Source organism: Arachis ipaensis, chromosome B2 (genome assembly GCF_059453495.1).
Source record: "Arachis ipaensis isolate K30076 ecotype BB chromosome B2, ASM5945349v1, whole genome shotgun sequence".
Lineage (NCBI taxonomy): Eukaryota > Viridiplantae > Streptophyta > Magnoliopsida > Fabales > Fabaceae > Arachis > Arachis ipaensis.
The window spans coordinates 23,696,174-23,768,262 of record NC_142437.1 but is presented as its reverse complement, the minus strand read 5'-3'; the positions used below and the strand labels follow the sequence as shown (position 1 = coordinate 23,768,262).

The 72,089-nt window shown below is 35.3% G+C and overlaps 3 protein-coding genes and 1 long non-coding RNA gene across 8 annotated transcripts in view; 2 read left to right on the top strand and 2 right to left on the bottom strand.

Moving 5' to 3' along the window:
* Positions 1-30,064: 30,064 nt before the first annotated feature.
* Positions 30,065-35,373, bottom strand: LOC107625101 (dihydroorotase, mitochondrial). Of its 4 annotated transcripts, none has more exons than XM_021115662.2 (10): positions 35,153-35,373; positions 34,566-34,630; positions 34,338-34,446; positions 34,034-34,179; positions 33,679-33,860; positions 32,399-32,535; positions 31,843-32,008; positions 31,638-31,754; positions 31,040-31,200; positions 30,065-30,623 (listed from the first exon to the last, which is right to left on the bottom strand). In XM_021115662.2, exons 3-10 carry the CDS (start codon positions 34,437-34,439, stop codon positions 30,429-30,431), a joined length of 1,206 nt encoding a protein of 401 aa, XP_020971321.1. In that variant the 5' UTR covers positions 34,440-34,446; positions 34,566-34,630; positions 35,153-35,373; the 3' UTR covers positions 30,065-30,428. The 4 variants fall into 4 exon arrangements, with proteins under 4 accessions (XP_020971321.1, XP_088361422.1, XP_016183163.1 ...); XM_088505296.1 differs by having other exon boundaries at positions 34,338-34,440; positions 35,153-35,327; XM_016327677.3 differs by lacking the exon at positions 34,338-34,446 and having other exon boundaries at positions 35,153-35,325.
* Positions 35,374-47,907: 12,534 nt separating this feature from the next.
* LOC107625100 (ABC transporter D family member 1-like) lies at positions 47,908-50,237 on the top strand. Its single transcript, XM_088505726.1, has 8 exons — positions 47,908-48,108; positions 48,266-48,580; positions 48,652-48,956; positions 49,018-49,141; positions 49,246-49,443; positions 49,525-49,672; positions 49,784-49,872; positions 50,190-50,237. The coding sequence occupies exons 1-8, from the start codon at positions 47,914-47,916 to the stop codon at positions 50,235-50,237; spliced, it is 1,422 nt and encodes a 473-aa protein (XP_088361852.1). The 5' UTR covers positions 47,908-47,913.
* Positions 50,238-51,933: 1,696 nt separating this feature from the next.
* Positions 51,934-55,988, top strand: LOC148573311 (uncharacterized). The gene is made up of 5 exons (XR_015905206.1): positions 51,934-52,269; positions 52,933-52,999; positions 53,119-53,161; positions 54,549-54,601; positions 55,735-55,988. It is a non-coding gene; the product is annotated as an uncharacterized LOC148573311 (long non-coding RNA).
* Positions 55,989-69,975: 13,987 nt separating this feature from the next.
* LOC107625098 (pectin acetylesterase 12-like) overlaps positions 69,976-72,089 on the bottom strand; it is a 4,649-nt gene continuing 2,535 nt past the window's right edge. For both annotated transcript variants that reach the window (XM_016327671.3, XM_088504734.1), the window contains 4 exons: positions 71,910-71,987; positions 71,672-71,777; positions 71,424-71,569; positions 69,976-70,581 (listed from right to left, as the gene is read on the bottom strand). In XM_016327671.3, coding sequence (XP_016183157.1) covers positions 70,474-70,581; positions 71,424-71,569; positions 71,672-71,777; positions 71,910-71,987 — 438 coding nt within the window. In that variant the 3' untranslated portion in view covers positions 69,976-70,473. The remainder of the gene's footprint in view (positions 70,582-71,423; positions 71,570-71,671; positions 71,778-71,909; positions 71,988-72,089) is intronic.

Here is a 72,089-nt window from a genome sequence, read left to right as displayed (position 1 = left end):
AGAGGTTTCATTAGTCAAAGTGGCTTGGAGTCGAGGCGGTGTTGAGGAACACACTTGGGAACTTGAGTCGGAGATGCAAACGGATTATCCGCACTTATTCTCAGGTAATTGAATTTGAATTTGAATTTTGTGGGCAAAATTCCCAATTAGGTGGGTAGAATGTAAGACCCGGTTAATTAACGGCTAATTAACCCATAAATGAGAATTTATTCTAGAAAGCCAAAAATGTTATTTTTATGGCTAAATGTGATAGAGGAGATTGAGACGAGAATTTCGGTACCAATTTTATAGAAATCGGACCAAGATTGGACCAAACGGGCCAAACCGGTCCAACCGGACCCAAAGTGGGCCCTTGGCCCAACTAAACTAAACCAAAACCCTAGTTTTCAGCACTCTCTCTCCTCACAACACACTAAACACGCTGAAAATAGAGGCTATGGAGGGAAGAATACTCTCTCAAGTTCTTTCTCTCACTTGATCTTCAAACCACCATAACTTTTAATCTAGAGCTCCGATTGCCGCTCCGTTTGCGGCCACGCGTTCACCGCGGAGAGCTCTACAAAACACATACAATTAATCTTGAGGTAAGCCACGTTTTACTGTTCGAAATTCCAGCCCTTGATTTCGAGTTTCATGAGCAAAAATGTTGAGATTTTGGGTTCTTTGATGTTATAGGACCCAACTCTCTTGAAGGAGAAGGTTAATCTTATCTCCTTGGACCTTGGGTGTGGTAAGATTCTCAACCCTAGTGTAATTTGTTGTTCTATGAGGTTTGGGCATTGAGATGTTGTGTATGGGTATGATGATTGTGGCTTAGGTTGTGTATATGTGAATATTGGAGCTTGATTGGTGATTTTGGAAAGCTTGGAAGAGGGTTTTGTGTGACAAAATCTGTTCTTGGAGGTGTTGAGACCTTGAGAGCTTGAGGACAAGTGGTTTGGAAGTGCTCCGGTTGAGCTTGGGAAATCGGCTAAGGTATGGTTTCGGTTTCCCGTATCTAATATGTAATGTGGTAGGAAATACTTAGGCTAGAGGCCCTAAGATAGGCATTGAATTGTTGGTGTTGTTGAATAGTTGAGATATATGATGTGTTCATATATGTGATTATGAATATTGATGCCTTGATTGTGTGATGTATGAGAAATGCATGTTGTGATATATGCTTGATGGGTGATTGAGGTTGAATTGATGGGTGGTACCATGTTGATGGTGAGTATGATGTTGATCATGTATAATGATGGTTGATTTGGAAATTAATATTATTGGAAATTGGGATGAGAAGGATGTATGACATGAGATTGTGTTTGTCCTTTAGCCATTGATTAAGAAGTGTTGAAATGGTTGGAGGTAGTTTTGGAAATTTTGGTAAAATGTCAATGTGTGAGTTGAGGATGGCTTGTTGTTGATTTTGGTACATTTCGAATGATTTCAAAGAGAAGGGTTGAAATTGGCATGTTTTGATTGATTTTGAAAAGAGTTAAAAGTGGCTTGTTTTGAAAATGGCACTTTGTGATTTTGAATGAAAATATGGTTTTTGGGCATACTTTGATGGGACATAACTTGGACTACAGATCTTTGATTTGTGCCAAATCTGTTTAGAAATGAAATTGGATCCGGTATGTCCATGCCGTTCGAAGAACGGGTGAAAAATGATTTAAAATGAGAGAGTTATGACCGTCGGAAGATTGGGGGTTGAATCTGTGAATTCTGCAGCTTTTAACTTAGAAAATTTTTAGCAGAATGACCCCTCGCGCGTAGGCGCACTTGGCGCGTATGCGCTGTTCTTCGAGAAAGCATCATCCACGCGTGCGCGTGGAGTGCGCGTACACGTGGCCCTGTTTTCATCCCAAAGTTGATTTTTGAGTTTTAAAAGTCAAATTTCATACGTCTAAGCCTCCGATCTCACCACTTATGTCTTAAATCATTATGATATGCCTAGCATGAGAAAAAGGGCTAGTGAATATGGTAACTTGCGAGTGAAGCAAGGGGAAAAATGAATGATCATTGAGGATCATAGATGATTATGTGAGATGCGGAGAATGGCGGCGGAAGTTCTTGTTATGCCATGGGCCAAAGGGCCATTATTGTTAATGAATTGGCTGGTTATGGATTTAACCGTGAGCCGGATGGCTAGATTAATGCCGTGTTACGGCGGAGCCATGTTTATGGCCAAGTATAAATGCATATATGCTGTTGATTGAATTGTGAATGTTTGCACTTCCACCATTGGAGATGAGGGTTTCCCTGGGTAGTAGCAATGGCTAGCCACCATGTGCTCCAGGTTGAGACTCGAAGCTCTGTTAACCCAATGTCGTAAGTGTGGCCGGGCACTGTGAAAGGCCCGGATGAGCTCGCCCCCATAAATATTCACCAGTGATGGTGATGGATAAATATTCACCAGTGAGGGTGATGGATATGGATCATGATTATGATCAAGTTTATGATGAGTATAACTCGAGTTGGGGATGCACGACAGAGGGACAGTCCAATGGTTAGCTACCAGGACTTGTCGGGTTGGCTCTATAACCGACAGATGATATCATCAGCCACTAGGGACAGGCATGCATCATAAGCATACTACATGAATTGTTTGAGATTGCCTATTGACTGCATATTACTTGCTAATTGCCTAAATGCCTTATCTGTTCCTATTTGTAAATCTCTTGTCTGATATAACTGTGTTTGCTATATTATACTCCTGCTGGTGGTTAGGAGGTCTGAAGGAATTGGAAAAGGAAGTATTAGTTAGAATGAAGGATCTTTAGTCAGTTGCCACTTACGGTTTAGCTTGTTTATAAGCTTTGATATTACCTGGAGGAAGTTCTAGGATTGCCTTCGGCTTTCCTCTATTATTATGTATTATATATGTGGAAGCTGTTACCGTACTGGGGACCTCTGGTTCTCACCCATGCGGATTTTGTGGTTTTCAGATGCAGGACGCGAGGCTTCTCGTTGAGGCATGCTGGAGACTTCTGGATTAGCGAAGATCCTTTGTTCTTGGGACTCTGTTTAGTTTATATATCTTGTTTAGATACTTTTATCTCCATTAAATAATACAAACTGTGATGACTCCTTCTAGAGGGGATTTTGGATAATAGGTTGTATGTATTTGTGTCCCTTTGGGTTTCCTTTGGGGTTTCCTTATTTTATTATATGTATATATTATTATGCTCGGACCGGTTATCTTCGCAGCCGGATTTTGAGTCTTGATATTCCCGTTTTTGACACTCCTTATATATATGATCTTGCGTTAGCTTATCCTTTGCTCGTTACGTTATCGATCGGAGTGTTGCGCGTTCGAGTTACGGTTTTTGTTTACCCCTTTTTCTACAAAGGCTCCTAGCTATAATCAATTATTCATACTATTATACGTACTAAATTTTTGTTTTAGAGGTCGTAATACCTTGCCATCTCTGAATTATGACTTAAGCATAAGACTCTGTATGGTAGGGTGTTACACACCGGGTCGCATCAAGTAGTAAAACTCACGTGAGTGAGGTCGATCCCACAGGGATTGATGGATCAAGCAACTTTAGTGGGTGATTAGTTTAGTCAGGCTAACATTGATGTGAATTGTGTGAAATTGTAGCCAACAGAAAGTAAATGTCAATGAATTTAAAGTTGCAGAGTGTAAATTGGCGAGTAACTTAAAGAGCAAGAAATGTAAATTGCAAGAATCTTAAATTGCAAGAAAAGTAAAATTGCATTAAATGTAAAGGGGAGTGGGTGCTGGAAATTAAAAGAAAGCAGTAGATCAAGTAACTGGAAAGTTAAATTGCAAGAAGAATAAAAGGAATTAGGATTTGGGATGCACAATTAAACAAGGAACTATGCAGAGCAATAAATCCGAGGAAGTAATATAATGCAATAGATCTCAACAGAGAAGGAAAATTGCTTAAAGAAGCAAAACAGAAATATAACTCAATTGCAAAATCTAAATGAGAGATTGAAGATCTCAGGGGTTGGAAGAGACTAGAAAACAAATCTAGATCTCAAATCCTTCCTTGATCCAACAAGAACAATTGCAAATTGAAAATGGAAAAGTAAATTGCAGAAGAAAAGATAGCTGGAAGCAGTAGACAGCATTGAAATTTAAATTCTAGAATTATGCAGAAAGCAAACAAGAGATCTCAAGGTAACCAACAGAAAAATTAAAATGAAAACTCCAGATCTCAGGACCCAAGAGACTAGATAACCAAGTCTAGATCTCAACGCCTTCCTAGATCCAAATTTAGAATTCAATTGCAAGAAAAGTAAAGATCAAGCAGTAGAAGAAAGGAATTCAAATATTGATTTCTCAAAAAGTGCAGTAAATAAAACAGAGAGATCTCAGGGTGAGATTGAAACAGAATTCCTTCAATTCTCCAACACCCAAGATTCAAACAAAGAGTAAATGAAATTGAAAATAAGAAAACTAAGAGGAAGAGAATTCAATTCTCCTTCCCCAAGACTCAGAATCTCAAATTAACTCCTAACCAAAAGCTCTCCCAAAATCACTTAGTAAAAACTAAAACGGAAAATCTCTCTCAAAAACTTAAATTCTAAGCTATTTATACACTCTCTTCAAATGATCTTCAAGCCTTGAATTGGGCCTTTGCTCTTGATGGAATTGGGCTGACAAAAGCCTCTGTTGATTGCTCTTGGAGTTGGAGAGAAACCCATTTGTGAACCGGACCATGAACTAGAAAAGCTTGAGTAAAAGTTTGAGGCAAACTTTTGCTCAAGCTTTTCATATCAGCTAGCCTTCCTTGCTGTCATCCACGTTTGAGCTAAAGTTTGAGGTCAAACTTTGAGCCAAACGTGGATCCCTCTTGCATGCCTCTTGGGGTGCTACTTTGTCCTCTTGTCAACGTTTCCAATTTCATGCCCACTATAGACTATTATATATGGTTGGAAAGCTCTGAATGTCATCTTTCTAACCCAATTGGAATCACCTCAATTGGACATCTACAACTCAAGTTATGCTCATTTGAAGAGGACAGGGTCGCTGGCTTTGGTGTGCAGCGTTTGAGGTAAAGTTTGCCTCAAACGTGGTCGAAAACGCCAGTTCTGGAGGCTCAAACGCATTGTCCACCCCATACTATTATATATTGTTGGAAAGCCCTGAATGTCTACTTTCCAATGCCGTTGGAAGCGCATCATTTGGAGCTATACAGCTCGAGTTATACTCCGTCGAAGGTGCAGAGGTCAGTTGGCCTCATTGCAGGTTGCCACCATGTTCGTTTATGCACATTGTGGGGCAGTTTTCTCCCTCAATTTTAGTGTCCATTATGCAGTGCCATATATTCTTGGAAAGCTCTCGATTCCTACTTTCCATTGCTTTTTGAATCACCTCATTTGGAGCTCTGTAGCTCAAGTTATTCTTGTTGGAAGTATACCCCTTCAGGCTGTTGTGGCGCCAACGTTTGCCAAAAAGCTTGAGGCAAACGTTGGCGCAAGCTTTTTCTCCCCTGGGTATGTTGGTGTGGCGCCAACGTTTGCCAAAAAGTTTGAGGCAAACGTTGGCGCAAGCTTTTTCCTCCAGGGTGTTTGTTTTGTGGTGCCAACGTTTGCCAAAAAGCTTGAGGCAAACGTTGGCGCAAGCTTTTGCTCCATCCAGGGTGAATTCAACTCTTCCAAAAGCTTGAGCTAAAGTTTGAGGCAAGCTTTTGCTCAAGCTTTTTGTTCTCTCTTGCTCCTTGCCATTTCTTCTTTCTTCAACCTTCTTCAAAGCTCTTTTCACCTATCATCAATCAACCAAGCACATCAAAGCTATGCTCAAAATCATGAGATTGTTATTCTTTCATAATATATGACAATTATAGCACAAAATCTCATGAAATTGCATTAATTTATCCAAGGTTGATTGAATCAAAGGAAACATGAAATTCTACCCAATTGGCTTACTTATGGCTCAAGAAAGTGCATAAAACCTATTGAAAACAAAGGAAAAAGCATAAAAAAATATGACATGATGACATGTCATCAACGACGACAACAGTTAGAACAACGGTGGCAACAGCAAGAATTCTGGCAGTGGCGGCTCTGACAACCACAACAAGGTGTGGCAATGATTGTATAACCAAGTAGACCTAGGCTTCAGTGGCGGTTTCCGGTGGCGGCGTTGGCGGCGTTGGCGTTCTCCGGCGGTAAAGGTGCGGCCAGAAGCTTCAAAGGCGGTGGATCTGACAAGGATGGCGACGGAGACGAGGCTCGGTGACGGCTTGGTGACGACGAAAGCTACTTCCTCCTCGCGCTCAGCCATCTCAACGGCGACTGGGCAAGGCGCGGCGACAGCGGCGGCCTTCACACCTGCAACCGTGACGACGATGGTGACGCTCCTCTCTCTCCTGAGCTCTCTCTCTCTTCGCGGCTCTGATTCCTTCGACGACGCGACGGCGGTGACCATGGGCTCCTCGCCGATGCCGTTCCTCCTCTCTTCTCCCTCGATACCCCTTTCTCCCTTCTTTGTCTTTCTTTCTTTTTTTTTTCTTTCTTCAAGCTTCCCCTGTTTTCCTCCTTTCTATTCTTTCCCTTTCTTTCTTTTTTCTTTTCTTTCGTTGGGTATGGGGTGGTTAGGTTAGGGTTAATTGTTTTGGGAGTGTAAAATTATTAATAAAATAATAAAATAAAATAATAATTTAAAACCAAATTAAATATAAAGTAAATATCTTTGAAATACCATTTAATTACCAACTTGAAATTTATTTTCGAATAAATACTAATTCAATAAAAATTGATGATAATTATATTAATTCTCCTTTATTTATAAAATAAGGTTAAGAATCTATATATTAAAATTAAGGCATATAAAATACTCATTATTTTTCAATTATAAGAACTCTAAATAATAAATAAGAGTTTACTAAATTTTTATATAAAAATATCTAAAATGTAGTCTTAAATAAATATAATACATCATAATAATTTATTAATAACTTTCAAAAATTTAGGGGTCTTACATCCTACCCCACTTATAAAAATTTTTGTCCTCGAAAATTAAAGTAATATATAAGGTAATACATAGTCTTTGTACTCTACTTTTTAAAAACTTTATAAAAAAGTATGAAATCTTAGTATGCATATATAAATGTTCAAAACTTGACAAAAGCTTGGAGGAACGAAATAGGGTGCAAATCAAGATAGGCGTTCACAAAACAAAACGGTAGCTAGTGTAGCAAAAGGGCTACAAGGCAGGCTGGTATAAAACAACGGATATAAGGCTCGCTCACAGATCTCTTACCCATCTCAGAACTTCAGCTCCCCAACTCCATCAATCATTTCACAACTCTATAACCCGTTAGAATCCTAACATCTGCAAACTCTTACGAGGAACGAACTGCTATACTCTTCATAACGTTGCACACTTACTAATCTATCTTTCACGTTTACAAATAGCATCTTAAAGTTTCGTTTGCTACCCCTAAAAGTCATACGTGATTCTAAGGCAGTCCTCGAATTTATTTCAAAGAACACAAGACCTTGAAAAAATATAAGCGACAAAATCCGCCAGGGCTTGAAAGGATTCTTGAAACCACAAGTAATAAAAAATGCATAAAGAATGAAGAGTGTCAGACAGAAAATTAGTTTGGACAATTCTCAAGAATGATTCCCGAATCAACAAAATCTGATAGGAATAACAAAAGAAAAAGTAGTGTAGTAGTTTGAAACAAAATTAAATCGAATCAAGGAATACGAGATTTACAGAAAAAGAATGTTTAAGACCAAAGACAAAGCTCATAAGTCTCAAGTAGAATTAAGAACACTTTCGAATAAATTGCTCATAGAGAATGAAAAATATTTTAAAAACTATTTCACGTTTTCAAAGGAAAAGTGCACATCAAACATTTTGTAAAAGAAATAACAAAAGTGTATTTGTGGTATTACGTCAAACAATTCCATGTTGAAATAGGTTATGTAGAGTTTTAAAATAAAATGAATACCGATTTGGCTAAGAACAAAAATATTCCCTCAAATATTTGAGAAAAATAATTAGGTGCACCACTTAACCAAAAGTAGGCATAAAGCTCGGAAGAAAATCAAATTGTCTTTTGTTAAAATAATTTATAAGTTAAAGACAAAATAGGTGAGGTTTGAAAAGGAAAAGTCAATTGGGTTAAGGCCAAAACAATTTTCTGAAAGTCTTAATAGATATTTAGGTATTTAGTCAAATAAAGGTATACAGTGAAATTGTGGCAAGGTTATAAAAAAATCAAATATTTGTTTAAAAATTCTCAAGATTTATATTCAATCAAACGTGTATAAAAATTATAGCAAATATGGAAGAGGAAGAAGTTAAACTTTATTTAGAAAAGAATTCCGAAGTAAAAATTTGCTTATAAATCGGTTTCAAAACTTTATTTAAAACAATGCATGCCAATTCTAAAATAACTTTGTCAATTTAAAGAATAAGTATGGATACGATTCAAACGAGAAAAATTGATTTAACTTTCTTAAGAAGAGAATCCAAAACTTGTTTTAAAAGTTAATATCAAAACGAAATTGCCATCACATAAGAGCATTCAAGAATATTAAGTCGTACTTAAAAAGAAATCAAGCCATATGAAAAGGGATCTTAAATCAAGGGAGTTCAAACAGGATCAACTAGGCATAAGACATCGAACAAGCTTTCAATCGAGCTACTGAAAACTTAAACTTCCTTTTCTACCAGTCATTCTCTAAAAAGCTAACACATCAGTTTTCACCTCTAAGGACCATGTGTGACACTGAGATAAGTACAAGTACGTTCAAAGAGATACAATTCGCAGGAAGAGAAGAATAAGCGACAAAATTATGTTTTTCATAAATTTGGAAGGAGGTGTAAGATTGCAACTAAGCAATGATGTACAGGCACGAGAAAACGTTTTGAAAAGAGTCATTTCGCATCATAACAAAAAATATTTAATTTAGGAATTCTAAAAGGTACAAAAAAAGGGTAGTAATAAATTAGATTAAAATAAACTAAAGCCAAATCAGAGGAGCACAAGGTTCACAAGAATATGAAGGAATGGTTCAAATGACCAACAAATAAGAATGATCAAAAGTCATGAAGTATGAGAAGGAAGAATCAAAATGTAAATAAGAAAGAATTTTTGTAATACCCGGTCTAACCGAAATTAATTAAATAATGAGTTAAATAGGAGCGAATATGGTTGGAAGATTTGGCAATTGGAATTTGATAATTTAAATATGATATTTGGATTCAGTGAATTTTTCCGAGTCGAAAAACATAGTTTTCTGCGTAAAAGCGCGCAGTAGAATTTTGACCGGCAGTACCGGCTAAGATCTGTCTGGTACTACAGTTGAGGAAATTGATTATGAGTAAATAAGATTAAGGAATGAGGAATTATAATTAGGGGAGGTAGAAATTTTTAAAGTGCGATTTAGAGCGCTAATCTTAAAGGGTTTTGGCCCAAAATTGGGCCAACGGACAAAAATAAGTGAACCGGGCCTAAGTGAGCCCAAGACCCAACATATATAAATATTAGTTATGAGCATTTCAGCTCATTTTACCCTAAAAGGAAGGGTTGGGGCGCTGATTTGGGAAGAGAGAAGAGAAGAGAGAAAACCTAACTCTCTTTGATCTTCAAACCACCATAACTTGAGTTACGGAGCTCCGATTGACGCGCCGTTTGCGGCCACGCATCGTTCTTCTCATCCTCTACAATTATATCTAAGTTTTGTGGTGAGTATTCCATTCATCTCTGCCCAATTTTCGAAATTCCCCACTGTTACACGTTTTTGGGTAGTTAATGTTGAAATCTTGTGATTTTGGGTGTTTAGGGATACTCCAACATGGATTCTAAGCGGGTTATATCCCTACTTCATATGGGCTGAGGTAAGAAGTGCTCAAACCCTTGTGATTTATCATTTTTATGAGCCCTAGGTTGATGTATGTATGTGATATTGGTTATGTTAGTGTATTTGGTAATTTTGGTGCACAATTGGGAGATTGGTATTGCTTGAGGAGCTTTGGTGAGGCTTGGAGCTAAGGTTGGTGAAGACTTCCAAAGAAGAGGCTCAATTGGTTTGGCTACAAGAGGTACGGTTTAAGTTTCATTTAAGTACCGTGTGGTGTGATGAGAATTTTTAGGCTAGATGCCCCTAGGATTAAGTTTGGATTGTGTAAATGGTTGGTGCTAATATGCATAGTTGGTATGTAATATGAATTTAATGATTGGGTTAAGAATTGTATGGCCTTGTATGCTTGGTGTATTGGAAATTTGATGTATTGGGTAATGAGTATTGATTTGTGGTTTATGCATTTAAATTGTGAAATTGGGCTGGAGGCCGTGAATTTTGGGCCAGAGGCCGGAAAGAGGTAAGGAAGGTAAGTTGACGTGTGCATTATATGATGACACAAGTGATTGGATAAATTTCAGATAATGAATATATGAATGATTAGGTTGGTTATTGAATAATAAGGTTTGGAGAGTTAGAGTGTGGAATTTGGTAATTTTGGGTGAAATTATGTAGATGAGGTATGTTTGATTTTTGTTGAGATATACTATGTGGTCATATATGTGATTATGATTATTGATGCCTTAGCTTGATGGTATGATGATGCATTAGAGATACGTATGTTGTGATATATGCTTGAGGAATGATTAAGGTTGATTTGTGGGTGAAACCACGTGATAGTGAGTATGATATTGATTATGTATAATGATGGTTGATTGGAAATAGTGTTGTTGAAATTTGGCATGAGGAAGAGTATATGATATGTAAATGTGTTTGAGTTTGAGCCACTTGGGTGAAGTGGGTTAAAATGGTGGGATGATGTTTTGTGAATTGTGGTAAAGTGTTAATGTGTGAGTTGAGGAGGCTTGATGTTGATTTTGGTATATTTTGATTGATTTCAAAGAAAGGGATGAAATTGGCATGTTTTGGTTGATTTTGAAAAGAGTTGGAAATGGCTTGTTTTGAAAATGGCACTTTGTGGTTTTGTGTGAAAACATGATTTTTGGGCATACTTTGACGAGACATAACTGAACTGCAGATTTTCGTTTTGTGCCAAACTTATTTAAAAGTGAAATTGGATCCGCGATGTCCATGCCGTTCGAAGAACGGGCGAAAAACGATTTAAAATGAGAAAGTTATGTCCGTCGGAAGATTGGGGGTTGAATCTGTGAATTCTGCAGCTTTTAACTTAGAAAATTTTTAGCAGAATGACCCTCCACGCATAGGCGTACTTGGCGCATACGCGTCGTTCTTCAAGAAGGCACCATCCACACGTGCGCGTGGTGTGCGCGGGCGCGTCGATGCGCTGCACCAAATGCCCAGCCATTTTTCCGAGAGTTGTGCCAGAATTGTGCCAGTTTTGTGCCTGGGCGCAAGTGCACCCACGCGTACGCGTGGCTGACGCATACGCGCCGTTTGGCTATTTTTCAATCCGCGCGTCTGCGCGTATGACGCTTGCGCGTCGATGAGTTTTGTGGCCATCCATCCGTGCGCGTGGAGTGCGCGTACGCGTGACCCTGTTTTCATGCCAAAGTTGATTTTTGAGTTTTAAAAGACAAATCTCATGCTTCTAAGCCTCCGATCTCACCCCTTATGTATTAAATCATTATGATATACCTAGCAATGAGAAAGGAGCTAGGGGATGTGATAACTTGCGAGTGAAGCAAGGGGAAAAGTTATGATCAATGATGATCAAAGATGATTATATGAGATATGGAGGATGACGGTGGAAGTACCGTGTATGCCATGAGCCGAAGGGCTATATTTATTGATAAATGGCTGGTTCTTGATTGAACCATGAGCCGGATGGCTGAGTTATTGCCGGGTTATGGCAAAGCCATTATTGGTTATGGCTGAGTATAAAAGCATATATGATTAATGAATGAATGTGTTAAATGGATAATAATGGAGAATGTTGAAATGTGATATGTGACCCCGGGTAGTAGGCAGTGGCGTTGTCCACTTGCTCCGGGTATGAGACGGGAAAGGATGTTTATGATAAATGAGTTAAATTATGGAGTTTTGAATAAATGAGTATTTGTGATACCTGGGTAGTAGTAAGAGTGGTGGTTCATCACGCTTGCTCCAGGTTAATGTTTGAGATTTGATAACAATGATGATTGCTTTTAAACTGAACGAATATATATTTTGAGATCCTGGGCAGTAGCAAGGGTTGTGGTTCGTCCCACTTGCTCCAAGTCAGAGATTGTGACGCCTGGGTAGTAGCCGACAATAGTGGTGAATCCACTCGCTCCAGGTTGAGCTTTTAGACACCCGCCTGGGTAGTAGCCGCAGTAGTGATTATTTCACTAGCTCTGGATTGAGCGGGCAGTAGCAAGGGGGTTGTAGCTCAAACCTACTTGCTCCGCAAGGGGTGTTTCTGTCCAATGGTTAGCTACCAGGACATGTCAGGTTGGCTATATAACCGACAGATGATATCATCAGCCATAGGGCAGGCATTCATCATTTGCATATGTTTGAATTGTTTGGGTTTGCCTGTTTGTTTTGGATTTCTACATCATATATGCCATGTTACCTGACTATGTGCTACTTGTTCTACTTGTACCATATTTGTGTATTACTTGCCTGTATTGCTTGTGTTTGTACAACTGAGAGGCCCCTCATGCTGGTGTCGGTGGATGTTGAGGGCTGTTCTTGATGAGATGAATTGATGATGCGATTGCATGATGATGATGATTATTGAATGAGATAATTTGAACTCTCTGGGTAGATGCAGTGATGTGGTTTCACTAGCTCCAGGTGAAGGTATGATGTATTGATATAGAATTGTTGAGATAGAACAACTGGTAATAGTTTTGCTTATGATTCTGAGTCTGATTTGTGGAAGAGTCAGCAAGTTGGGAAACATGTGAAACATGAATTAGATTTAGCACTCCCTTATGACAGTTGCCTATTCATGGATTAGCGAGAACCTAGGATGGATAATTGGTGAAGAAGTTTAGGATGCTTAGTGAGTTTTTATTGCAGTGCATTGTATTTATTTGACACTTTTACCGTACTGGGAACCCATGGGCCCGGGGTTCTCATTCCATATATATCTCTTATTTTTCAGATACAGGTCCAGGTGCTCAGAAGTGAGTTGTGGGTCGTCTGAAAGACGGCGAAGATCTTTATTTTCTCTCCTTTGTGTTTCGCTTAGAATCTCTCCACCTTTGTTTTGAAAAGATTATATTATGTATTGAACTCTTTTGAATTTGCCTATAGAGGCTCTCATGTTTCCTTCGGGAGAGATTAGGATATACTGTTGTCAACTACTTTCATACTGTATCCTAGCCGGCCTAAACTTCACGGGTCGCGACTAGTGACTATTTACTTATGTTATATATATCTATCTGTTATCTACCTCTTAATCTCCTCTACGCCTTATTCGTATATCACTTTCGGCTTCACGGTTTATCTTTTGTTGTCGATACGTGAGTGACACGTCTTCGCGATTTTATTTCTACTCTTTTCAGGCTTCTCAATTAATACTCCTTTCGAAATTACCTACTTTTATATATTAAAAATCCACCTGAGAGTCGTACCACCGTAATATCATTGACTTATGACTCGAGCATAAGAATTTGAATATTAGGGTGTTACAATTTTGATTTCAAAGAACTCCAATAGAAACTATAGAGGAGAACAGGGCAATTGCTTTACAAAATTCCAGAAAATCATCAAAAACGTAAATATTGTGTCATGTTAAAATAAATTCAAGTCAAATTAAATTATGCAAGATTTGTGAAATGAAAATAAGCTAAGCTAAGGATGAAATGTTTTCTCGACAATCTTGAAAAGTACCTTACATAATCAATTAAGAATTTACATAAAAACAAAGTGAGGTTGGTAGAAAATCAAGTTATTTTTCGTCAAAACTATTTCAAGATAAAGACAAAATATATGAAATTTTAAAAGATGGAATTTAATTGGACTAAGGATAAAAAATAATTCCTCAGAAATCTCAAAAGATATTCAACCATTTAGTCAATTAGGAGTATATATTGAAATCACAGTAAAATTGAAAGGAATTTCAAATTTTGTTTTAAAAAAAATTTGAGATATGATTTCAAAAATACATATGAAAAAAGACATGTCCAATTCAAAATATTTTTATCAAATTTAAAGAATGATTATAGGTACAATCAAGTAAGAAAGGATTAAGTTGAAATTTCTTCTAAGAGAATCGAAAATCTCTTTTTTAAAAAGTTTAAAACTAAAATTCCAAGTGCTTTTTTTTTTGCATTAAACAATTTCAGATTTACATAAAAGACTACATGAATAAAAAAGAGGTTGAAAAGACAAACAAATCCTCCAAAGAATTTAAGTAAACATAAGCAGTTAGGATTAAACGAGAATGCATTTCAACAAGAGGTAAAGTTGAAAAATAATCAAACTACTTTTCAGAAAGAAATCTCAAATAAGGATTTCAAGGCACACTATGAAAGAATAAGTTACAAGTCATTAGTAAAATTTTCGAGACATATAAAAGAATATCTTCGAGAATTAATTCCTAACGTCTGCAAGCAGCGCGATAAGCGTTACCTATTACTTATCAATTCCAATTCGCCCATAATAACCTATTAACTTCCCCGTTTACATAGCCATCAACATTAAGTTGGCCAGACTATCAACAGATATGCAACGACAAGCTAACAGTGTTAATTAATAGGCAGTCATGTGCATAAAATTCAAATTCTTGTTACTTGGACAAGACCTACAACATTACAGACACTCAGAATGCAATGAAGCATAGTTAGTCCATTCGCAAGGCTCTAATCAGGATGAACTGCTCTGATACCATAATGTAACACCCTCACTACCAGAATGCCACGGTTCCGGCAGCGCCACTCTGATAGCAAGGAGTATTACGACTACTTTATATACTAAATATTAACATAGGAGCCTGTGACTCAACACCGTATCGCTGAATTCTTTGAAAACCGGAAATAAATACTTTATCTTAAAAGAAATACAGGCAGGCATAGATTCATATACAAGACTCCTTATATATATATATATATATATATATATAACATACAACTCCTATCCCTCTAACAAACTTGTAATAACAAAGACGAGGGACGAAAATAATCTAAATAATACAACAACATATAAACCAAACGCAGTATAACTCTTCATAATGCTTCATCTGGTTCCTGAAAAGGTAAAGTTGTAGGAGGGTGAGAACCTAATCACACGGTCTCACTACGGAGTTTCAAAGTTGTCATAAGAAGATATTTAATAAGAAAACTGTTTTCAAGCTCAGTGATTATCATTGCCTTATGTATTTTCAAAAACCAATAGGTAATCGTTCAAAATCTTTTCAAAGAAACAAAGTTTAATATTTCAGAAATCCGAAACCTTTCCTTTCTTATAAGAAAATCTTAATCAGAAACCAACCACACAATCAAACAACACAATCATTAATTCAGCACCAAAATTCATTCTCAAATGTAGCACGCCAGGGAAAACACAAGCAAGGCAGACAAGGAAAGCACAAGCTTAGGTAGCAGTTACAGCAAATAGTTCAAGTAGTAGTTAAGAACAGTTTAACAATTAGGCAAACCAAAACAAGTTCAAACCCAAGCAAAGCATACAAATGCATAAGATGCATGCCTGTCCTATGGCTGATGAGGCTCATCTGTCGGTTATCCAGCCAACCCGACAAGTCTGAATTGTCCTTAGACTGTCCCCCGACGTGCATCCCCAAGAGTCTATGCATAGATTTTTCTCAAATAATCAATATTGCTCAATGGGAGAAACATTCCCGGAAATTTATATAGTGCCCGGTCACACTTACGTCGTAGGGCCAACAGAGTATCGAGTTTTCAACCTGGTACACGTGGTGGCAAGCCATGGTACTTTATCCAGGGAACCTCGTATCTCAGATAATTCAAATTCATAAGCCAAGTGATTAATTTAAAGTTCATATCTCAACATTCTCAACATTCTCAATGTCATAATCATTTATCAATCCAAATCTCATTTTCAAATTCATTCCAAGACCATATTTCAAAGAAAACCCTCATTATCCTTCTTTCCATTCCATCCATTAACAAATCCCAATTCAAAACATAATTCTTTCTCTAATAAATAAATCAATCTTAAAAACATATAATGTTTAAGAACAAATCCTTTTAATTAAATACTCCAAATAAAACTTCCAATTTTATAAAATTTTGGCAACATCTCCTCTAAAACTCGGACACTGCCACCCTTTCTCGGTCCCAACAAAACCATTTCTCAAACTCCTTTCAACTCAATTTCAAAATCAGAACAATTTCAATATCTCAAACCATTTTCAATTTAAATTCATTTTTCTACAAATCAAGCTCATCTCCAATATTATAACCCTTTCCAAATTCCAATTCATTTCCAACAAAGTCAACTAACATTTTCTCAAACACTTTCCAATATTTTCAAACCCAAGTCATTCACAAATCTCAAATCATTTTCCGAAGTCAAACTAAATCTAACATCAAATCACTTTTCAGTATTCAAATTATACTTAATGAACATTCGAATCAGATTTTTAAATTAATCTTTCATTCACTACTTCAATATCAACTCAATATTAACTAGCCACAGGCAAGTAAGCATTCACATTCATTCAAGGCAGTTCAGTTCAACTCATAAGACTCCATAATCACCAAAAATATTTACACGCCTAAATATCAATTTATAACAACTCTTAAGAACAAAATGAGTTTTAATAAAAACGCCCCTACCTCGATGTCGCAATCGTATTATTTAATATAACCATTTCCTCTATTCCTAATTCGCGGCAGCAGTAGTCATTCCAACACAACCGGAACAGCAGCGGCATCACCCATAACTCTAGTAGCAGCAACAACAACTTTGGGAGGAAATTTAATAGAAGCTGAAGTAAATGCAAGGGTAAAATAGAACAGATCATCAAAGGAACAATAATTAGAATATTGGTTGTAGAACAAAACCAGTCTTACCAAAAGAAATACGGGAAGGGAGCAGCATTAATCAGGGCAATAGCGACGTCAATTCCAATGATACTCCAGTAACAGTGACATTAGTAATCCTCACAGCAGTAATCAAGGTTGCAACAAAATAGAGAGTTCAAATTCAATGGGATCGGAAATGGAAATGAATTCAATGGAATTGGAAATAGAGCTAGCTTACAATAAAATAATGAAGCAGCAACAACAGGGTTTTCGAGAAGCCCCAGTGGCCACTTTCAGTGACGACGACAACAGTTAGAACAACAGTGGTAACAGCAAGAGTTCTAGCAGTGGCGGCTCTGACAACGACAACAAGATGTGGCGGTGATTGTATAACCAAGCAGACCTAGGCTTCAGTGGCAGTTTCCGGTGGTAGCGGCGGTGTTGGCGTTCTCCGGCGGTAAAGGTGTGGCCAGAAGCTTCAGAGGCGGTGGATCTGACAAGGATGGCAATGGCAACGAGGCTCGAGCTAGGCGGGCCGGCGACGACGAGTTAGACACGCGTCTCCTCTCCTCGCAGTTCTGGCGGCGGTGACGGCTTGGTGACGACGAAAGCTACTTCCTCCTCGCGCTCAGCCATCTCAACGGCGACTGAGCAAGGCGCGGCGACAGCGGCGGCCTTCACGCCTGCAACCGTGACGACGATGGTGACGCTCCTCTCTCTTGAGCTCTCTCTCTCTCTCTCTCTTTCTCTCTTCGCGGCTCTGATTCCTTCGACGACGCGATGGCGGCGACCATGGGCTGCTCGCCGACGCCGTTCCTCCTCTCTTCTCCCTCGATACCCCTTTCTCCCTTCTCTGTCTTTCTTTCTTTTTTTTTCTTTCTTCAAGCTTCCCCTGTTTTCCCCCTTTCTATTCTTTCCCTTTCTTTTTTTTCTTTTCTTTCGTTGGGTATGGGGTAGTTAGGGTAAGGTTAATTGTTTTGGGAGTGTAAAATTATTAATAAAATAATAAAATAAAATAATAATTTAAAACCAAATTAAATATAAAGTAAATATCTTTGAAATACCATTTAATTACCAACTTGAAATGTATTTTCGAATAAATACTAATTCAATGAAAATTGATGATAATTAGATTAATTCTCCTTTATTTATAAAATAAGGTTAAGAATCTATATATTAAAATTAAGGCATATAAAATACTTATTATTTTTCAATTATAAGAACTCTAATAATAAATAAGAGTTTACTAAATTTTTATATAAAAATATCTAAAATGTAGTCTTAAATAAATATAATACATCATAATAATTTATTAATAACTTTCAAAAATTTAGGGGTCTTACACTTACCACCGCAATTGCTTGAGCAATATCTGGCCTTGTATAGATCATGGCATACATAAGGCTTCCCACTGCTGATGCATACGGCACTCGAGACATTCCCATCCTCTCTGCTTCACTACTAGGGTACATACTTGAGGATAATTTAAAATTCATAGGAAGTGGAGTTGAAATTGGCTTACATTCTTGCATGTTGAAGCGTTGCAAGATCTTCTTCAAATAATTCTTTTGGGATAGCCAAATCTTCCTATCCTTTTCGTCTCGGTGAATTTGCATCCCTAAAATCTTGTTTGCTAGTCCCAAGTCTTTCATATCAAACTCCCTAGCCAACTGTGCCTTCAATTCTTGGATTTGATCTTTGTTGGGACCTACCACCAACATGTCATCCACATACAACAGCAGAATGATGAAATTATTATCACCAAACCTCTTGTAATAGGTACAATGATCTGAACTAAGTCTGTTGTATCCAAAGCTAATAATGAAAGAATCAAATCTATTGTACCAACACCTTGGCGCCTGCTTTAGATCGTACAGAGATTTAGTTAACCTGCAAACCAAGTTTTCTTTTCCTTGTTCTTCAAAACCTTCTGGTTGGAGCATATATATCTCTTTTTCAAGTTCTCCATGAAGAAAAGCAGTCTTTATATCTAATTGCTCTAGATGTAAATCAAATACAACACACATAGCCAAAACTACTCTATTAGTAGTTAGTCTCACCATTGGAGAAAATATTTCATTGAAGTCAACACCTTCTTTCTGAGCATATCCCTTGACAACCAACCTTGCACGATATCGTTCCACCTGATCATTACTATCTCGTTTAATCTTGTAAACCCATTTGTTACCAATGGCTTTCCGACCTGCTGGAAGTTCAACAAGTTTCCAGGTATGGTTTCTATGTGTTGGGAAAAACTCAACCAAGGTTCAAAACAAGAACCTGTCTCATAGCAGAAGCACCAGAAATAATTTTCCCACAACCTGTGCGATTAAATAAGCAATACCAAAGATACTCCAAGCAACAATTATAATGGCAGAAATCAAATAATCAAACACCAGAATTTTAACGTGAAAAAAACCCCAAAAGAGGGACAAAAAACCCACGGGACCTAGTCTAGAAAAATCTTCCACTATCAGAATAATGGATACACAAACAATCTTCCTAGTAACATTAGGACATCTCAACAATAAAAAAAATACATCACCAAAACTGGTGGAATCAACATAAACCCTCCACAAAGTGGGTATCTCAAATCAGGCAAAAGAGAAGGCAATACAACTAGCAAGTTATATCCTAATGTTCATCTCTACACCAGGAATAACATACTAAAATTTCATAAGAAATGGAGCAAGTTTACCGATTTAATAGGATCAAAGTTAGCTTGCCCTTTTCCCCCAAATTCTTCTCCTCTTCGGCACCGATTCTCTTCTGTTTCCTTCTTTTTTTTCTTTTTTTTTGAAAAGTGAGTGTCTCTAACTCTCTCTCCCTCTCGTGGCTTTGCCACTTTGTTTCTTTATTTTATTTTTTTTGTTTTAAATATGTGGGTGGTGCACGAAATTGTGATCATCAATGGGGCCAACAACTTGGTACGCACAATTGTAATCTCAACTCTTTGTCACAACTCCGCACAACTAACCAGCAAGTGCACTGGATCGTCCAAGTAATAAACCTTACGTGAGTAAGGGTCGATCCCACGGAGATTGTCGGCTTGAAGCAAGCTATGGTCATCTTGTAAATCTCAGTCAGGCGGATTCAAATGGTTATGGAGGATTGATAATTAAAAGATGAATAAAACATAAAATAAGATAGAGATACTTATGTAATTCATTGGTGAGAATTTCAGATAAGCGTATGAAGATGCTTTGTTCCTCCTAAACTTCTGCTTTCCTATTGCCTTCATCCAATCATTCATACTCCTTTCCATGGCAAGCTTTATGTTGGACATCACCGTTGTCAATGGCTACTTCCCGTCCTCTCAGTGAAAATGGTCCAAATGTGCTGTCACCGCACGGCTAATCATCTGTCAGTTCTTGATCATGTTGGAATAGGATCCATTGATCCTTTTGCGTCTGTCACTACGCCCAACACTCGCGAGTTTGAAGCTCGTCACAGTCATCCTTTTCCAGATCCTACTCGGAATACCACAGACAAGGTTTAGACTTTCCGGATCTCAGGAATGGCCGCCAATAATTCTAGCCTATACCACGAAGGTTTTAATCTTAGATTAGAAACCCAAGAGATACACATTCAAGCTTGTTTGCATGTAGAACGGAAGTGGTTGTCAGGCACGCGTTCATAGGTGAGAATGATGATGAGTGTCACAGATCATCACATTCATCAAGTTGAAGAACGAGTGTATATCTTAGAGAAGAAATAGGAGTGAATTGAATAGAAAACAGTAGTACTTTGCATTAATTCATGAAGAACAGCAGAGCTCTACACCTTAATCTATGGTGTGTAGAAACTCCATCGTTGAAAATACATAAGAACAAAAGGGTCTAAACATGGCCGAATGGCCAGCCCCAAACGTGAACATATAAGTTCCAAATATGAAAAGTGTGTAAAGATCTGAAAATACAATAGCAAGAGGTCCTATTTATAATACTAGTAGCCTAGGATTTACAGAAATAAGTAATTAATGCAGAAATCTTCTTCCGGGCCCACTTGGTGTGTGCTTGGGCTGAGCATTGAAGCTTTCATGTGTAGAGACTTTTCTTGGAGTTAAACGCCAGCTTTTGTGCCAGTTTGGGCGTTTAACTCCAGCTTTTATGCCAGTTCTGGCGTTTTGACGCCAGAATTTTTATGCTGACTTGGAATGCCGGTTTGGGCCATCAAATCTCGGGTAAAGTATAGACTATTATATATTTCTGGAAAGCCCAGGATGTCTACTTTCCAACGCAATTGAGAGCGCGCCAATTGGACTTCTGTGGCTCAAGAAAATCCACTTCAAGTGCAGGGAGGTCAGAATCCAACAGCATCTGCAGTCCTTTTTCAGCCTCTGAATCAGATTTTTGCTCAGGTCCCTCAATTTCAGCCAGAAAATACCTGAAATCACAGAAAAATACACAAACTCATAGTAAAGTCCAGAAATATGATTTTTATTTAAAAACTAATAAAAATATAATAAAAACTAACTAAAACATACTAAAAACATACTAAAAATAACGCCAAAAAACGTATAAATTATCCGCTCATCAGTGGGCCCCCCTTAATTGGGGACCCACTAACAAATCTCCCCCTCACCAACTCAAGTGGGGATAGGCTGCTCTACCAAGCCCGCTTTCTCTTTGCAAAAATTAAACTTCACTGCAGGTAAACTCTTAGTCATCATATATGAACCATTATCATCAGTATGGATCTTCTCAAGTGCATATGACTTCATCTCAAGCGCTTGACGTATCCAATGATACCTCACCTCTATGTGCTTCGATCGGGAATGAAACGTCGGATTCTTGCTGAGATGGATAGTACTCTGACTGTCACAAAATAACACAAACTTCTCTTAATTGATGCCTAACTCTTGTAGAAATTTTTTCATCCACAAGAGTTCCTTAGAAGCTTCAACAACAGCAATGTATTCTGCCTCTGTAGTAGACAAAGCAACACATTTCTGAAGTCGAGATTGCCACGACACACTCCCCCTGCAAAAGTCATCATATAACCAGAAGTAGACTTTCTTGAATCAAGATCCCCAGCCATATCCGCATCTGTGTAACCATCCAACACAGGTTGGCCACTCCCAAAGCATAAACAGACTTTGGAAGCATTAAGGTATCTGAGAATCCACTTCACTGCTTGCCAGTATTCCTTGCCAGGATTAGAGAGAAACCGACTAACAACTCCAACTGCATGAGCAATATCCGGCCTGGTGCAAACCATAGCATACATCAAACTGCCAACTGCAGATGCATATGGAATCTTCTTCATTTCTGCTTTCTCTTTCTCACTTGTAGGACATTGCTGCGAACTCAGCTTGAAATGACTAGCAAGTGGAGTACTAACAGGTTTGGAACTACTCATGCTAAACCTCTCTAAAACCTTCTCAATATACTTCTGCTGTGACAACCACAGTTTTCCATTCTTCCTGTCACGAGTGATACTCATGCCAAGGATTTTCTTTGCAGGACCCAAATCCTTCATAGCAAAGGATCTATTCAAGTCTTTCTTAAGACTTTCAATCTTCTTAGTGTCATGGCCAACAATCAACATGTCATCAACATAAAGCAAAAGAATTATAAAATCACCATCAGAGAATTTCTTAACATATACACAATGATCATAAGAAGTCTTACTATACCCATGACCTTCCATGAAGGAATCAAACTTTGTATACCACTGTCTTGGTGCTTGCTTCAGCCCATATAAGCTCTTCTTCAACTTGCATACAAGGTGCTCCTTTCCTTTAACCTCGAAACCCTCTGGTTGCTCCATATAGATTTCTTTATCTATGTCACCGTGAAGGAACGCAGTTTTCACATCAAGCTGCTCAACCTCTAAATTCAAGCTAGCTACCAACCCAAGCACAACTCGAATAGAGGACATCTTCACAACTGGAGAGAAAATCTTCTCAAAATCAATACCTTTCTTTTGCTCAAAGCCTTTCACAACCAATCGAGCTTTGTACCTTGGCCGTGAGACATTTTCATCTGCTTTCAACTTGAATACCCATTTATTCTTGAATGCTCTCTTACCCTTCGGCAACTTCACCAATTTAAAAGTATGATTCTCATGCAAGGATTTCATTTCTTCTTGCATGGCCTTCAACCAATCTTCCTTATGCTCATCAGACATAGCCTCCTGGTAGCTCTTTGGCTCCCCAGTCTCAGTGTTCATCACATACTCATAAGGAGAGTATTTTTGAGAAGGATGGTGCTCCCTAGTAGATCTTCTCAGTTCAGGCTCAACTGGTGGTTCAGGTGGAACTTCAACATCTGGCACCTCAGGTTGAGGTGTATGTTCATCATGCAAATCATCACCAACATTATCAACTTGTACATCTCCCGCATCAACAGGAGGTCTAGTGGAAGGACCAGGTTCATCATCAGCAGAACGTCTAACAGTTATTGTAGGCTTATCTGTCTTCTCCAAGTCTTCAATAGTTTGGTCTTCAAGAAAAATCACTTCTCGGCTTCTAATTATCTTCTTGCTCACCGGATCCCATAATCTGTAACCAAAGTCTTCGTGACCATAACCCATGAAGATACACTGCTTTGACTTTCCATCAAGTTTAGACCTTTCATCTCTTGGAATGTGAACAAAAGCTCTGCACCTGAAAACTCTCAAGTGACTATAGGAGACATCTTTTCCTCTCCAAACTTTCTCTGGAACATCACCATTAAGTGGAACTGAAGGAGAAAGGTTGATCAGATCTACTACAGTCCTCATCGCTTCACCCCAAAAGGATTTAGGCAACTTTGCATGAGAGAGCATACACCTGACTCTATTATTTATAGTACGATTCATTCTCTCAGCAACTCCATTGTGTTGATGAGTCTTAGGAACCGTCTTCTCAAGCTTGATCCCACGTCCTTTATAATACTCTTCAAACGGACCCTTGTATTCACCACCATTATCTGCTCGAACACATTTCAATTTCCTTCCTGTTTCTCTTTCAACACTTGCATGAAAGTGTTTGAATATACCGAGCACATGGTCTTTAGATTTCAAAACAAAAGCCCACACTTTTCGAGAATAATCATCAATAAATGTAACAAAATATAATGCACCACCTAGTGTCTTAGCATCCATAGTGCAAACATCAGTGTGAACTAAATCTAGAACATGTGATCTCCTATGAGGTCCAGAATTATAAAATGATACTCTAGCATGCTTTCCAACAAAACAATGAGTGCAAGTATTTAAAGTTGTACCTTTCACTGGAAGTGAGTGCTTCTTGGCCAAGACGCTTAGTCTTTTCTCGCTTAAGTGACCAAGACGTATATGCCACAAATCAGAAGAGGAATCATCAGCTACATTCACATCTTCTTTGCACAACTTTGCTTGCAACCGGTAGAGAGTAGTGAGACTATTGTCTTCTCTAGCAACAATGAGAGCCCCTTTGGTAATCATACATTTTCCACTGCCAAAGGAAGTGCAATACCCCTCTTGATCCAATGCCTTCACTGAAATGAGATTGAACTGCATATCTGGCGCATGCCTAACATTCTTCAATTGCAACTTGCATCCCATGTTGGTTTCAAGCCACAAATCACCCATACCAATGATATCACACACTCCTTTATCTCCCAATTTGATCTTGCCAAAATTTCGAGCAGTATAGGAAGTGAAAAATTCACACCTTGGAGTGACATGACATGAGGCACCAGAGTCCATAATCCAAGTGGAATCATCACAGACAAGATTCACATAATTTTCATCATATGTGATAAGAACATCTTCATAAACAATAGCAGCAGTTTCTTTATCACTATCTTTACCTTTGTCTTCATTTCTTCCCCTTGATTGTTCTCTTTTCAAGAACCTACAATACCTCTTGATATGCCCCGGCTTGCCACAATGGTGACAAATGAACTCTTTTCTTGGCTTGTACTTTCCTCTTGACTTGCTTTGACTCTCTGACCTGTCAGAACTGTGACGTTTTCTACTTTGACTTCTCCCCCGTGACTCTGAAACAAGTGCTTCTGACTGGGAGGAGGCATTAGTCAAACCTCGCTCTCTTCTTCTGGCTTCTTCATTCAACATGCTCTCTTTAACCATTGCTAACGTCAACTTTCCATTTGGAGCTGAGTTAGTCAGTGTCACAACCAGAACTTCCCAACTATCAGGAAAAGAGCTCAACAACAACAAGGCTTGCAACTCATCATTCAAAGTGATTTCATTATTTGTCAATTGGTTTACTGTCTCCTGAAAAATGCTCAAGTGCTCCGGCATTGATTTACCTTCAACATACTTCATATTGACAAGCTTCCTAATCAAGAATGCTTTGTTTTGCACATTCTTCCTCTCATATAACTCTTTCAATTTCTTCCACATCTTCTTAGCATTCATTTCGGTGTCAACATGTGGATACACACTAAGATCAAGCCATTCCCTAATCAAAGCAACTGCCTTCCGATTCAGCTTCTTCCATTCAGCATCGGATTTAGTAGCTTTGGATTTATCCCCCTCCACAGGATCATATAAGTCCTTGCTATACAACATATCTTCCATGAGGGTCTTCCAAATTGAATAATTTTGGGAATTCAATTTGACCATATTCAGTCCATGAGTATTTTCCTCCATTTAATCAGCACAGAGACAAACAACCAAAGCTCTGATACCACTTTGTTGGGCCAACCGCGGAGAGCTCTCGACCATCGGAGAGATTTCAGGGAGGAATCAAGCGATAGAATATAAGATGAGAAGACACCACATCCAACTCAAAACCTTAAGGGTGTCAAGTTAATGGGTCTCTCATCTTATAAACTCCTCACTCTTCCTTGCTTTCTTTGATGTGGGACTAACTTCAACACTCCTCACACTTGCAACACGAACAATCTCCCCCTCAAGTGTGAGCCTCCACATCAAGCATCAACTCTCCTCTAGCTCCTCCACCACCACAAGTATTCGTCCATCACACCGCCACAAAACACCGCGGGACACGCTGCCCGGACCACCTTTGCCGGGAAGACTTTCGATGCTTCACCTTGAATACCCCTTAAAACCACCAAACTGATTAACCATCGGCTCTGATACCACTTTGTTGGAAAAAACTCAACCAAGGTTCAAAACAAGAACCTGTCTAACAGCGGAAGCACCAGAAATAATTTTTCCACAACCTGTGCGATTAAATAGGCAATACCAAAGATACTCCAAGCAACAATTATAATGGCAGAAATCAAATAATCAGACACCAAAATTTTAACGTGGAAAAACTCCCAAAAGAGGGACAAAAAAACCCACGGGAACTAGTCCAGAAAAATCTTCCACTATCAGAATAATGGGTACACAAAAAATATTCCTAGTAACACTAGGGCATCTCAACAATCAACAAAATACATCACCAAAACTGGTGAAATCAACATAAACCCTCCACAAAGTGGTATCTCAAATCAGGCAAAAGAGAAGGCAATACAACTAGCAAGTTATATCCTAATGTTCATCTCTACACCAGGAATAACATACTAAAATTTCATAAGAAATGGAGCAAGTTTACCGATTTAATAGGATCAAAGTTAGCTTGCCCTTTTTCCCCAAATTCTTCTCCTCTTCGGCGCCGATGCTCTTCTGTTTCCTTCTTTTTTTTGAAAAGTGAGTGTCTCTAACTCTCTCTCTCTTGTGGCTTTGCTACTTTGTTTCTTTATTTTTTTTTTTGTTTTAAATATGTGGGCCCCACTTAGTTGGGAACCCACCAACACTATGTAATGCCTCAATTTCCTCTTGCATTGCTGCCATCTACATAGAAGCGTCTGGATTGCGCATAGCCTCCATAAAAGTTGTTGGCTCTCCATTTTCTGTCAAAAGATAATATGCATCATGGTTTGTCAAAACATAGTTTGAGTGCCATGATGGTGTTCTTCTTTGTCGAGTGGATCGACGAACTTCTATGTCATCGGCCTCTGCTTCTTGTTCTTCGTGATGTGGTTTTGCTTTAGAAAGATTACCTTCTCTGCATTTTTTTTATCTATTTGAACAGTGGTTATCTCTTTAATAGTGCTGTCATTTTCTTATTCTTTTTCCAATTCATCTTCTGCAAATATTACATCTCTACTGACAACTACCTTGCGGGCAGTGGGATCCCACAGGCGATACCCCTTAACTCCGTCAGCATAACCCAAGAATATACATTTTCTAGACTTTGGGTCCAACTTTGTTCTTTCCTAGGAATTGTACATCACGTACACAGGACAACCAAATATATGTAAAGAAGAATAATTAGGTGGCTTACCTTGCCACATCTCTATTGGTGTCTTCAACCCAATTGCAGTTGATGGTGACCGATTTATCACATAACAGGCGGTTTTAACAGCTTCTGCCCAAAAAGACTTGGCTAAACCTGCAGTTTGCAACATAGCTCGTGCTCTTTCTAGGAGAGTCCTATTCATTCGCTCTGCGACACTATTTTGCTGAGGCGTATATGCAACTGTGAATTGCCATTGAATACCTGCTTGCTTGCAAAATGTTAGAAAATCACCATCGACATATTCTCCTCCATTATCTGTCCTTAAACACTTGATCTTCTTTCCAGATTCAAGTTCTAACTTTGCTTTGAACTCTTTGAACATCGCAAACACGTCTGACTTCTTCTTGATCGGGTACACCCATAGCCTCCTAGAGTAATCATCAATAAATGATACAAGATATTTTGCTCCTCCTAGGGACATCTCCGGTGATTCCCACACATCAGAATGAATCAACTCCAATATGTATTTGCTCCGAGAAGTTGATCTACCAAACTTCAATCTATGTTGCTTTCTTGTAACGTAGTGCTTACAAAATGGTAGGTTTACCGATTTGATCCCCGGAATGAGATTACGTTCTCCAAGAATCTTCAAGCCTCGTTCTGACAGGTGGCCTAGTTTGCAATGCCATGTCATCGTCATTTCTTCTTGGCTTGTTGAAGCAACTGATGCCTTTGCCTCTTGCAAAGTATCTCCCACAAGCATGTATAGATTTGCTGTAATCTTTTTTGCTTTTATTACCACAAGAGCTCCTTTAACAACTTTCAAGATCCCACCTTCAATATGGGTTTTGCAACCAAGTTCATCCAATTACCCAATCGACAACAAATTCTTCTTCAAGCCTTTTACGTGTCTTACCCCTTGAAGTGAACGAATAGAACCATCAAACATTTTTTATTTTGACAGTACCCATTCCAACAATCTCTAAGGCATGATCGTTTTCCATAAACACCGATCCTTCCAAGACAGGTTCATATGTACAAAACCAATCACGATGAGGAGTCATGTGCCATGTTGCACCTGAATCAACAATCCAAACATCAGTGAGCTGTTTACTGCCTTTAGAACCAATTGTTGCTTCGCCATACAGGATTTCTCCATCATCAGAGGTGCTCGCAATACATCCTTGAGAATTTGATCATTCTGGAACATTCTCTATACTCTTCTTATTCCAACAATCTTTCTTGAAGTGCCCTCTCTTACCACAATTATAGCATTTGACCTGCTTCTTACTTTGTGTCTTTGGTCTACTTTGACTCCCACTGGAATCACACTCCATTGATCTCCCTCTTGTCATCAACAAAGCCTCTGCTTGTTTTGAGCTCTCTAATCTATCTTCCTTATTCTTGTGCCTAGATTCTTCTTCAAGAACCGCAGCAGCCATGTCATCAAAAGAAAGATAATCAGTCAAAACATTATTAGTTAAGTTAATGATAAGCTGATCATATGAATCTGGTAGACTTTGAAGTAAGAGCTCTGCACGTTCGTTTTTCGCTATGGTATATTCCAACGATGAGAGTTGGAAAAATAGCGTATTTAGATTGTTGATGTGATCCGTTGCCGATGTGGATTCACTCATTCGAAGAGTATAAAGTCTTCTCTTCAAGAATATCTTGTTGTGAAGTGACTTGACTTCATATAATTTGGTGAGAGCATCCCAAATTTCCTTTGCTGTCTTTTTCTCTGCTACACTTGATAAAAACTGAGTCAGCTAATGCCAGGTGTAAGTTTGCAGTAGCATTGTTGTCCATCTCCTTCTATTTTTCATCTGTAATTCCACTGGGTCTACCTTCAATTGCTGTTACGCAATTGTCTTTTCTCATAATGGCTTTTATCTTCAATTTCCATATGGAAAAATTACTCTCACTGAATTTTGAAATTTCATACTTTGCTGCCATTTTTTTTAGACGGTAACTCGCAGCGAAAAAAAAATACTAATCAGTAACCTTTGGCTCTGATACCACTGTTAGGTACCAGACAAATGACACAGCAAAATATAGAGATGAAAAATTAGAAATTTGTATAAAATATGGAAACAATTGAATAACTTTCTTTGAGAATTACAACTTCTCTCTATCACAAGGAGATTACAATAACACTCTCTCTTGACAAAAGGAGAACACATTTCTCTCTATATATATAAGAGAAAACTACTCAAAGAAATATTATGTTATTCTATCTGAATGACTTGATTGAAATGAATTAAAGAAAAACTCAATGTATAGGTGAGTCTCTTTAATATGAACCATCCGTCAATTAGAAATATATAATTCTTCTCTTTTTCAACTATTAAAATTCTAAGATAAACTAAGATTGTTTATTACCTTTTTTTATTTAGTTATTATTTATTTATTAATTTTCTAAAATTAGCTTTACTAATTTTCACAAAATGTATTACAAAATGTATTGCAAATGGCTTATTTGGGAGGAAAAACTAAACCCACTATCATTTTGCAACACCCTATTCCAAGAGAAGTAAAAAAGTTATTTATACATTAAAATTAGCCATTAAAATTAACCACCATGTATTTGTGTATAAATACATGTATTGTGTAGCTTATTTTTAACATATATTTTATTTTCCAACATATATTTTATTCTAGTGACTAATTTTAGTGGACATGTAACATACTCGTTTATGAAAATAGGCCATTCCACAATATTCTCATGCGAAATTGCAAATTGTTGTGCAACTTGTTAAAGCAAGACCATTGCGAAATAGTATCTGTTGCGTAATTATGCAACTTTTCCAACTCTTTCGTATGTCTAGAAATATTTTATTCTTTTATATTTATTAAATAAAAAAGAGAGAAAATTTTAGCCAACGATTTCATAATACAAGCCAACAAATTTAAAATTAAAGACGGACCAAAAATTTTTAAGGGACCAAGTATGCATTTAAATAAGAAACATAAAACGGTAAGATTGGCCATAGTTTCATTTGCAAGTTGTAACACATAAATACACCTTTGGTAAAAGGGTTGTTGAATATAGTATATTATAGTTATTATGTAAGATGCCATTGGAACATAGCATCTAATTCAGGAGTTAATGATAGCAAGACGAGCATCTGCACATTAAGAGCAAAACTTAAGGTACGAAAAAAGAAAACCAAATATGTAACTTGTTAGAATAGTCACCTTGCAGTGCAGACAAACCCCTTGGTCTAAACTCTAAACACTGCATGAATCATGAATATATTTCTTAACAATTAGCAATTTATTTTATTATGCACTTCCCACAGAAAGTGTCAATTGTTCCCGGCTCGTCAAGGATTCTCTCAGGTAAAAAGATACTTGTGATTTTGGTCGAAAAGGAAGAATGCTAGTCAATTAAGGGATACCTCCCATTCAAGGGTTCCGCCTGCAAACATGGGAACGATGTCTCCGAACGGAAAAGATAACAGTTCAGGTACTTTCCATGGAGCCTTCTTTAGAGTAAGCTTTGACTTGTTTCTGGGTAAGCCATAGAAGTCAGATCCATTAAAGCTTGTAAAGGCCTCCAACTTATCGAGTGCACCAGCCTGCGACATGTAAAAATAACTTCAAGATAATATAAAAAATTAACATGCTTTCATAGGCAAGGTAGCATGTAAAGTGTGGGCTTTTTCATTTGGTTATATTACATCTCATGGAAAAACAAGATTAATGCATGAATCATGCATACATATGAAGTATTCATAATAGTACTAAAATTATGTGTATGTCTATTGATATTCACTGCAAAATATAAAAGGATATGTGGAAATTTCGCATAAGGAGAAAGCCTAGAAGTGAAAATTTTGGAATTTTATGCAGCAAAACTAGTTTGCAAATCTTTTGAAACTTGAAAGTGACATATTGGTCACAGAAAACACAAATTGCCAAAATGAAAAATGAAAAGGAGTACTCTAATAATTGTTAAAGAAATATACGTTGACACAAAAATGAAAGTGTGCACCTCCTCAAAGACTTTGGCATAGACTGATAGAGCAACAGGAGCATTGAATATGCCAGCACATCCACAAGCACATTCCTTTTTACGCTTTTCATGTGGAGCACTATCAGTTCCGAGAAAAAATCTCTTACTTCCGCTAGTGACAGCCGAAACAATAGCCTGTCCTACGAAGAGAAAAAATAAGAGTTCAAGGTAAGATAATATAGTTTTGCAATAGAAACTAATTTAATAATAATTTAAATGATTAACAAGTTCCCAACAAATATTTCAAGCTAATTATGTATGAGTCTGTTCAATAGACTCCATAACTCTTCAATAAGACTTCTCTTTACAGCAAAGCTATAAGTTTCATCTTCAAAATATAAACTGATGTTGGAAGGCCATTCCAGGCTAGCAGCCACAGAAAATCAATATTTTCTAATTGTAGGAATAACATCAAATCCAATCAATGAAAAACTAAGATATTCGCTAAATATAATACAAGCAAACCATGGATTAATTCATGACCTTAAATAACTACTTCATTTTCATAACCATGAGAACTGATATAACATGTAAAGATGTTACAAATCTATTAAGGGGAAAAAACAAAGCTACATACTGTGGATCTCTCTTTTGAGAACTGGAAGACAGTAATTGTGAGGCTGCAAGCCACCTTGGAACAAAGCATTGCGGTTAAGGATAAGATGCTGAGGTGTAACAGTTGCACCTACAGAACCTGGAAAGGAAAACCATACATTAGTAAAATTTTAGAACATCACAGCATAATGATGAGAAAGCTCTTCCGAGAAATTGAAATAAGGTACCCTCTTTGCAAGACATAACAAACTTGACAGCATCCATGGTAGTAATATGCTCCATTACAATCTTAAGCTGTGGAAGCTTTTGAACCAAAGGCTCTAAAATCGTTTCAATATAAACCTTTTCCCGGTCAAAAATATCAACATTTGGATCTGTAACTTCTCCATGAACCTGTCACATACACTGATTCGCAAATAAGAAAGTACAAACACGAACTTTCAATTTTATGTACATTATAGACAATAGACAAATCAACATGCAAAAAGAGAGTAAAACACTATTGGGCAAGCCAAGCACAACGTAGACAACAGTTAAAGTCTTCAAGTATTTGCACACAATTTTAGAGGGGCATATTGTGATATTGGCGTCAAATATAATAAATTCCATTGGAAAAGGTGTATTATAATTCAGACATGGTGTGATTAGTCATAAGAATAATGACATTGTAGCTGAAATTGAATCACTATCTACAATTGGGGCAAGCATGTCATCTAAAAGCACGTAATGAATTGTTATTCATCAACTCACATACACACACATATAGAGAGGGAAAATACGTACCAGTAATGGTAAATCTTGCTCAACCATTTCCTCAAGAACAGGAAAGCATTTTCCAAAAAGATCTGTAACACCATCTTGAGAATTTGTGGTAGCACCAGCAGGATACAACTTCACACCATAAACAGCTCCACTCTTTTCTTCCAAATACAATTAGCATAAATAATGTACTATAGTCAGAAGAATCAAGCCAAAGTAGAATAAGTATAGAGAATAGTATGAAATTAGACGATCAAACCATTGATTTCCATGTGAACGACAAAAATTTTGTACTTTTTATATCAGTTAGTTGTGTACACAAACATTAAGCTAGATCCTTTGCTCCATTGAACAAAGCTGAAAGCTCCACTATGTATAAGAAAAGAGCAATAAATGGCATGGCCATCAAGAAATTCTTTCATCTAAAGAAAGAGAAAAGAAAAAAAAAAGCTCAAACTCATGATTACTGAAGTCTACACCAAGCAACATTGACCCCTACAGTAGAGAAACCCTGACTCAGGAGAAAGGAGTAAGAATAGCAGGGGAAAGAATTAGTGAGGACAGCAGGAAGCTTGTAATGCCGTAATGCTGACTAGGAAGAGATGTGGGTTTATGAGGAAAATTGAGAGACAGGACGCATGGTTCAACGAGAAAAATATGATTGGAGCCAGTTAAGCAATTTCTAAGGAGGGTGGCTCCCATATGCATAGGATATTTACTTGCTTTATAGCTTTTTAATATATTTTTCATACTTGCTTAAACACTTATACTGTTTCTTAAGATCAATACTAAACTATGATATCAGATTATGTTAATTATGCATAGAGGTTTTCTTAACTTCTATCCCATACTCTATCCATTTTGACACTTACGAATCATATATAATATGTTGTTCCATAGCTACTAACTAGTTAAATATCTGCTAATGATTACATCTCAAATTTCACCCCATAAAAGTTATAACAAAATAAAAGTCACCCCTTCGTTAGTACCATAAACTTCTTTATGTAGTGGCTAATTGTGTTTGATATAAGAAATGCTTGACAGCAAAGATAATATCATGTTAGCTTGTCATGTAGCAACAAAACACAGCTGGAAATATGAAATAGAACTGATAAGGTAAAAGGTAAAAGAAGTTAATTTTAATAAAATTCTTCTAGTAAAACATAAAACCTTATACTAACAAAGACACATCAATTAAAAATACTTACTATCTCCGCCAACGCTTTTTTTTTATTACTTGAAATTGCATAGGTAATTGGCAATATTTTGTTTAGAATCACATATAAACAAATTATACTCACTTGCACATTTAATCTCATCAGGGCTTGTCATATCTGTTAAGTAAAGGGTCATCAAAGGAGTGAAGCTGCTATCTTTAGGCAATGCTTTCAAAATGGACTCCCTATAAGCCAAAGCAGCTGCAGTAGTGGTGATGGGTGGTTTCAAATTGGGCATCACTATTGCCCTTCCGAAATGCTTGGCACTGTAGAAGCAATATTTATTAATTAATATTCACTTCTGTTTCCTTTAAATGCAGTTAGCACAGATAGCTAAATAATAATAGACCATGTCCAAGGCTCTTTAGGCATCTGACAAAAATAAACAGCAAGAAATGCATGGATTTTAACAAGTCTTTTCTATCAGAAATCAAATTACCTGTGAGGGATGATACCTTCAAGTAGGTCACCATCACGAAGGTGAAGATGCCAATCATCAGGTTGTGTAATACTGAGTTCCATCCTTGTTCCTTTACAATTAAAGCGCTTATGATTTTCGAACCTTTTGGAAGAGAATCTCAGTACCTTTTGTAGAAGGATAACAATTTAATTACTAGCAGAATCAAAAAAACTGGAAGAGATTAATTCTTGATTTAATCATAAAATTTATTTAAACTTTATAGAAATAAAATGAAAATCTAGTTCAATATGCTATATTTATTGATGTTGATACTATGACTCACCATCTCCCCAAACATTCTACACTTATCCATGCAAAATAGCAACAAGTTCAATATGCAACACTTGTTGATGTTGGTACCATGACTCCCCTTTTCCCCAAACATTCTACAACTTTCCATGCAAAAATGGCAAGAAAAATATCATTTATTTTTTGTAGACACGGAGAATGGGATTGAAGAAGCATGAAAATGAAAGATGAATAAAACTACAATCAGAATATATATACATACTTGGCAAGGAAGTGGCAAAGTCTTTATCATTCCTTCCTAGTACTACTAAAGCATGAGCAAACTATCTGCTCAAAGAAGAAACTTATCAAAACAAACAATAAAAACATGATTGGAAAACATGCAGAAAGATCAAGTACGTCACCATTAAATATATTAGGAGAAACAAGTTAAGCATAGTAACAACTACATTTGTGATGAACAAATCAATGCATGTACGAATCTGCGAGAAGAGTTTACAAGAGCTTGCGAACTTGTGCGTTTTTTTTTACGAGTAAAATCTCAGTCCTAGATCAGTATAATAACAACCATAACAGCTATAATAGAACCCTGTCATTCTATCAAACACAACATAAGCATTCATTCACACAGCAATGAAAATATATTTATTATTGATCTGTTTTAATAAAAGAAAAATCTAAATAATGTACTTCTTCTTCAATTTAACTAAACTCGTATTTAAGGGGGAAAAAAACGCTTTAGTTTATACACACACAACATATATTTTTTACAGAAAAAAGTATAAATATAAAAGAAAAATTATACACAAACAAAAAGCTAAAAATGAAACAGGAGCTAACGGTACTTACTGGAGAAGGGATCCGGTGACAGTCGTCGTACTCTGTTTCCGGTGGAGGCAGCCGTCGGCACTGTCGATGGTGGAGAGTTCGATCGGAAGGTGACAGAACAAAAGTAACTACTGTGACGAGAACTAAGTTGCAAGAGGTCAACGTTGAGAATGAGATGCTCCTCTTTTTCCCTTTTTTTTTTTTTCTTTTTCTTTTTTTTTTTATTTTTGGGCTAAAAGAATAACAAGATTAATGAAAAAAAAAAAAACAAAATATAGGGACCTAATTGAAAATTCGGTAAAACTATAAAAAGCTACAGAATAATTAAATCTTGTTTATTTTAGTTCAAAGCAATTTTTCAAATTAAATCAAACTGATGATATTGATTTAATTCAGAATATATACAGTTGCGTTTTTAATCAAAATCAAATTAAACTGAACCGATGTAAACGGAGTTTAATTTAGTAAATTTTATCTCGTAAAAAAAATTAATGGATAAATGAAAATTGTTTTAACATAATTATATATCCTACATATCTACTATAGTTTATATCTTTTTTTATTAAATTAAAATTTAAAATATATTGCTATCGTTTATCATTGGTTTATTAATCTCATACATATTGAAGGATTTGGATCCTCTAAAGTTTGAATTTTACTTTAGAGAGTAAAGTGTGATCTCTCACCATTGATTTCATAGGTGGGACCAAGAATAAATATGAAAGAGAAACTATTAAAGGGTAGAAGATCATACTTTATTCTCTAAAGTGAAATTCAAACTTTAGAGGATTCAAATCCCATATTGAATCTCCTGTCATTTTCTTCATTCAAAGCAACTTTTAGATTTATAAAACTCCTTCATTTTCGTCAATCATTATTTTACTTCACTGTATTATATTATATCTTTTTTTTATTTACCTTAATTATCTTTCATTTCCAAAACTTCTTTATCCTAACCTATATATAATTCATAGGAGCTTATAACTCTTATACAAACTCAGATCTTTTTGGAATCTCTCTTTAATTTCTCTCTATACATAATATATCTACCCTTTAAATCGAAGTACTTACAAGAATATTTTTTTTATGGCATCTCTCAGTCTGCCAAATTAAAAATTAATTTGTTACAGATTAAAATTTTATTTAAAGATTTATTATTGAATAATGTGTTACTACATACACAATGCGAGAAGAGCAAAAATCAAATGGTGAGAATGAGAGCAAGAGAGAGAGGGGGTGGGAAACACCGGGTGGATTAGAACTTGGCAATTTAGTATAGATCCGAGGGTTTAGAATTGAGAAGAGTACTGTCGTCTGAAAAACGAGTCGTTCTCTATTTTTGTAGATCATCTTCCTGAAGATATATCAAAGAAAGAGTTATACCACTTGTTCAATTGAACTGGATGTATAAATGATATCTATCTGTCACGAAAACAAAAAAATGGAACAATATACATATTTGCGTTTATCCGATATACAACGAAGGGTAGAGCTATGAAGGCTATTGCGAAAATAAATAGAATGAGATTACGAGGCAAGGTTCTTTCAATAGAAGCTAGGTATTGACGTACGAATGAAGTGAAGAATATGAAGAGACATTATGAGGCGGATGACGTTCAGAATATTGTTAAGTTTCTACCTCCACATGAGGAGAGCCAAAGGTTTTTAGAGAGAAATGTGAAAGAACCGAGAAAAAAGAGAAAAAAAAAAGAAGAAGACCCATACGGCAATGGGTGGAACAAAAAAGATGGAAGTATCTATCGCAAAAGAGAATCTGGACTGGTTTCAGAGGAGTCTAATAGGTGGTACGACAAAGGCTATTGACTATAATTCTTTGAAGACCATGATTGGAAAGAATTTGCCTCAAGTTGTGCAAGTACGAGAACTATGAGCATACAAAGCACTTTTGACTTTTAATAGTGTATTCAGTGCAAAAGAAGCCTTCACGTTCAAAATGGACAATTTGCTGCAATTTTTTCATAGTGTATGGAGATGGGATAAGGAGGAGCGTAGTAAAACTCGAAGGGTATGGCTAGAGTGTTTTGGTATTCCTTTGCATACGTGGTCAGCAGAGACATTCAAGATGATAGGAAGCCAATGGGGAGAAGTTATTAGATGTGACAAAGTCACGGAGTCATGCCTTTCATTCAGTGTGGGACGGGTGCATATTGATACTTGTATTATGGACATAATCAACGAGTGGATTCACATCACAATTGGTACTAGTGGATTTGATGTCCTAGTTAAAGAGGTTGGTCATGAGAGTTATGGATTGCAGTGCAAGCTTGAGGAGGTAGGTAAACCTTGCCCCCCAAAAGCTGGCGAGATTTTGGGTGAAAGCCGTTTGAGCTCGATAGTGCCAGTGGTAAGCAGAGATCCGGTGGTTGAATTGGTGATGGCAGTGCCAAGGAAGGAAGAAGCTGATAAGGGTATGGTAATTTCAAAGAACATTTTGAATGAATGGAGTTATTGCAATTCAATTCAAATCCAAGCACCAAGGGTAACAAATGATGCTGATTTTGAGGGAAGGGTTTATTTTAAGGGATATAATGATTTGGTTAATGATGTTGAATCAGAAAAAACTGTTAGTTGGGATTATGATAATGATGGGCTGAATAAAGGTTGTATTTAGAACATAATATCTGACCAAAACAGGCTCATTAGTTGGTCCAATACAAAGGTATGTGCCAATTGTGCTAAAAGAGACAGAATGTGCCAACTTTCATTAAACAGAAGCCCATGTCATGCTGATGGGGAAATAGGAGGCGAGCTGGTGATAGGGAGTCTGAGTCGGGTTGTGCTCTGTCGGGTTGGCTGCTCTCCAAAAATTGGGTTGTGCGACGCTACTCAAGACTGAATCGAAGAAAAGAATCCAGATTCTGATGGCACAGCTGTTTCACGCAACAAGGGAGACCACCGAGCTGGCAAGCAAGGACGGGGTAGTGGAGATGACGACGCCGTAGGGTTTGTGGCGGGGAACCATGCGGGCGAGATTGAGCCAACTAGATGCCTTCCTATGGATTCTGAGACCTCACCTAGCAACATTTCATTGCCGACGATGGTTGGACTCCATTCTTCCAGGGACGACGGGTTCGATGGAGATGCAAAAGTGAGTGGTTTAGTGCCCAGGATAAATGTCGTGGGCTCCTGAGTCGGGTTCATTGAAGATGGTGAAGGAGCACTAGAAGACTAGGGTTGGGGTGGATATTGGTGCTGGGCAACAGGGGATATGTAATGGAAAGGCTTTGGAAAGGGAAGAGCAGATGCTTGAAAATAGGAAGGCGTGGGAATTGGCTGTTGAATCAGGAGCAGTGTAGTACAACAAAGAAGATGATATCATGACAATTTCCCAAGAACAGAATAAAGCATTAGCTCAAAAGAGGAGGTTGGCAAAGCAGAAAGAAAAGGCACAAAGATGTAGACCCAAAAATCTCAAAAAGGTATGTAACAAAATTTTTAAATGATTTTTAGCTCTTGAAATGTTAGGGGGTTATGGGGTGTTGGACAATTGAGTATGGTGAAAGAACTAAAAAATGAGCAAAAACTGAATATGTTAGGTTTGGTTGAATCTAAAATGTAAGTTGTGACTAAGTTTAACGTAGCACGTATTTGGGGGAGCGATGTTGTGGGGTGGGAGTATGTAGGATCAGAAGGCACGTCCTGGGGTCTGTTGTTAATATGGGATGACATGCTGTTTAGAATGAATAACTGTTACAAAGGGGAGAGATAGTTATGTGTTAAAGGAGTCCTATTAAAAAATGAATTCAATTGTACTTTCTGTTTGGTATATGGTGCTCATACTAGAGTGGAAAAGCTTGCTGTATGGGAGGAACTGAGCTTTATAACTGGCTTATGTTAAGTTCCGATATTTTACATAGGTGACTTTAATGAGGTTATACAGGTTGAAAAGAGGAAATATTAGGACAGGTTAACAGCCTCTGCAGAAGAATTTAACAGTTGGATTCAAGATATGCAATTAGTGGACTTACCGTTGAATGATAAAAAATTTACATGGTTTAGAGGCCACTCTTGTAGTTGTATTGATAGAGTTCTAGTGAGTGTAAAATGGATTGAGGAGTTCCCAGAGATTCGATTAAAAGGCGGACCGAGAGGTTTGTCAAATCACTGCCCAATTATAGTTGAGGATTACGAATTCAAAGGTGGTCCACATCCTTTCGAAGCTTAGACTCTTGGTTTACACATGAAGGTTTTCTAAGAATGATCAGGGAGGAATGGAGAAATCTTGGTGAGGTGCAGTTCACGGATAAGCTGAAGGCTCTAACGTTGCCTTTGGGGAGATGGCATAAGGACAATTTTGGCGATATGGACAAGAAAATTCAGCGATTTGAGGAGGAGATCAGGAAGATAGATGAGATTGCTAGCAATGGAGTTTATGATGGTACATTAGAGGCTAGAAGGAAGGCTTTAGTAAGCTGTTGCAAGCGGTGGTATGTGAGAAAATAAGTACACTGGAAGCAGATCTCATGCTCCAGGCATACAAAGGATATGGATAAAAACACCGAATTGATGCATTGGTAATTAATGAGAGGTTGATAAGAAACCAAGCTCGGATCAAGATTGCTATCAGAGAGTTTTATAAGGATTTGTATCATCAGTTGAGATCGCCGGTTGTGGAATTTAGGGACGAACTGGTAAATCGGATTGATGAAGAAGAGTCTGTAGCATTGGAGAGAATATCGACAATGGAGGAGGTTAGAGAGGCGGTTTGGGATTGTGAATCATCCAAGGCTCCAATAAGTGATGGGTATAACATGAATTTCATTAAAAAGTGCTTGGATGAGATTGGTGCAGAGTTCACAACAGTTGTATTGGAATTCTTTCGGTCATCAAGGTTGTCTTCTGACTCCAATATTACGTAGGTGGCCATAACACCTAAGTTTATTGGAGCCAAGAAGATTAAGTACCTCAGGCCAATTAGTATGGTAGGTTGCGTATATAAAGTAATTTCTAAAGTGATGGTCAGAAGGATGAGATCAGTGATGCCAAGTCTAGTAGGAAAGACTCAGAGCGCATTTGTGAAGGGTCGAAAAATATATGATGGGGTACTTATTGCATGCGAAACATTGCAATGGTTAAAGATGAGAAAGAAAAAAGCGGCAATCATTAAATTAGACTTTCAGAAGGCTTATGATCTGGTAAAATGAAGCTTTGTGGATATTGTATTACAGAAGATGGACTTTGGTTGGAGGTGGAGGGAATGGGTAAAGGAGTGTGTTGGTACAGCTTCTATGTCGATTCTGATAAATGGCTCACCATCTAAACCTTTTAAGATGGAGAGGGGTTTGAGATAAGGTGATCCACTGTCTCCTTTTTTGTTTGTTCTAATTGTTGATGTTCTGGATAGGATAGTAGGGGAGGCAGTCAGGAACAGACGTATTTTTCCTTTGCTGGTTGATAAGGATAATATAGAGTTGCCTCATCTCCAGTTTGCAGATGACATTATATTGTTCTGTCCACCGGAGGAGGAGGCCATCAGAAACTATGCCAGGTTGCTAAGGTGTTTTGAGGTGATGTCGGGGTTAAGTATTAATTTTGATAAATCTAGTTTAATCCCAATCAATTATGAACAGCAGTGGACTTACAACATGTGCAACTTATTAGGATGTAAGGAGGTTAACCTTCCAGTCAGATATCTTGTCATTTCTTTAGGAGCAAACTCAAGGCTGGTCAGGATTTGGAAACTGATAATTGATAAAGTGGAGGAGAAGCTTAGCTTGTGGAAGGCAAAAGTGCTCAATAAAGCGGGTAAGTTAGTCCTTATTAAATATGTGTTGAATAGCTTGCCGGTGTACAATTTGAGCCTATATAAGATGTCGAAGGCAGTGGCATAAAAGTTGATTTCGTTGCAGAGAAAGTTTCTATGGAACAAGGAGGAAGGTAGAAATGGTTTGGCGCTAGTTAAGTGGGAAGTGGTTCAGGTTCCTAAAAGTTGGATGGGTTGGGGGTGGGTGATGCCGTGGTTAGAAACACAGCACTTCTTTTCAAGTGGTGGTGGCGGTTTTCAAATGAAGAGTGTCTATTATGGAAGAAGGTTGTGTGCTCTTGCTATAATTTGAACTCCAATGTGATGTTATCAGCTCAGACATTACCTAGTAGAGGGGTCAATGGAAGGATATTTGTCAGTTGCAGTTCAAGGATAGTAATGTGAGATATAAGATGATTGCTGGGTTGCCTATGGAGGTGGGTGATGGAAGGAGGACTTGCTTTTGGGAAGATGTCTGGTTACAAAGTGGTTTGCTAAAGATGAGTTTTTCGAGGCTTTTCTCTGTTTCAAATCAAAGAGGAGGATATGTCATAGGGGATTGTGGGTTTTAGAATGAGTTATATTGGATTTGGAACTTCCAGTGGAGACGAGATTTATACCAATAGGAGTTAGAATTAGTAGATCAATTACATGACACCTTAAGGCCTGTAAAGCTAGCATATGATAAGCAAGATAGAGTTGTATGGAAGTTTGACAAGGAATGCATTTTTTTTTTTACTAACTCTTTTGTGCAGGTGGTGCAGTCAGAAATACTCCCGGAGGATATCACCAGCTATAGTTTCACCAGAACCATATGAAAAGGTTTGGTTTTGCCACGAGTGGAGTTATTTATTTGGTTTGGTTTGCTTTGATAGGAAAAGTAAATACTAAAGAAAGATTGCATAGGTTAAGAATTATTAGTCACAGTGACAACATGTGTGTATTGTGTAAAAAAGATGTTGAACATATTCACCACTTGTTTCTTTGTTATGAGTTTACTTGGCAAGTGTGGTGTGAACGGCTATCTGACTTTGGAAGATTGTGGTCTATTCCGGATTCACTAAAAGAACATTTTGAGAGTTGGACAGGTGTAGTTAATAGGAAAGAGGAGCGCAACAAGTGGCTCATATGCTTCTTTGCTGTTATTTGGAACGTTTGGCTAGAGAGGAACATGCGAATTTTTAATAACAAGGAAGCGGGTGTAGAAGAGGTTTTCTAGAAATCTTTAACCAGTTATAGAGAGTGGAGTAATTTGGATCCTTTTCGTTGTTGATGGCAATGGCGAAGATGACACTAGGGATAGTTTTCTGTTTATATTTCGTTGGATGTTGATGTTTGAGATTTGGTTCTTCTGTCACTCCACTGTATTATATTGAGCTCCCTTGTTAAAAAAAATGCACAATGTGAGATTCAAAAGCTAAATTAGTTAGTTCCTACGAACAAATTGATATAATTTTTGACAACAAAATATTCTGGTCGTGAACCACAAAAGACGACATACTATATAAGTTTCCTTTTCTAATATGCCTAGGATTTTTGGTTTTATCCGAAGCAGTGGCGGAACTTGAAATAAAATTTTGGGGGGCTAGATAGAAGATAATTGTTAAGATGTTTTTGATATGGACCCCATTTAAGATAAGCTCGCCTAACCTCATCTCTCTAATTTTGGTGATATTGCCAAATTTAAAGCCATTTTTTAGTGTCTCGTTCTAAAGAATTAAGGTCAAACTCATCATATCTTTGAACTTTTGAAGGTTGTATCTCACTTTTTTCGTGATTCATTAAAGTATAAAAACTATCCACAGGTGTTGATATTGTAAAGGGTAATGCTAGGTAACCAATAATTTTTTTAAACAATATGAACAACCACCAATCAAATTAAAACACACTACACCTCCAAATTAACCACCTAAATCTTAATATTAGAATAATCATCCGCACATCTAGTGAAATGAACATCCGATCTATCCATTGTTCACATTGTTTAGTATTTTCATTGTCTACCTATACTTTTCCTATTTTAAAAATTATATGTTCTTCTTGAATATTAGCCTTCCTCTTAAAATTGCATCAATTCTTTGATTTTTCATGATTATTTTATATAAAAATTTGAATATATATCCTGTAAAATATGTAAAAAAGAAATTAGAAGGATAAATATTAAAATTTATAATATTTATTGACTTTTTTTTATCAATTTATACAAATACAATAATATCAATACTTATTGAATATTCTAATATTTTTTATCATATAAAAAATTAAATTAAATAAACAGTAAAATATAAAATAATATTAAATTACATAAATAAAAAATGCCTAATTTTTTATATTTAAATTCAAAGATAGATGGAGTGTTGCTTATTGAATAGAGGGCTGCAAAATACAAATACACTCAGTTCAGTCCAAATTCAACAAGGTTTGAATGTTTAAAATTAAAAAATTTTTTATTTTTTGAAATAGTATTATTAATTTTTTAATAAAAGTTTGGGGCTATGCCCCTTGTCTTAACTAAGCTCCGCCCCTGATTCGAACGGCCTTTTGGTCAATGATGATATTATTACCCTTTATGTTCCTCATTTCGAGGGTTATATCTCTATGCACAGGAGGCGGATTTTCGGTGATTCTTATCTTTATTTTGAATGATCATCAGTTGTTTTGGTTATTTTTTTATATTTCTGAATTTGAAAGGAGAATTCAGACGAAAATAATATTATTGATGAGAACACAAGAACTAACGGAGTTGTCTATTTGGCGCACTTTAAAGTTGTTGCCGCCAGTTAAGAGCTACATCAAGGAGGAGAAAGATGAGGAGAAGGACGCCAACAAATCAGCCATTGGAAAGTTAATTATTATTCAGTTTGTATAGAATAGTTTAAGAATGGGAGTTGATTCAACCTTTTGGAGTTTGTGTTCATGAGTTCCATTTAATGTGTATAAACTCTTGGTTGCAACGGGAAAAAACTACTTGTCCAGTTTGTCATGCAGATTTAGAATTTTAGATACATTTGTTCATTGTTCAAAAGTAGTTTAGTTGTTAGTAGTTAGTACTAATTAGTTCTAGCCCTTGGTGATAATCAAACTTGATGTTTCTGAAACATTAGTTTATTTATATTCTTTATCCATTGAATGTGTTATGTGTCTAATCAAACATGCAATGTTACGAAATATTAATTTATTATATTTTTATCAATTATATTTGTGGCTTTTTTAAAATAAATAAAAATCATATTTATTCTTTTAATTAATTTTTTAATTTTTTTACCGTTTTAAACATTTTGTAACTATGTTACAAACAGCTATAGCGAAGGCGCTGATTATGAAATAAGGTAAAAAATTATAACGGAACAGTTGTGCAATAACGCAGTTACTGGCAGATAGTGTGATAATGAGTTTAATATAATATCCGCGATACGGGTATTATTATAACAATTTAACTACAATATTTATTCTATTTGTATGGTTAATTAAATATTCGATTTGAAAAAAATTAACGATTTAAATTTTTAAATTAAAAAAATATAATTTAAAATTTTCTTGATACATCAATATAATATTTTAAATAGTATTGTGTTACTTTATTTTTATTTTTTTATTTCATCTAATTTTATTTAAATAATTTAAAATTTTTAATTTAAATTAACTATTAAATTTAATCCAATAAAAATACATATACTTGTAGTATTGTACTCGTATAGTATAAATACTACCTAATTAATTTTTAAATTTTTTTTAAATATAAATACAAATATTAGATGACTATTTGATAACTAAAAAAAATCATATATTTAATAAAAATAAGTTATCTAATTATTCTTGGTTATATAGTGATCCCAGTTATATTGTTGGCAAAATCTATGCTATAATTCAAGATCTATTTTGCTATTATAACCCAGGCAGTTGAAATAAAAAAATAATATCTAAAAGAGTAAAATTTTGAGTGTAAATAAAAATATAAATATGATTTTTTATTTGTTTCAAAAAAGTCATTATATTTGTCTAATTAATTCTTATTGAGTATAAATCTATCTGCTGGCGAAACTTCTCGTAATCAATGGCCCCCAAATCTTTTACAAAAGAAATTAATAATTCTATGTTAAAGAATATGGTTAGGTCACTTGGTTAGAATTCTATACTAACAATTCAATAATTTGTAATCAATTTTTACTTCTTCTTTTTTTGTTCACTCTAATTTTTTTTCTTTATTCAAATTTAACATGTTTGGACATTTGACCTTTTCAAAATTTATTCTATTTTTTTATTCAAATGTAACCACTACTAGAAAACTAGTTATTACAGACGGATATTTCTGACGGATTTTATCCCACGGAAATACAGACAGAATTTCAGAGAGATTTTTTGTCGGAAAATAAAAAAAATGAATTAGCATAATTACAGACAAAAAAGAAAATTCGTCGATAATTCTGTCGAAAAGAATAATTTTTTTCGTGAAAAATGGTTACAGATAGAAAATCCGTCTGTAATTTAAAAATTTCCGTCGGTAATATTGATTTAAACCTAATTTAACCTGAGTGTGTCGAGCTTTATTCACACTCCACACAAGCTTCTTCCTCTCTCTGTCGCACGAACAGCTTCTTCTCTCTGTCACATGAGCTTTTTCCGCCGTTACCGCCGTTCGCGTCGCATGAGCTTCCTCCGCCGCCACTCTTGTCGCGTTTGCTCCCTTAGTGAATTTCAGGTATACTCTGATTTTGTGATTCTGGTGCTTAGGGTTCAATTTTTCTGTGCCAATTTTAGGTTTATCAATTTTTCTTAGCAGTTTCTATCTTCTTGTTGTGTTGATGCTGATTGAGCTTGTTGTAGGTTTATCAATTATTTTATTATCAGCGAAGAAAGAGATTTTTTGTCGGTCATTTCTGCAACGATTCGTGAAACTCGGTGGAAACTCGGTGGTTGTTGTTGAATGGCGAAGCTTGGAATGATAGTTGACTCTGTTGGTAACTTCTTCTCCGGCAAAGACCAGCTTCCCTAGTGTGACCCTGACATCGTCGTTGTAAGCCTTTTCTTTTTCTCGATTCCATTTTCTTCATTCAGAATTGATATCAACTTGTGATTTCTTGTTATCTATTGGTCGTGATTTCAATCTTGATGTTTAGGTCAAAATCAAGTTAGCGCTTGCAATAGGTTTAGGGTTTAGATATAAATCAATCACATATCTTTTTTTACTTTAGTTAAGGAGGAAGAATTGCAGCTTCTATGAAACAATTCCCTGTTATGATGGATCATTGTGTAATCAGTTATAGTTATAGCTTTGATTTTGAAGTGTGGCATTCCTCCAAATTAGGAAATTAAAGTGTGTCATCATATATAGGTGGGTTGAGGATTTATTTTCAATTTCTGAATGCAAATGATTCAGGAGTTGTTAATGTATTATAGAGCAGTGACTTTTTGCTTGTTTTAAAATCCAGTGATCCACTTGTTTGATCATCTTTGAGTATGCCTTCTGTTTTAGAACAGAACAATAGTTGACTTTTTGTTTCACTGACTTCTTCATTTTGGTTTGCAATATCTTGAAACAACAAAGGCAAGACAACCAAATCCAATCATATACAGGAGATTGCGCCGCGGATCAGTGGCAGCGAGAATTTCAGGCAAACAAACTGAGGCAAGACACTGCTTGACAACCAAATCCAATGATTCTGAGGATTCTTGAACTGATGGGAGCAGAAATAACCTTTTGGAAGTTAATGGTTAGTGTTTTTTGGTGCTCTCTATAATTCTTAAGTCTTTTGGGGCTTCCATGTTATTCTACTCAAGCATTCACCAGTGGTGTCACTATTTTCACTGTTTTCAAGTTTCAGAAGTAGATCAGCAGAAAGGATTGTCCCTCACTGATGGAGATAAGGTATAATTTTTTATATTAAATATAATTTTAAAAAGAGTCTAATAACTAACTAGAGAAGCAGTTTCTGATAGTCAATTTCAATCAATTTCACTTTACTATTTCTTTTGGATTGCTTACTTGAAAAATTGAGGCCACATGCATTTAATTATTTTTTTTCTTGGACATGTGAGGAAAAGTAACAACAGAAAATATAGATTTAAGTGTCAATATAAAATGTTATATAAGCTCATCTATTCTTATTCCCTGCTTCTATGAATTTTGAAGTAATTATTATAACGGCCAAATACTTTCAATGATATGGCAACACGTCATTGGATGCCTATGTGAAAAACTTATGCATGCTTGTCATGCATCAAAATCAAATTATCAAAAATAACTTATCTATATGCATGCTTGGGATTTTTATTTATATCATTCGACTTCCACTGAGTGTAAACGTTGATTATGATAATTAATCAGATGTTGTGCTTCTTTTTGATCCTGTGGAAATGTGTACTTAGTTCTATGCTTTCATTTTTTGCTAATGCCACTTACACACATCAATCTCTTCTTATTCATCATGTGACGTTGATTGTTGGTATTATTTTCTGTTTGACATTACCCACATTGACCAGTTTTTGTTCCTGTTCTTGTTCCTGGTGAACATATACAGTGTTACACTATTAAATTACCAGATATAAATGCATCATACCCAGAAAAATAAGATGTATATTTTGCATTGGGGGATCCAATAAGAGCAAGAGCAGAAGCAGAGTGAATAGTAGTGTAATTTCATTTGTAGACTAGTTGTAACTCAGACTCTGCATCACTTGCCCTCTGTTCTAATAATACTACTACTAGTTGTATATATTTGGTGTTTATACTACACTTTTGATATGTTTAGGGGTTCCTGCAGTCGTTGGAAGTATCTGCATTTATTTTTTACGTTAATCCTACTTGAGTTTGTTATCTCTTACCTGTTTATAAGTCAAATTCACTTCCTTATTTACTCTCAATTCTCAGTATTTGAAATCACAAAATATTTCCAGAATTTTATTGTGGGGCTTATGGTGCATAAAGATTATGGATTCACCAGAATAGTTTCTTCATGAAACTGTGAATTTCTGCTTATATTGTCAGTATTGTATTTATTATTTGTTTTTCTTCCAGAATATGGTGTACTACAAAATATCACATTGTGATGGTCGGATAACTAACCCAGAGCACAGAATTGCAAGCGATGTGCCACGGTTCTGCTCAAAGTTAAGTGAAATTGTTTGGGATGATTTAACTGCACTAACTGATGGACTGCTATACACTTGGCGGCTGTGTTCATATGCAAGTCCAAAATATGTCTTCTGGATATTGGTACCACCATAATTGAAGTTTTCTGTTATGCAGATGTCTCATTGACAGTTACTGTTAACATTTTTTCTAGATATGTTGCTGATGGCTGGAGACTGTCAGACAAATGTTACGCAGAAATCATTCTTTATATTCTCAATAAATGTTGTTTCCTCTTCAGGGCTATGTACTTGTAGCTGGGACCACAATCAGAAAATGCTCTCCTCCATTTAGTAAACTAATGTCCAGAGAGCAGCAACTGGAAGGAGACTATCGACAGCTTCACTCGCGATTGAGGACTCACTCGGAAAGTATATCATTTTATGGTGGAGAGATGAGAGAAGATGCCCATATTCAGCAGAAGTTTAAGACCTTGGTTAGGCATTTGAGTAGTGTCCTACATGACCATTGGTGGTTTGGCATGATTCAGGACTTTTTATTGAAGTACCTTGGTGCTACAGTTGCTGTTATTCTGATAATTCAATGCCATATTACTGTCTAGTTATATTGAATTGTTATATTTCTTTACTTTATTATTCATCTGAATTGCTTGCACATCTGTCCAAGGTTGATCTCGAGTATCTTTTGGACCGTTACCCCCCTGAAAAAGAGGTAAACTGGGGTGATGAACTTTCTTTGGGTGAGCAACAAAGATTAAGCATGGCTAGGCTTTTCTACCATAAGCCTAAATTTGCAATTCTAGATGAATGCACAAGTGCTGTCACAACTGACATGGAAGAACGGTTTTGTACTAAAGTTCGGGCCATGGGAACATCATGCATTACCATATCACATCGTCCAACATTAGTTGCATTCCATGATGTAGTTTTATCCTTAGATGGTGAGGGAGGCTGGAGTGTTCGTTATAGAAGGTTTGAACTTTACTATGCTGCTTGTTGCTGTTCAACTTTGGATCTATGCTATTATTTATAGGATTCAAATTTGCTACAAGGAGGACTCTTCTTCTGAATTGGTGATTGATACAATGAAGGCATCTCAGACAAAGCGACAGCGTGATGCAGAGACAGTTCAAGAAGCATTTACCACGAACAAAAAGGTTCAAATATTTCTGATTCTGGTTCTTGTGATATCTTCAATGTTCATTATTTTATATTAATATGAAGTATTCCCTACCTCCTATTTTCTTCTTCTCTTGTCCAGGGTTCTGGATTCTCAAAGTCAAGCGCACAATCATATATCACAGAAGTGATATCATCATCTACATCCATGAATTCTACTATTTCACCATCTGCTGTTCCCCAAATTAAAAGTAATTTGAGGCCATTGCCACTAAGAGTAGCTGCCATGAGCAAAGTATTGGTAGTACCTTCTGTAGATATGCTCTTAACACACACAGACGTATATATGGTGGGGATGGACAACTATCCTGTCATAATAGATTAATTCTACATGTGTCTGAGTTATTTATGAAAATCTTAGATATTATTGTTTGGTGGTAAACATATATTTATATGCATATGCAACTACAACTTTGCTGTACTCAAGTTCTACACTCCTGCAACTTATGGGTTCTACGGTACTCCGATTGATAATGATATTGCCTTGAAAGTTTTACTTGCTGCTGATTGTCGTTTTTAGGATTTAGTCAGTTCTGAAAGCATTCTCAAGATATGCTTTAGTTGAGATAAATAAATTTAGAGCTATAGTAATTTCAGCATTCAAGTATCTACTCTATTAGTATCTTATGAGAAGGAAGTTGAGAGAGAAACTGCAAAAACTGCTGACATGAAGGAGAAGGGTGCTGACCCTTATGATTTCAAGCAGCAGGTATCTAATTTCAATTTATCTATTTATGCAAAAATAATATGTGATTGTTTTTAAATATAGTTATTATTAGATTGAAGTTTTTAAATTGTACATCTTACTGGATTGTGCTGACTTTTTTAAATATAGTTATGCAAGCATCTCTCTCTTTCTCTCTCTCTCTCTCTCTCTCTCTCTCTCTCTCTATCTCTCTCTCTCTCTCTCTCTCTTGCAGTTCTGTTTTAAAGTTGTGTTTTTGTTATCTTCCTTCATTTTTTCTTAATCCTATAAAACATCGCTAGACTTCTAAAATCTGTCCATGTCCTATTTTTTGACACTAGAAAACTGCATATGCTCAGTCCAATGCAAACAAATCAAAGAAGAAGTAGATGAACAAATACTTTCAAGTTTCAGCCACACAAGAGTCTACCATGGAGTGAAGAATCATGTAACTCAGATTAGATTGGAGAGTTTAAACTTTAAAGAGAGCATGAGGAAATAGTTTTAAAATTTAGGCTGAAGTCATGCCTTTCTCTGTTGTAGTTTAAAAGAAATTTTGGAGTATCTTTTTATTGAGACAGTGAGATATTGGATAATGGTGTTGAAAAATAACATCCAATTTTATAGGTATCATGTAATGAATATTATATTTATCTATGTGATTTTTGGCTTTCTTTTTTCAATTTATAGTGTGTTTGATGGAGTAAATTTAAAAAACAAATCTAAAATATTTATTTTGCAATAAAAAATTTTAAAAAAAAATTATTTTACCTTACCGACGAATTTACAGACGGATTTTCTGTCTGTATTCAGAGTGTGGGATGATTTTTCAAGTTTCAAATTACAGACGAAAAATCTGTCAGAAAATCTGTCTGTATTTACAGACGGAAAATCCGTCTGTAATTACCGACAGAAAATCTGTCAGAAAATTCGTCTGTAATTACAGACGAAAAATCCGTCGGAAATTTTGACATTTCAGGGAAATGGATGGAGAATTTATAGAGGAAAAATTCGTCGGTAACTGGTAAAAATCCGTCGGTAATTTTCCGACGGAAAAAAATCTGTTGGTAAATAATTTCCGACGAGGCTTTTACAGAGGAACAAAATCCGTCGGTAATTTCGTCGGTAACCAAAAATCTGCCTGTAATAAAGACTAAATCTGTCTGTAAATCTGTATGTATTAATCTATTTTCTAGTTGTGAACATGTTTAGACATTTTTTAATTCTCTAAAACTTTATTTTTAAGCTTTGAAATTGGATGCATGCAATGGTGTTTAATTATCTATGATTATAAACTATAATACTTATAATGACTATATAATTTTAATAACACTTAAAAAAGTATTACAAAAATTAAGTAATATTTTTTGTTATTTAATTTTTACGGTGAAATTTTTTTTTTTTTGGGATTTTTTCTCATAAAATATGATGCCAATTCCACCTTTTGTCAACTCTATTGTTGATTATCCAAGATAAGCCTCAACAAAAAAAATATTGAGTAAAATTAATTTCTTCAAATTTAAAAATGGTCAAATTGTTATGAAAATAAGGATTAGAATTTGAGACGAAAAAAGAGAAGAAAGAGAATAGGGAGAATAGTAGACGATTTTATTAATGATTATGTTGTACATAGAATATCAAAAAGGGATTATTTATAACTAAGAGTCTAATTTCTAGCTGACTCAGCTAAGTTAACTGATTCTATCTATTGAAATTTAAAATACAGTTACAATATAGGACATCCATAATAGATATATTATAACACTTCCCTTGGATATTCCTAGTGTAATACGTTAGGTAACTGCCTCGTTAAAAACGTTACCAGGAAAAATCCAGTGGGATAAAAGCCATGGTTAAAGAAAAGAGTATAACCTGTATTACTCCCCTTACACTACAAAAAAAAGAGTTTAAAATGGCATTAATATTACGGCGGTTTTAAAAAACCGCCTTAATAACCGATTATTATGGCATTTTTAGTTGCTGCCATAATGAACTTTGAGTTTGGTGGCGGTTCAAGTGATTATGGCGGTTTTGAACCGCCATTTTCACACGTATATAATATAAAAATTTACAGTAACCCTAGCTTGAAACAGATGAGGGCTCGCTTTACAATTTCCCTTCTATCCCTGATCTCCTTCGTCTCTCTCCGTAGCTACCTCTTCAACTTCCACCGTCGCTTCCTCTTCAACCTCCACCGCCGCTTCCTCTTCAACCTTTCACCATCCCTTGTTCTAGGCTACATTCACCTCAAATCTCTGATCTCAGATCTCAGATCTCAACCTTTCACCCTCCCTTCTTTCGGATCTCAGATCTGCCGTTGACGTTGCTCATTGCCACTAGTTTACTACACTCCCTCACGCCGCCGAGCTCGTTGTCGCCGCCGACGGCTCTTTCTTGCCATTGCTACTCAGCTTTTTTGAGGTTATTCTAATGTTTTATGCTGCATGTTCACGAATCTTCGCTTAACATCTCTTTTTCCTTTTGATTTTCCTTTTCTGCACTTCGCACTTCGCACTTCGCACTTCCTTTTGAGGTTATATTTGATTTAATGATGTCATAGAGGATAATCTGGGAAGAAGAATGCTGTAAGAATAAGCAAAAACATTTAGATTTAGTTGATAGTTGATTTAATGATGTCATAAATTAATTTGTATGTTACAAGACATTTTACTTCAAAGTTTAAATTGATGAGCTCGTTCAATTGTTTTATTGAAGACTAAATCTGCTGAAAGGTTCACAGTTGGAATCTAAAACAGGTTTAGGCTTAAATAAGTGCAACAGATCAAATTTACTTGAACATGGTTTCTTTGATTTTTAACAAAATAGTATCTCTTGTTTTCAAGATTTTGTAAAAAGAGAGGAATGATTATTGATATTTCATCTATAATATTACGTTTAATTTCTTAAGTGTTCTCAAGAAATATGTAACAATTAGCCCATTAAAATTGTTGAAAACAATAAATAGTATATATCTTATTAGTTAGTTACCATGTGAAGCTTTGTGGTGCCATATTTTAGATTTAATTTCCATGAATGCTAAATCAAGTACTATTAACATCATTATTGTAATTTTATTGCTTTAAGAATGCTCCTGACGCAGCAGTGATTGCCAAATGCCAAATGCCTAAACTGTTTAATACACTAACAGCAGGTAGTTTTGATTTAAATTTGTTTTTAAACTTCTAATAATTCATCAACATGATTGCAGTCATCCTAAATTTGCTTCTTTCTATTTTAATAAACTAAATGTTAGCTGCTTTGTGTTTGCAGAAGGAAACACCACTGGGTTTGGCCACACGATCTGCTCACCTAGGTAGTTATAAATGAGTAATCTCTGTAGTTGTTTAGCTCTGCTGCCCTTGCTCTGTTCAATATTTTTTGCATTAACTGAACATTTATTTTTTTATTTATTTATATCTTTTGGATAAATTCTAGAAATCAAAATATGCCCTTGCTCTGTAAATGAGTTCGAGTCATCTGTTCTTGCTAGCAATCTGAGTTGCTCTATTGAAGGCTAGTACTTATATTTTATACATGCGGTACAGCAGTAGTCATGTTGGAAATTTGAACTTAATAATTGGGACTGATCATGTCCTGTTTCACTATGATCTTACTTATTAGATTTGATTAACATATCATTGCACTTAGATTTGATTAACATGCTGTAATTCTCTCATGATTCATTAATGATTTTTTTAAATTGTTTGTTGTCATTTTAATTACTTTTAGTTGAGAAATGTATGTCTAATTTAATTTCTTGTTCAGTGTTCAACATTGAATGAAGAAAAAATATTTGAAGTTTAGGACAGCTTATCACTCTTTCCTTTAGGCTGGATACATGTAAGCTCCATTATCTTGACTGTCACTTATTCATTCTTAGCTTTGATGGTGAGTTGAACCATCAATGTTTTCCCCAATAATAGATAGTTAGATACAATTGAATCGTCATAGGCTTCAGTCCAATTGTCTATTTTCTCTTGTTATTGGTGGTTTTAGCCTGAAGTTTTAAATCTTGACTTCCTTATCTTTTCTTTTTTTTCCTTTCCCTTTTTTTTTTTCTATTCTATCACATGGTTTGCAAGCATAATATGTTGACAATTCTAGCTGATGTGATTTGATTTATTGTAAGCATCTTAGTAAACTTGTACGTTAATGTTTAGTTTTTTTTTTCTAAATTTTCTGCAATACAAAAATGTAGAGTTGATGGAAACTTTGGATGGATTGGCTGTTAGTTAAGTACATTAAGTTCATGAATACATTTGGGAAGCAGTGGATACTGTACAGAATCATTAAGAGATCTTGTTACTATAAATCCGAAGCTGCTGTTAATGTAAGAAGTCAAAATTTTGATATTTTGAGGATCCTTTGTTCATAGGGTGCCCCTTTCATTTTCTCGGCTCCCTTGCTACCGGGAATAATCTTAATGTGTACTTGTTGAATTACAAAAAAATGAAATATTGATTGTGTTATAAAATGTTTTGATATTTTGTGTGCTTCTCCTATCAGTATTCTCAAAATGTTGGTCTGATATTGCTTATAATTTCTATCATAGATGATGTGCCTTTAGTTATAGATTGTTGGTAACAATTCCTCAGTTTATTACTATAGTTTTGGAATCATTATCTTGCTTTTTCGTATTTCTTTGAAGGTTCACAATGTTTATAATTGGCTATTTGCAAATTGAATCTTGATTTCATTAGGAACCACTGCATACATAGAGCAATCACTCCCTTATCCACAAGATGGAAAACAGGTTTGTATGCTCACTATAACTTGAAAATCTTTGGAGTTTTATAATGACATTAATCTTAGTTGAATGGTTTGTTCCTCTTTTGAATGAAACCCACTTTGAGAAGGAAAATGTCTTTTCCTAGTGTGTTGTTTCTTGCAAATTGCCACTGGTTGTTTGAGCCATTATTTAGAGAATTCATAACTGAGAGAGAAAGAGAAAAAAAAGGGGGGGGGGTTCGGGTTCAAATTATTAAAATTAATATTGGGTGCCACTATTTATAGAGTAATTTAAGAAACTTTGCTGATGCTTGCTAGTTAGAGGGAAATTAGTATTCAATGGTATTGATGGTATTGGGAACACATCTCATGTTGGTATGAGTTCTCATTAGGATCTCTGTTTGTACCTTATGTTGGTGAAAATCTGGTTTAAGGCAACTTCTTGTACTAATGAAATATGATCGAAACCTGATCTATAAATGACAGTGATATATTTTTAATGTTTAAACTTTTAGTTTATTAATTTATATATTATATTACAATTAGGATAGTACACCAAAGAGTGAAGAAAATTTCTTTAGTTTCGTTTGGATAAATTTCATCTCTTTTATTGTAAGTGAATATAAATAAATAATAAAATTGTATTCATGGTGCAGAAGGCCGAGAGGCCAGTAGTTTTGACTTTCGGTACAAATATGCTATATATGCTTTTTTAACCATGAAAAGATATCTTGATTTATATAATTGAGCCCAAAACGTAAATCAAAAATAGGATAATTATTGTTATTACTAAAATAATAATAATAATAATAATAATAATAATAATAATAATAATAATAATAATTGTTGTTGTTGTTGTTTTACTCTCTTTTTAGTTAGTTAGTTAATATATTATTGAAAAGTAAGCATAATGGATTGTTTTACAAATGTAACCTTACTTTATGTATTAGAGATTTAGAGCATCAATTAAAGGCTGAATCTCTGAATGATTGGACTGGCCTTGTATTTTAAATGTTTTCAAGTGATTAGTTGGCTCTATAATTTTAAATTAGTTTCATTATTGTATCAATGCTATGTAATTAGACATGATAAATGTATATCAATATATGCCATTTTTTTGCATTTCTTGTGCTCATAATAGTTATATTTTTGTTGTAGGGATTGGATCAGGATAGTGAGATTCCATCACCAAAAGAGTTAGGAAGTAGGTCTTCTGGAGCAAGCAATAAGGAAGCATGACCTTGCTTGATATGTTAAGACGTATATTAAGAATTATATGTTAAGACGTATTATTGAAAAATGTTACTTTGATACTTTATTTTTAGATTATGACATTTCAATTATGACTTGGATTATGACTTTTGGATCATGTATGAATTAAAAATCATCTAATGATGTTTGATTTATGATTATGCCTTTTAGTTATTATGAGATTTTTAAGTGAGTTTTGAAAATATCACTTTAAATTGGTAGTTTCAATCTTATTTTAAAAAGCATAAAATTGTCATCATAATTAGGTACAAACGCCGGTTAGAAACCCCCATTTTAAATGAAAACGATGCCATTATACGCTGGTAGAAATGGCGGTTAAAAACTGCCATTTTAAACACAAAAGATGCCATTATAACTTGGTAAAAACGGCGGTTAGAAATTGCCATTTTAAACACAAAAGATGCCATTATAATCTGGTAAAAATGGCGGTTATAATGGTAAAAACGGCGGTTAAAAACCGCCATTTTAAACAGAAATGATGCCACAACATCCTGGAAAAAACGGCGGTTATACCCGCCATTTTAAACAAGTCAGAAACCGCCATTTTAACCCTCAGAGAACCGCCGTAATAACCAGAATGGCACCCAGAATAACGGCGTTTCTTGGGGGCGCCATTTTCGGTAATAATGGCGGTTCTAACCACCGTAATTCCCCAAAATAACCGCCGTTTTAACCCTGTTTTTTTGTAGTGTTAATAATTACATCACTTGATATCTCTTAGTCGGCGCATCCCCATCTTGTATACTAGCTTCTTAAATGTTAAAGTAGGTAGTGCGTTAGTGAACAAATCTGCTAAATTACCATTGAAATGAATTTGTTGAACGTCTATATCAACACTTTGTTGAAGATCATGAGAGTAGAAGAGCTTTGGTGAGATATGTTTTTGTTCTATCTCCTTTGATGTATCCTTTCTTTAATTTATGTATGCAAGCAGAGTTATCTTCGTATATGACTGTTGGTATTTTCTTCATGGATAAACCACATATCTTGAACATATTTGGGTGATTGACATAAGTCAAATACATTCTCGAATTGCTTCATGAATTGTCAATATTTCTGCATGATTTGAGGAGGTTGTCGCTATAGTTTGCTTCGTTGAGCGCTAAGATATAGTTGTTCCTCCACTTGTGAATAGATAACCTGTTTGTGACCTGCTTTTATGCGGATCAGAAAGAAAACATGCATCTGCATATCCAACTAACTGAAATGTTGTTTCATTAGAGTAAAACGAACCCTTATCAATAGATCGTTGAAGGTATCTTAATATATGTTTGATACCATTCCAATGTCTTCTAGTTGGATAAGAACTAAATCTCGGTAACAAGTTTACTGAAAATGTTATATCTGGTCTTGTATTGTTAGCGAGATATATTAGTGCAGCAATAGCACTAAAATAAGGTACTTTAAGACCAAGGAGCTCTCCATTACTTTCACAAGGTCGAAATGGATCTTTATCCACATCTTGTGATCTCATTACCATTTGAGTACTTAATGAGTGTGCCTTGTCCATATAAAATTTTTTCAAAAATTTTTCAATATAAGTTGATTGATGTATGAATATACCATCCTTAAAATGTTCAATTTATAAATTAAGGCAAAATTTTATCTTGTCAAGATCTTTCATTTCAAATTCTCTTTTTAAATAATCTACAGTTTTTGGAATCTCTTCGGGTGATCCAATCGTGTTTAAATCATCAACATATATTACAATAATAACAAATTTAGATTCAAACCTTTTTATGAACACACATGGAAATACATAGTCATTTTTTGTTTCTATCTTTCAATAAGTATTTACTGAAATATTTATACCACATAAATCCAGATTATTTTAATCCATACAAGAATTTTTGAAGTCTTACTAAACAAATTTTCGAAGAACTATTATATGCTTCAGGCACTTTAAATCTTTAAGAGATTTTCATATAAATTTCTTTATCAATTGAGCTGTATAAATAGACTATAACAGCATCCATTAGACGTATCTTAAGTTTTTCATGCACTGTTAGAGTAATAAAATATCTTAACGTAATTGAATCTACCACAGGAGAATATGTTTTCATATAGTCAATACCACGTTTAATTTTTGTGAGAATCTTTGTACTACTAGTCGAACTTTCTATCTTTCTATTTCATTTTTCTCATTGCATTTGCGTACAAAAGCCTACTTGTATCCCACTAATTTTATACCTTCAGGTGTTTTGACTATAAGACCAAAAAGTTTACGTTTTTTTTAAGAGAAGTTAATTCAACTTAAATTGCCTCTTTTAATTTTGGCCAATCATCTCTCTGTCTACATTCTTTGACAGATTTTAGTTTATGATCCTCATCTTGCTTTACTAATTTAACAACAATATTATAAGTAAAAATGTTATCAACAATAGTATACTTTCGGTCTCATATTTTTTCGGTAGTGACATAATTTATTGAGATCTCTTCATTTTCAAGTACCTGAACTTCTTCAGAGGTTTCATCAATATTTATGTATTCGAATCTCCTCTGAGTACTTGTCTCCATATTATGACCATCATGATTAATTATCTCTCTCTTTTTTCCGGTATTTTTATTCTTAGAACTGATTAGTCTTCCACGCTTTTGACGTGAATTGATTTCATTTGCACTAACAATTTGTCCTTCTGAGACACTTATTCTTATTGGTGCATTTGCAGCTGGAATGTGAGATTTGGTTACTCTCTTTAGGTTAGTAAATGCGTGTGGTAATTGATTTGCAATATTTTGCATATGAATTGACTTTTGTACTTCTAATTCACATTGTCTAGTGCGAGGATCTAAATGGATAATGACAATGTATTTCAAGTCATCTCTTTTTTCAACTGACTATTTTCTTCCCCTAATTTTGGAAAAATTATTTTATCAAAGTGAAAATCAGAAAATCTTGCCTTAAATAAATCACTCGTCGTGGGTTTAAAGTATTTTATAATTGACGGAGATTCACAACCAACATATATCTCCAATTTTCTTTGGGGTCCCATCTTTGTGCATTGTGGTGGAGCAATTGGGACATAAACTGCACATTCAAATATCCTAAGATGAGAAATGTTTGGCTCCTGACCGCAAGTCAGTTGTAATGGGGAGGATTTAAGATAACTTGTTGGTCTAATGCGTATAAGTGCTGTAGCATGAAAAATAGCATGTCGCATGCTAAAACAGACATTTTAGTTCTCATAAGTAATGATTTAGCTATTAACGAGAGGCGTTTAATAATGATTCTGCTAGACCATTTTGAGTGTGTACATAACAACAGGTTCTTTTATCGTAATTTCAGTTGACATACAAAAATCATTAAATGCTTGGGATCTAAATTCACTAGCATTATCAAAACATATTGGGTGTGTTTGGCAAACCCGTTTGAGAGGAAAGTGCGTTGAAGTTCTTTGAACGCTGCTGCTTTTTGATGTTTGGCAATCTTTTTCCTCTAAACGCAGAAGTGATTTTGCAGCTTAAAAGTGCGTTTACTGGAAGCAAAAAAATTGTTGCTTCTGCATTCACTTCAACGTGAGTTCACCTTTGATGATCATTATTGATTTTTTTTCAAAAGAATTTTTATATTTGTTTCAAGTCATTTCAAATATTTTAAATTTTTTTCAATTTTTAGTACTTTTTTTATATTTTGATTTTTTATTAAATTTGTTATTGTAATTCTATTATAATATGAATTATTGATTTTATTAAAAATGATAAAGTAAATAAAAAACTAATCATACATAACAATGAAATCATAAGTAATAAAATTTTACGGTTTAAAATAATACTAAATAAAAGAATACTGAGAGTACTAATAAAATTATAGAATTTTTTTGTTTGACATTGTAAAATTTATTATTATAATTCTTGTTCATTGTTTATTATTCTAATTTGTTATAATATGTATTATTGTTCCTATTAAAAATGATAAATTAAATAAAAAATTAATTATAAATAATAATAAAAACATAATTAGTAAAAAGTTAGAATCCAAAACAATAAACAAAATAAGATTATTGAGAGTACTCATAAAAAGTACTAAAATATATTATTTTATATGTTATTTTTAATTTAATAAATAAATATTAATTTTTATTAAAAAGTTATAATAAACTAAAATAGAATCTTATAAAAAAATATTATATAAAAAATATACTAAAAGAAGTATAAAAAAGGATTAAATATACTAAAATATAATATTATAATTTAATATTATATTTTTTAGTAATTAACTAATTATCTATCTAAAAGTGATTTTAACTAATATTATCCAAACAATTTCATTTTATCAAAATCAATTTTAGTATAGAATTGCCAAACATAAATCATATTGGCACAAACTCACTTATATCCAAAATCAATTTTATAAAATCACTTTCATTCAAACTCCAGTTTGACCAACTCTAATCCAAACACACACATTATCTTTATAACATAGTCTGAAAAATGAGTTTTTAATTTAATTATTTGAGTTAGCAATCTCGCAACTATGTTGCGAGTTGATAGTAAACAAACATGGGACCATCGTGAACATGCATCTATTAAAGCCATGAAATATTTAAACAGTCCACATGGTGGGTGAATGGGCCCACATATATCACCCTGAATAAGTTCCAAAAAAGATGGTGATTCAATCTCAATTTTTTTCTGATGATCTTGTAATTAATTTTTCTTGAGAACAAGAAGCACTTGAGAATTCATTAAATTGAAGAATTTTATGCTCCTTTAGAGAATACTTGTAAACCCCGTAAAATTAGCGAATAAGTAATCAATAAATTAATTTTAATAATAAAAATAAAAAATACGAATTTTATAGTTTAATTGGATAGAGTTAATTAAAATAAAAATTTTGATCCTAATTTCAAAGAATTTGGCCCAAGATTGAGCCGAACGGACCGAACCGGTTGAATTGGGCCCAAAATAGGCCTCGGGCCCAACCCTTCAGCCCAAATGACTTAAAGGAATGTCTCTCTTCTTCCTCCATTCAGCAAGTCACGCTGAAACACACAAGGAGGAGGAGGAAGAATTCCAAACCCTTGTTCAAAATTCTAACCACCATAACTTTCCGCTCCGAGCTCCGATCGCCGCATCATTTGCGGTCACACATCCGCAGCGTCGAGCTCTACAAAGCTCGGTAAGTAGATTGGTATGAAACTTCCATTTTCATTCTCATCCTCTCTTTATCCCAATATTTCGAAATTTATAGAGAGTGATGTTGAGATTTTGGTCCTTTTGTGTTATAGGACCCAAGTAGTTTGAGGAAAATACTCACTCTTGCTTATTTGGCACTTGGGTACAGTAAAGATCATTAACCTTAGTTAATTCTTTGATTTAGTATGTTGGAAATTCAATTTGGGTATGTATATGTGAATATTGTGCTAGATATATGTATATATGTGATAAGAAGCAAAAGTTGAAAACAATGGAGGCTTCATTGGAAGCTTAGGAAGCTGAATTTTGGTGAGGAAGTCTTGTGAGTTTGCCTAGTGGGTTGCCTCGGGTAATACCTGAAAATCGACCAAGGTATGGTTTAGGTTTCATGTATTTAATATATAATGTTCTGTGAAAAATTAGACTAGCTGACCATAGGATAGGTTAGAAAGTATAAAAATGTTCAATGCTTAGCACCCTTGGTGATGATTATGATGTGAATTGAGTATGTGTTGGATGAATATTGTTTGTTTTGGTAATAATATGTTGATTGATGAGTGGTAAAGAATGAGAGGATGATATGGTTATATATATATTGAGTAATTGGAGGATAATGTTGTTGATGTAAAATGAGAAATTTAGGTTGAAATTGTGTAATGAGGAATTTGGTTCTGTGTTGGTGTACTTTGGTGTATTGGTGAGTTGAATGTTGGTATAGAAGTTTGGTTTGAGATTGGTCTTAATGAAATTGAGGTTTAAAAGTTTTTATGAAATATTGATTTTTGGCCGAACTTCGGCGAGTAATAACTTGGCTTCCGGACCCCCAAATGGTTTGAAACTTATTTTATAAGAAAATTGGGTTCGTGAAGTTTACGCCGTTTGAAGAACGAAAGGAAAATAATTTAAAACGAAAAAGTTATGCGCGTCGGAAGTTTAGGATTCAAAATTGAAATTCTGTAGGTTTCAGACTTAGCCAAATTTTTTTATAAAACGTATGCCCACACGTACGCGTAATCTGGGATTTCTGCGTACGCAAACCTCCCTTACGCGACCATGCATTTCTGTTTAACGCGCATGCATACGCAAAATGAGTATGAATACTATTTTGCGTACGCGAAATTCCTCATACGCGACCAGTCGATTCTGCCTGGTTCGCATCCATACGCGAGAAAGGCTATGCGTATGCGTCTTGGTCCAAACGCGCACCCACACGTACGCATGGCCCCTGTTACAGCAAAACTGGATTTTGTGTTTTTAAGCCTAATTTTAAACTTTTAAACCTCTATTTTCATTCTTTTAGCCCTAAATCATAGTAGTAAGTCTAGTAATAAGATGGAGTTAGGAAATGGAAGTAACTAGGGGTTGAAGCAAGGTTGAAAATTGATGAATTATAGATGAAAATGGTGAATACTTGGAGTGCATATGTGGTACTATAACTTTGATGATATGAATATGCAATGTTTACAAATGATTATGAATACTATTTGGCTTATGTACTCAATTATCTGAGATACGAGTTTCCCTGGGTAAAGTATGGTGGCTTGCCACCACGTGTTCTAGGTTGAAACTCGATACTCTGTTGATCCTACATCGTAAGATGTGACCGGACACTTATAAATTCCCAGAAAGGTTGACCCCCATTGAGTAAAGCTTTATATATGTATGAATTATGAATTTAAAGAGAAAAAGCTATGCATAGACTCATGGGGATGCGCGACGGGAGACAGTCCAGGGTTTAGCAGCCGGACTTGTCGGGTTGGATTGATAACCGACAGATGAACCTCATCAGCCATAGGGATACATCATGTGCATATTGTTTTCTTTGTTTGCTATGCATTAATTGGGAATGCCTAATTGATTGTTTTATGCTAACTGTTATATTTGCTATTTGTACTACTTGTCTCCTACCTGTGCTTGCCTTTGTCTGCTTGTCTGTCTTTGCAAACTCACCAGAGATGGAGGAACGGAGGAAAGGTGGAAAGGCTTAGGGTTAAGGTTAAGTTTAAGTTAGGCTTAGATATTCTTAGAAGACCACCCAATTATGGCTTCTGTTTTAGTACCTTAAGCTTTTATATCTGAGTGTCGGCATTCTAGGATTGCCTCTGGCATTTCCAGGACCTTATATCTTATGTGCGTGGCACCTTTACCATGTTGAGAACCCCCAATTCTCATCTCATATTATGTTGTTGCTTTTCAGATGCAGGTGGAGAGGCAACTCGCTAGGCGTCTGGAGTTCTGCGGCGAAGTGGATCATTTTGGGGCCTTACTTTTGATATTTTGATATATATATATATATATATATTAGACTCTTCGCATGTGTATATTACTACTTTGTTTTTGTACCTCTTAGAGGTTTATGGAGAACTAGGGCTTTAATTTTAAACATGTTCTTTGGGCTAAAAGTGGTATATTATGTATGTAAATATTCTCCGGCCAGCCTTAGCTTCGCAGGCTGAGTTAGTAGCTTGTTATTTTGTACCTTTTGGCTCTCTATTCCTAGTTTCTGTTATTTTATGTTTGTTAACTTTAGATTTCTTCACACGCAAGTAATCATATTTCCTGAGCGTTGCGCTTTTTATTTTGCGATTTTGCTTTATCTGTTTTTCAAGGCTCCTCGTATACTGTACCTTTTTCATATTACTATGTATATATTTTATTTTAGAGGTCGTAATATCACACCACCTCTATTTTACGGTTTAAGTGTAAAGCTCTATGTGGTAGAGTGTTACAATACTCAGATAAATTCTCGATGATTCTTCTCATCATGATTGAATCCAGATGTCCTAATTGGTCATGCCAAATTGTAAATATATTTTTATTTGTAAACTTCAGGTTTATTATGCCATGTGATTCCACATTGCTAATAGTGGTGTATTGCAAACCAAAAGAAAGTGTGGATAGTCTCTTTAACACACAATTTTCTCTTAATAACATAGTTGTAATACAAAGATATTCATTATTTTCTTCTCTTGCGGTTTCTATATGGTATCTATTTTGGCAGATATCTTTAAAACATAGCAAGTTTCTATGAGACTTACTTGATAGAAATACACTATTTATAAAAATAGTTGGTTTCTTTAGGTAATACTATAGTAGTTCTTCCGGAGCCTTCAATCATTTTTGTACTACCAATAATCGTACTTACATTTATTTTCTTTATAACAAAAGAGATAAAATGTCTTTTTTCTTTAAGTATTGTATGTGTTGAAACACTGTCAGTGAGACATACTTCTTTATTGTTGAATTTGAGCAAAATGTGAGAAATATCCATATCTTTATTATGAAAATAAAAATAGATTACCATTGATAAAAAGAAAAAAATATGAAAGTTTCAAAAACAAATAAAAACTACAACCAAAAGAAGAAAAACTAACTATGAAGAAAGAAAACAATTAAAAAAAATTGATAGATCTCTAATTAAGATTCTTCTAAAAGAATTTTGATTTATCTAAATGAGTAAAATCACTTGAGTCACCAAAATGACTTGACTTAGACTTGCATGGGTTGCTAATGTCAAGAATGTATGTCATCAAGGTCTGCAAAGATATCATCGGTGGATTTTAGTTCCGTTTTAATATCATTAACTTTAACTTCATTTCTTTTTACAGTCAAATTGGCCTCTTGTTTTTTATCCTTTCCTTTTGATAGAGTCTTGATATAGCTTGACAAAATGTCCAGGGGTACGACATATACACGATCAATGACCTTTTAATCCACATCGATAGCACAAAATTTTTGCATTTTGTAAATTATTACTTGGAGCACGCTTCTCATGTTTATTGCACTTTTGGTTTTGAGTAAGAACCCTATTGTTTCACTTGCCACGTCTATGTCTACAGCCATAGTTTTGACCGTTATTCTGACCATGGTCTCTTTTAGGTTCACGATATGTTGCATTCACTTCAGGAAAAGCAGTTGAACCAGTAGGACGAACTTCATGTTTTTTCATTAATAATTCATTATTTTGTTTTGCTAATAGGAGACAACCTATTAGATCAAAATACATTTTAAAATTTTTTTCACGATACTGTTGTTGTAATAGCACGTTGGAAGCGTGGAATATGAAAAAAGTTTTTTCTATATTAAGTCTTCATCTGTGACTTCTTGGCCACACAATTTCAGTTGATAACTTATTTTGAAATGTGCAAAATTATATTCACAGACTGTTTTAAAATCTTACAACCTTAAATATATCCACTCATAATAAGCTTTAGGCAATAATAGTCTTTTGGTGTTCATACCTTTCGTTATGGTATTTTCAAGCTTTTTTTATACCAAATGGGTTTTAGTATTAAGTGTCCATTTTAAATATTTTTTTTCCGTTAAATCAAGAGCAGCAAATTCAAACTTTTACAAATTTGACATGATAGATTTGTTAACAAAATTAAATAAAAATAAGTAAATAATTAAGAATAATAATATTAATAATGCATATAAAAAATTGAGTAAAAGTGAAAGAAAAATAAATCAATTTACTTCAAGAAATTGATAAAGTATATATTATCTATTTTAAGATAATATAAATAATTTAAATGAATTACCAAAATTATACCTTCATTATCAAGAATGAAAAATTATTTGTCATCCACTTCGGGGGAAATAATTATTTACATGATTAATTGTCATTCACTTTAGAGAATGATTATGTACATAATTTAATTATCATTATTTACTTTGAGAAATGATTATATTTATCATTAATTATTAGAATAATATTATACATCAAAGTCTTTTTATAAACCAAGTTTAATCAAATTGAATAATAAAACTTGGAATAATGATAGTTATAATTAATTTTTGTTATGTTAGACTAATTTGATTGGACTTGGTTAACAAAAAGATTTGGATGTGTAGTATTATTCTAATTATTATTCACTTCGGAGAATGATTATGTACATGATTTAATTATCATTCACTTCGAGAAGTGATATTAATATTAAAAAAATTATTATATAAATGAAAAATAAACAATTTAGAGTGAATAAAAGGGGTAGTATTAATAAAAGAAAAAGGTAAGGACAAAAAAATTAATTATAAAATAAACAGGAACTAATGATAAATATAAGAGTAAACTACTATTTTTACTCATAAAAATTTAAAACGTTGACATATCTATCTATAGAAGATAAAAATTACTAGTTGTACCCATAAAGATTGACTTTCGTAAGCAAAATTACTCAAATCCTAAATAATTACATAAAATTTCCAAACTACCCTTGGTGAGTCTCATCCTCTTCAATTCTTCGTCTATAGCTATCTTCCTGTATCACAACTACCCCTTTCCCCTTCTCTTCTCTCACACACCCACCCTCTAACTCATTCACTCACTATCTGTAGCACCTCTGTCAGCCGTGAACCACCACTGCCGTAGCATCATCTCCCTTCCTACTCTCTCTCTCTTTCTTACTCACTTTTCCTCTCTTACCTCTTGAACATCAACATAGTCCATCTACTATCTTCTTTAAAATCACAAAAAAGAACAAACTCAGATCAAATCGAAGAATAGAACATGCATAGATTCAAAATAAAACCCTAATTTTCTAGAACCTTCACTAAAAAATTGTCAATTTCTCAGATTTCAGATCTCCATTTTCATTGCAAATAACACAGAACACTAATTCAGGCGACACTGGGAGGAGAAGATGACGAAGACGCATTGCTAGGAGGAGAAGAGAGCAATGACGCCGAGGGAAGAAGAAGATGAAGATACGACGTTTGGAAAAGGAAAGAACTCAACGCTGAAGAAATTGTGGTTGCAGAAAATAGAGGACTCAAAATTGCTACTTACTGAAGCCAGAAACCTCCCGAAGAAGAAGAGGAGAGGAGAATATGGAGCTCGCGACGATAAAAGGAGGAACCACTATTAATGCACAAAAGAGAGAAAAGAACGACAGAGAAGAGAAAAATATCAATAGGGAGAGAAGAGCAAGGACAAAAGTGCGAAGATGAGGGAGAGAAAGAGAGAGAGGACGATTGAAGAAGATGGAGGAGAAGGAACACGACTGGGGTGTGTGTGCGTGCGTGCGCGCGTGCGTGCGTGCGTGCGCGTGAGAGAGAGAGAGAGAGAGAGAGAGAGAGAGAGAGATGATGATGGTGCCGCAATGGTGGTTCACGACTATAGATGAAGAATGAAAGAGGATGAGACTCATCAATGATAGTTTTGGAATTTTATATAATTATTTATGGTTTGAATACTTTTGCTTGCAAAAGTTAATTTTTTATGGATATAAACGGTAATTTTTATCTTCTATGAGTAGTTATGTGAGCATTTTCAATTTTTATGGATAAAAATAATAGTTTACTCTAAATATAAATTATAAGCAATAAAAAATTATTAAATAACGTGTTTGCAGTGCTTTGCCAAATTTTTAAAGAATTACAAACAAAACAATTATTAATGAATGAGTTACGTAGTCAAAATAAATAAGAAAAAGAAGAATGGGTTGCTTGTATTGCATAGAAAAATCATAAAAAAAATTAGTCATCAATATGTATAGATGATCACAGGGCATGGCATAAAAAAATTTACTTAGCCATAAAAGACGATCACATGTCATAAAAGACGATCATAGGCCATCAACATCAACAACAACAACAAAGCCTTGTCCCACTAAGTGGAGTCGACTACATGAATCAAACGACGTCATTGTGCTCTGTCATGTATCATGTCTACAGAGAGGTCGTTTACATATAGATCTCATTTGACCACCTCATGGATGGTCTTCTTAGGTCTTCCTCTGCCTTTCGTCCTTTGTCCATCCTCCATCCCATCCACCCTCCTGACTGGATGTTCTATCGGTCTTCTTCTCACATGTCCAAACCACCTGAGACGCGATTCAACCATCTTTTCCACAATGGGTGCTACTCCAACTCTCTCCCTTATATCTTCATTCCTTATTTTATCCAATCGCGTATGACCACTCATCCATCTCAACATCTTCATCTCTGCCACACTCAGCTTATGTTCGTGCTCCACTTTAGCCGTCCAACACTCCGTACCATATAACATAACTAGTCTTATAGCGGTGCGATAGAATTTACCTTTAAGTTTTAAAGACACTTTTTATTGCATATAAAACCAGATGCACTCCGCCATTTTGACCAACCTGCTTGGATCCTATGATTTACATCCTGTTCAATCTCTCCATTATCCTGTATGATGCACCCAAGATACTTAAAACTTTTAACTTTTCGTAGGCTCTAATCTTCACCTCTATATTGGGGTTTTCCCTTCTCAAACTGAACTTACATTCCATATATTCCGTCTTGTTACGGCTTATGCGCAGACCATACCCTTCTAGAGCTTCTCTCCATAACTTCAACTTCTTATTTAGGTCTTCCCTTGACTCTCCCATAAGGACGATATCATCGGCAAAAAGCATGCACCATGGCACAAGCTCTTGGATGTGCTCTGTGAGTACTTCCAAGACTAATGTGAAAAGGTATGGACTTAAGGATGATCCCTGGTGTAATCCTATACCAATAGGGAATTCCTCTGTCACACCACTTTGAGTCTTCACACTAGTTGTGGTCCTATCATACATGTCTTTAATTGCCCGAATATATGTGATCCTTACTCTCATCTTTTCTAAAACCTTCCATAAGACCTCCCTTGGTACCCTATCATATGCTTTTTCCAAATCAATAAACACCATATGTAGATCCCTTTTATTACTACGATACCTCTCCATCATCCTTCTTAATAGGTATATCGCTTCAGTGGTAGATCTGCCTGGCATAAATCCAAATTGGTTCTCTGTTACTTGTGTCTCTTTTCTCAACCTCTGTTCTATCACCCTTTTCCATAACTTCATAGTATGACTCATAAGCTTAATTCCTCTATAGTTTCCGCAACTTTGTATATCCCCCTTATTCTTGTAGATAGGTACCAAGGTGCTCTTTCTCCACTCATCAGGCATCTTCTTTGACCTTAAAATCTCATTAAAAAGTATGGTTAACCAGTTGATGCCTTTTTCTCCAAGACCCTTCCAAACCTCAATCGGGATATTATCAGGTCCTACTGCCCTGCTATTTTTCATCTGCTTTAGAGCCTCTTTTACCTCGAAGTCTCGAATCCTTCGATGGTAGTCAAAGTTTTGATCTTCTTCCCTTGTGCAAAATCGACCAAGGCTCGGAAGAGTCTTCTGTCCCTCATTAAATAACTCGTAGAAGTAGCTCTTCCACCTTTCATTAATCTTCTCCTCTTGAGCCAATACCTCTCCATCCTCATCCTTTATGCACTTAACCTGATCCAAATCTCTCGTTCTTCTTTCCCGACTCTTTGCGATTCTATATATACATTTTTCTCCTTCTTTCGTGCCCAAAGACTGGTAGAGACCCTCATATACTCTTGATCTTGCTTCACTTACAGCCACTTTTGTCTCTTTCTTAGCCGCCTTATATTTTTTCCAATTATCTGCATTGCGGCATAAAGACCACTCTTTAAAGCATTCTCTTTTTATCTTTATCTTTTCTTGTATACTCACATTCCACCACCAGGACTCCTTGTCTCTTGGTCCTATTCCTTTAGATTCACCAAAACTTTCTTTGCTGTTCTTCTAATAACTTCTGCCATCTCCCTCCACATCCCTTTAGATCATAGGCCATCACATAAAAAAATTTTTGTATTGTATAGATGATCACATGCCATGGTATAAAAAAAAATTAGATGAATGAAGTAGGTAAAAGAGAAAAAGAATTACTTAGTCTTAAAGCTCAGTTGAAAATAAGAATTAGGATTTGAGATGAGAGAGAAGAAAAAAGAGAATAAAAAGAATAACAGACGATATTATTAATGATTATGTTGTACACAGAACATCCCAACATCACAAAAAAACTATTTATAACTTAAGGTCTAATTGCTAACTGACTCAGATAGGTTAACTAATTCTATTTATTTGAAATTTAAAATATAGTACCAATTTAAAACATCCATATCAGATATATTTATAACACAAATATATTTATATTGATGCGTTTAGAAAATCGTCATTGACCAATAATGAATGCCAAACATTTTATTACAACCAGAAGGGAAATATTCAAATGAGATTGAGATGATCTCGTTCAATCATCACTACCAATTTACAGTATGCAAACTGTCCCTAATTCTAATGTTCTATTGCCTCTCCATGACCTAAAAAAATATTGGATAACCAAAAATATTTGATGAGAATTCTTGCAAATTTCTTAAGTATATTTAATGTGTTCCAAGAATAATCTTAATCATTGAAGTTTTATTTTCAGTGATTAAAATTAATCTATACATTAAATGTACTTGAAGGACATGCAAGTATTTGTCAATATCTGCAACAAAGGATTCACAAAACATATACATAACAACAATCACTTTCAGCAACCTCTTTTTTTCCCCCCTTTAATTGCCTGGTATAATAATTTTAGGTGAAAAATATATATCCTAATTGCTGATGAGAAGAGGGCCAAATGAATGTGGTGAATGAATTTGGAACAATTTGATAAAAATTTGCTTCATCTGAAGATCAGATTGTGGCATGTATTATCACAAGGGTAAGCACAATCGATGTCCTTAACGACAGCACGGTTGAAAAACCAGTCTCCAACTGCCAGAGCAATTGCCTGCAATTTTATTAATGCATATATATAGGTTAGAACTGAACAGATATTTTGCGGTGTAAGAAAGTTTCACATATCATGGAAGATCAGAATGAATAAAAAAGTATATCTCAATGGCAGTAACATGGAAGATCAGAAAAATCATCAGTGCATAACATTAACATACCAAAGTTATGAAGATCAACTTTTTGTCTGATAAGTAGTAATAGTAACATACTACAATTTCTGATTTGGACCACTAACTTTCTGATGTTCTGCTAATTATTTTAGTTAACCTTTCAGGACTTGTAAGCATAATGGATATGTTTGGAATCTTTGAAATTGGAATTGATTTGACTTGCAAATCCTTTGGAATACATAAAAAAGTAAGAATTAACTAATCTCAAATCCTCTCTGTAAAGAGAAGGGCTTGGAAAAGGAGCCAAGCCGATCCCAGCAGACCATCAGCCCATCCCGACCGACCACCCGGCTGACCTCGACTAATAGTCTTCCAACCACCAGAGGACCATAGTCTCATTTTATATCATTTATTCCAAACACATTATTTGATTTACAAGTCAATTCATTTCAATTCAAATAAAATCAATTCCAAAATTTTTCGCTTCCAAACACACCCATTATGAACACAGTATTGACACTGCTTCAAACAAGGATGTTTTCAGTTCATTGCGTCAAAAATAAAATTTAAAACTTCAAGACAATTAATGCTTTATGTAACTTATCAAAACTCAACAAACATCTATTCAAAGTGGAAAATTGTGTTTAACGAATTTTTATTAACAGAACAAACAAGTGGTGATAGCTTAGAAAAGAAACTAGAGATTAATAAAATTGCAATAGAATACCTTTTCCCTAATGACAGGAGAATTGTCCGCAAACCATGTATCCTGCCTCTCAGATTGGCAGTGAGCAAAACATGAATTGATAAACATTCCATTCTGATTTGATCTTGAGAAGCCTTTCATAGAATTCAACATTTCATTCCTGAAACCTGTGCAATAGAGACAATGAAATGAGTTAGTTAGCACACTGATTAGTTTGTCGGAGACCCCTTTTGCTTCTAACAAAAGCAATCTCTCAGGCATCAAACCACCTTGTAGAAACTGGATCTGTGAACCAGAACACCTATAATAATCTTTTCTACAATCGTGCCAATTGCCACTTGGGTCCGCTGTCGTCGGAGCTAAGCTTGACTGGATCTGATTACAAGCAAAATATATCTGTTTAGTCTACAAAACATGATTTAATGCATAAACACTACCAGCAATCACATCCTATGACTCATAAGGAGTTAAGAGGACAAGCAGTACGAGACAAAAACAGACATTTACCTGCCATGAATCATAGGCAGTGTTGAGAATGAAGAGTGGGGTTCTTATACCGGCAATCAAGTTCTGAGGGAAGAAGCACTGAAAAAAAAAGGGAGAGAAGAAGAAGAAACATCAGTGCAAGTTTAACTCAGAGCAAACAACAATTATGGATCATTCGTGCAATGTGCATGTTCATTCATC

Coding starts and splice junctions, on each gene's coding strand:
- LOC107625101 (XM_021115662.2), bottom strand. CDS start 34,439: ATGTTTGGGGAAAAGGGGAGTCATGGTACCAACATCAACAAGTGTTGC. Junction 32,536..33,678: donor TGATGAGATTAAATGTGCAA/GTGAGTATAATT, acceptor TGTATTTGGAAG/AAAAGAGTGGAGCTGTTTAT. Junction 31,201..31,637: donor TCTCAAAAGAGAGATCCACA/GTATGTAGCTTT, acceptor TTCTCTTCGTAG/GACAGGCTATTGTTTCGGCT.
- LOC107625100 (XM_088505726.1), top strand. CDS start 47,914: ATGGTGTACTACAAAATATCACATTGTGATGGTCGGATAACTAACCCA. Junction 48,109..48,265: donor AATATGTCTTCTGGATATTG/GTACCACCATAA, acceptor TTTCCTCTTCAG/GGCTATGTACTTGTAGCTGG. Junction 49,873..50,189: donor CTTATGATTTCAAGCAGCAG/GTATCTAATTTC, acceptor TTTTGACACTAG/AAAACTGCATATGCTCAGTC.